Here is a 69,439-nt window from a genome sequence, read left to right on the forward strand (position 1 = left end):
TGGCCATTGACAGCAAAAGGAAACTTGACGCCGTCCAATTCCTCGAGCATGTATGCATTCCCAGGCAAAACCTGATCAATCTTGTACGACCCGTGCCAAGTTGGAGACCACTTGCCATATTTTCTATCTTTAGTTCCCAATGGTAACACTGCCTCCCAAAGTAGATCTCCAATCTGGAATTCTTTCGGCCTGACCCTTTTGTTGTATGCACGAGCAACTTTAGCCTTGTTTTCCTTAATTTTCTCGAGCGACCAAAGTCTTAGCTCTGTAAGATCCTCCACATTATCGTTCATCAAGGCTGCATACTGTTCAATCGATAGATCATTCTGAAACTCAACACGCCTTGATCCGGCCGTAATCTCCCATGATAACACAGCGTCTTGGCCGTAGACCAAATGGTATGGTGATGTCTTGGTGGACCCACGACATGAAATATGATACGCCCACAAAGCTTCTGACAACACCTCATGCCAGTGCCTAGGATATTCATCAATCTTTCTCTTTATGAGCTTGATGAGGCTCTGGTTGGATGCTTCAGCTTGTCCATTAGCTTGGGCATAGTATGGAGATGATCTGATCAGCTTAATTCCCATGTCATCGGCGAACTTCCTGAATTTCTCTGATATAAAGACTGATCCTCTATCAGTTGTAATGGTTTGAGGAATCCCAAATCTGTGAATGATGTGCTCTTTGACAAAGATGATCACATCTTTTGACGCTACTGACCTCATGGGCATTGCCTCTACCCACTTTGTGAAATAATCTGTAGCAGCTAAGACCCACTGGTGACCCTTGCTAGATGACGGGTTGATCTGACCAATCATGTCCATGGCCCAACCTCTGAATGTCCACGGTTTGATGATAGGATTAATTACTGATGCTGGCACTATCTGAATTTTGCCAAACCTCTGACATGCCTGACATCCTTTGTAATATTTGAAGCAATCTTCAAGCATAGTGGGCCAGTAATAACCCGATCGCCTAATCAGCCACTTCATCTTATGAGCCGATTGATGAGTACCGCAGGTTCCCTCGTGAACCTCATGCAAGAGCTGATTTGACTCTGAAGGTCCCAGACATTTAAGCAGTAATCCTTCCAAGGTTCTGTCGAACATATCATCTCCTATCAGAACATACTTCATAGCCTTGAGTCTTATCCTCCTGGGTGCCCCCCGAGCCGAATCCTTCAAGTAATTGAAGATATCGGCTCTCCAGTCTCCGGGTTCTAGAAACTGAACCTCTACATCGACTCCATCGGCTGTTTCCTTGTATCCAGAAGCCATCTGTGCCAAATCATTGGCTTCATTGTTCAGAGTTCTGCTTATCCAGTGAAAATTAATGTACATGAACTGTGACATCAACTCACGGCATTGCATCCATATTGGGAAAAGAGCCTCACTCTCACATCTATATTCTTCCGTGAGCTGAGAAATCACCAGTTTCGAATCTCCAAATATTTCCACCGCTTCTGCACCAGCTTTGAGGAGCAGTTCCATCCCTTTGCGAATGACTTCATATTCCACCAAATTATTGGTGCATGGGGCAGTCATCCTGATGGAAAAGGAGTAAGTCGTCCCTTGAGGCGACACCAACAGAATTCCCACACCGCACCCATCATCACAAGCCGATCCGTCAAAAAACATAGCCCAAGCACGAATAAATAGTGCAGCAATATCAGTGCTGATCCTGTCTACAACAAGATCCGCCAGTGCCTGTCCTTTGACTGCTTTTGCAGGCTGATATCGAATATCGAACTCTGACAATGCAAACATCCATTTTCCAAGCCGGACTTTCAGAACAGGAGCCGACAGCATGTGCTTTATGACATCCGATTTGCATATGACAATTGCTTCCGCCGAGAGAAAAATATGACGAAGCTTTGTACATGTAAAGAATAAGCAAAGGCAAAGCTTCTCGATTTCAGGATACATGGCCTCAGCGTCTAACATGCACCTGCTGAGGTAGAAAACCACCCTTTCCTGGCCGTCGTGCTTCTGGATTAACACCGAAGCAATGGAAGTGTCACCTACGGATAGGTACACATAGAACGGCCTATCTTGCTGAGCTGGAACCAACACTGGAGGCTTCGATAGATATTCCTTGATTTCATCGAAAGCTCGCTACTGTTCTGCCCCCCCCCAGCGAAACTCATCATTGGATTTGATCTTCACTAAACCCATGAATGGTTCGACGCACCCAGACAGATTAGAAATAAATCGTCTGACAAAGTTAATTTTACCGATGAGCTTCTGCAACTCTTTCTTCGTAGTAGATGGCTTCATCGTCTTCACAACTTCTTGACTCTTCAGGCCGATCTCGATTCCCCATTCATGCACCAGGAATCCCAAAAATTGACCGGCCGACACGCCAAAAGCACATTTCTTTGGGTTCATTTTGAGCCCAAACTTCCGAGTCCGCTCCAGGACCTGACGCAAATCTTCCTGGTGTCCCCCAGCCGATGTGGACTTGACCACGACATCATCAATGTAGATCTCTACCAACTTGCCGATGAGATCATGAAAAATGTAATTCATGGCACGTTGATATGTTGCACCAGCATTTTTCAATCTAAAGGTCATGACCAAGTATTCGAACAACCCGACTGCACCTGGTACTCTGAACGCGGTCTTGTGTACATCCTCTGGGGCCATAAAAATCTGATTGTAGCCAGCATTACCGTCCATAAAGCTCATCATCTTATGGCCAGCTGCTGCGTTGATCAATGTTTCTGCAACAGGCATCGGATACTCATCTTTTGGCGTTGCTCTGTTGAGGTCCCTGAAATCCACGCAGACTCGCCATCGGCCATCCTTCTTTTGTACCGATACCACACTATATATCCATTCTGCATACCGGCACGGCCTGATGAACCCAGCATCCAACATCTTCTCCACCTCTTTCTTATCATCTTCTAGGACTTTGGCCTTCATCTGACGCGCTGGTTGCTGAAACGGCCGAAATCCTTTCTTAAGCGGGAGCCGATGCTCGACGATGTTTGTATCCAGACCGGGCATCTCAGTATAATCCCATGCAAAACAATCCCGGTACTCCTTCAACAGTGCTACCATTTGTTCACGCAAGATCGGGTCTAACTTTTTGCTGATAAATATCGGTCGCGGCTTATCCCCGGGACCGATATCGACTTCCTCCAAATCGTCAGCAGATGTAAACCCGTAACCTAACTTGCCACCGTCTGAAAGATCGACATCGACAGCAAACACAGGGAGATGACAAGAAAATTTTTCTAGCCAACCGCACGGGCTGGCCGTTCCCATATTTCCGTTATTATTCGGAACTGAATGCTCAGCAAAGGCCATTGTTTGTACATTACGTGACAATTGTAACCCCAAATACATATTACTCATTTTTTGGGGCCGGTCGCTGGGACCGGCCTCTCTAACCTTGCTGGATCCCGTAGCTTGCCAGGATGTCTCTACTCTGTGAGGCCAGTGGATAAGACCAGCCTCAGTCCATTTTTTGTCGCCTCAATCCGATCACAATCTTCCAGCGTGATCCCTGAAATCGACTCTTGCCCTTCCACATCCCAGGCGTTCATGTCTGCAAACGAAACCTCGCTGGAATCATCTGCACGGACCACCTCCACTTCATCGCCATCCCACTGGACCAGACACTGGTGCATCGTGGAAGGAACACAACAATTCGCGTGAATCCAATCCCTCCCAAGCAGCACTGTGTATGTACTCTTACTGTTGACGATGAAAAACGACATTGGAACGGTCTTGCGGCCAACTGTCAACTCCACATTTAGGACACCCTGTGCCTCCGACGGTTGACCGTTGAAATCATTGAGCATCACATTGGTCTTGATAAGATCAGCAGTGGAACAACCCAGCCGGCGTAGCACTAAATACGGCATCAGGTTGACTGCGGCGCCAGTGTCGACCAACATTCTGTTCACAGGTTTGCCATCTATGAAGCCCTTGAGATACAATCCCTTCAGGTGCTTATAGCTTTCCTCCTTGGGCTTCTCGAACATGATCGGCTGTGGGCCGAGATCCAGCTGCGCGATGGCCGATTCTTCCTGTTGGGGTGCCCGAAACTCCGACGGGAGCACGAACACCATGTTCACATCAGCCGATGGCTTCTCATCGGCTCTTGGCTGCTTGGAGCGCCACTCCCTCCTTGGAGGACGCCTCTCCTCCCTTCGCGGTCGCCTGACTTGCTCCGCGAGATCCGGACGTGCTTTCCTCATCACGTCGAGGTACTTTGCTTCTGCCTCTTCGAGATTGCGCAGGCGCTGCACTCTGCGCTTCTGTGATCGGCTGAGCCCGTCAGGACACCATCATGGACGATGATACTTGTCTTCTTCTTCTGGCTCGAGATCATCCCTGGATGGCCGCCTCACACGGTTATCGCGACGTGTTCTGGTCCCCAAGCGCTGGAACACCGATGTCTCGCCTTGCTGGCGTTCCCGAGGCCTGCACTCCAAGCAATCATCTATAGTAGGCAATCGGCTCATGCCAGAGTTCCAACAGTACCTGAAGAACGGGCAATGCCAGTGATCGCGTATAGCCTGGCGCCTCCCCAGCGTCCTCCCTGTGCGGTACTCGTACTCCTCATCTTCCGATTCATATCGGCGGCGCAACTTGTACTGGTACTGGTACTTTTCCAGGAGCCGATTGGAAGCTGGGAGCTGGTTGCGGATGTGATGCACTTGTTCTTCAGTGACATGTTGCTGCTCTGGCTTGTCTTCATCCTGGGGCCGTTTGCCAGAAACGGCATCTTTCCTCTGCCCAACACGGTGGCGAATGGGTCCGGCCATGTTGATCTGGAATGCCAAATTCTGGCTCTCGGATCCGAAATCTGACAGCTCCACCACATTAGCTTGTGGGAATGGTTGACTATCCACTTTCATCGTGTGTTGGGCCAGAATTAATCGGCCCTGCTCGATAGCCGATTGGATTTGCCGACGTAGCTCCTTGCAGTCATTTGTGGCATGGGTGAACGAGTGGTGCCACTTGCAGTACAGCCTCCCCTGCAGCTCCTGTGCCGTTGGTAGCTTGTGACTCTCTGGGAGCTTCAACTACTTTTCCTTGAGCAGTAGATCGAATATCTGCCCTGCCTTGGCCACATCAAAGTCAAAGCCCTTCACAAGCCCCTTCAGTTTGACCCATTTGCACGGGACGGGGTTTGCCCCCCGGGTCCATTCTGCTACAGCCACTTCTTGTTCCTCGCCAGAGTCATCGGAATCACCAGCTTGGGCCATATTGACATGGCGCTTGAACTTTTCTTGGTACAGATCAGGGTGGTAATGTTCATATGCCGTAAGCTTCTGCACCATGTGTGCCAGAGAGGTGAATTCCAACTGAAAAGCCAGATCCTTGATCGGCTTAGCGAGTCCCAGAACTGCCAAATCAACCGCTTCCTTTTCTGTTATGCGCGACGTGTAGCATCATTTCTTGACCTCTCGGAAGTGCTGCACGTACACTGAAACACTTTCACCTCGCTTCTGCCTGACTTGAGTGAGGTCGGCAATCCCAGCTTCGACAGCCTCTGAATGATACTGGGTGTGAAACTGATCTTCCAGCTGCCTCCAAGTCCGGATCGAATCTGGGGGCAGTGATGTGTACCATCCAAAAGCTAAGCCTGTGAGAGACTGGGAGAAGAAACGGATGCTCAGAGGATCCGATACCGAGATCATCCCAAGTTGCATCAGGTATCGGCTCACATGCTCAATGGAGCTGGCTCCTTCTGATCCACTGAATTTTGTGAACTCCGGAAGTCGATACTTGGGTGGCAACGGGATCAAATCGTAGTCACTTGGATATGGCTTGAAATAGCCGATCGCCTTTCTCTTGGGCAGGATGCCAAATTGGTCCCTTAGTATTGCACTGACCTGCTCCACACTAAGAACTCCTGGGGCCGAGGGTTCAGCACTCGGCCCAGTAGCATACTTTGCCAGCCATGCCTGTTTATCTGCATCTGCTCCTGAGGCTCCAGTACCCACCAGCTGTCCCACGCGCATTGCACTGATATTGTCAGGTATGTACACGCACGTGTAGCCGTGTGGGATCTCCTTAGGCGATTCGCTCAGGAACTGTCCTTCCCCGGGGTCACCGCCAATCTTGTGGACGACATAGATCAGCGAACTCTGTTGTCCTGCTGCCGCGAGCGAGTAGGACACTGGCGGCCTAGATTGCAATGCAGCTTCCCCCCCTGTGACTCCCCAGAATTGGTCCTGATGGGGAGTACTGGTTCTTGATCACCTCCTGGACAACGCGATGTGCCACGCGCTCAAGCTCATTCACCAGGCTTTCTGAGTGCCGATGGAGCGTATGAGCCACCATGTAGTTCATCTCCTGGCGTAGGGCTCTGGTGCACTCCTCTGACGGCACAGACAGATCAACGTTGTCGAGAGCGCCCTCTAGTGAGAACCCCTTCCACCTGATGCCATGGTTGCGGGTCCTCTCGAAGGAGCCGATGAGATCGGCTTCGAACTGAGCTCTGACCTAATCATATTTTTGCTTGTGTTCTGAGGTCAGTTCTTCATATGTGACAGGTTTGGTGACCGGCGGAACCGGCGCTTGGTCCTGAGATCCTGTCATCTCTGCAGCGGGCGTTGTTGTTGATGAATGTCCCACCGGGCGTGCCAGAATGTGTTGTCGGTCGAAACCCACCGGCGAGCAGCGACAGGCAACACGAAGAGCCGGGAGGTCGCCGGGGCGCTGGCAGGCACTGCTCCCTCGTCAACGGCCCGCAATTCTGTCACGCGCCCGAAGATTCCGGAGAATGTCGGGCATGCCACCTGACCTATACCCGATCAGGAGGGTGCGAACGTGCTTGCAACGATTTGCCTGCATACACAAACACGTGGAAACATAAGTCCGAGCCGTGGTCGGCTGCCCGGGACGACTCTTGCATCGGCTTTAAAGAGCCGATCGTGTCCCGGTGTCAGATTGGATCTGCATCTATCCGGATATTGATGAATAAAGCAAATAATTATTGAAAACTTGCTTCAATTAAATCTAGATGATCTAATCCACGACGGTAAAAGCCTCATTGCTAGATCGGAACATCCTACACGTAACTAGACCTAGCGAACATAACAAATAACTAAACCATAACCCAAAACAGAGGCCTAAAAACTAGCAAGAGCCGATTCCCGGAACAATCTCTATAAAGGCTAAGATAAAGCATCTATTACATCACCTGAACATCCAATCCGTTTGTAGGGCCTAACCTAGCAGATATTGAACTAATCCTTTGTAACACCCTAATTTAAATTTCAGCTTTTATTAATAAATTAAATTGGCTTTATTTAAATTTCTAAGGTTTATTGTGTTTAGCCTTGCATTTAATTTAATTTTGTTTCATAAGTAATTAAAATTTATCATAGGTTTAATTTTTTTGTGTTGCATTCATGCTGGTGCATACTTTTATTTGAGTGTGGTTTGAATTCAAATTCAAATTTGAATTCAAACTTTGTTTGAATTAGATTTAGAAAGGAGAAGAGTAGGAAAAAGAAAACCCAAAACCCAACCCAGTCCGGCCCATCACTTCCCCCTTCCCTTCTCTCGCCCGGCCCAACCGGCTCTCTCCCGCTCCTTCTCCCGCTTCGGCCCAGCCCGCTCCCAGCTCCTCTCCCCACGCCGCACCCGCTCCGGCCCAGTCCAGCCAGCGATCCCCGCTCGCCCCGCTGCCTCAGCCCGCGAGCACGCTCCCCTGCCTCACCCCGCTGACCCCCCGGACCCACTGTCAGCCCGCTCAAGCACGCCCGCAGAGCGCACGCCCCTCTCGCCCGACCCCGCTCTCGCTGACCCGCTGGCCCCACCCTCCAGGCTCTCCTTCAACCTCGCGCAACGGCTGCGCTCGGCCCGCCGAGATCCCCGGCGAAACCACCGGGGGTTTCCTTCCCCAACCGCGCCCGCAATCTCCGCCCAGCCTCTTTAAACACCCAAGCCGCACCCCCTGGAAACCCTACCCAACCCTAGCCGCCCCCGCTCTGCTCCGCCGCCAGGGGAGCCTTGCGCTGCCGCAGGTGAGCTCTGTCCTTGCTGATTTTCTCGCCGCAGGTGAAGCTTTGGCCGCCCTGACCTCTTGTCCTGCTCCACAGCGCCTCCACTCGACGTCTTACGAAGTTCAAGAGCCCGGAGGATCGTTCCAGTACCCAGGCCCCCGAGCTCCGCCGAGTCGCCGCCGCCCGGAATCCCGCCGTCGGCGTTGCTGTACCACGACTCCGCCCAATTCCAAGTCTGGTGAGCACCACCCCGATCCCCTTTTCCCCTTGCGCTAGCTCCCGTAGCCCGTAGGTCACCCCTGCAGCAAGGGCACCGACGCCGGTGTGCCGCCGTCGTGCAGAGCCGCCGCGCCATGGCAAGCTTCCACGGCACCGCACGTCTAGCCCTACAGAGATCACCAGAGGGTGTACCGCGCTTTGCGCGTGTTTCCTGCCCCTTTTGCGCCCACAGCGCGACACTGGCATGGCCTGAGTGTCCTGCGCCGGCGAGCTTCGCCCCGCAACCCCGCCGCCGCCGTAGCGCGCGCCGCTCCGACCCTCCTCGAGCCCAGACTAGCGTCCAGGTGGATCACGCATAGCGTGTTGACCATCCCAGACCCGAAGCCGCGTCGATTTGAGCCCCGGAGCAGCCGAACGGCCAGCTCCGGCGAGCTCGCCGCCGCGGAGCTCTGCTCCGGCGGCTGAGCGCCGCCGCCCAGCGCCCCCTTTACCCTGGACCCTCCGATCCGAGCCCAGCGGTCACGATTAGATCGTGGCCCGATCCGATCTGATCCGTCAGATCGTGATCCAACGGCCCTTATCTGAAGATACCGGTTCGGCCTGGTGTTTTTGCTTAAGAGCCCCTCTAGTTTTTCTTAATCAACCCGCGCTCCATCCAGTTCAAAAGAAATTCCAACCAGGTCCAAAACTTTATGTTTTAGCCCCTGAGTTTTCCCAGAATAGAACCCGCCGTCCTTTGCTGCTAATTTTGCGAGTTAGACCCTGGAGTTAACGATTAATTACGTTTTAGCCCTCGGTTTTTGCAGAAAACCCCCTGGAACTTAGTTTTTCTTACAATTAAGCCCCTAGAACTTGTTTTAGGCCTAGTTTATGCGTTTTAGCTCCGTTTTAAGCGTTCTTTATATCCACGCGATCGTTGTAACGCGTAGAATAGTTCTAGAGTAGTTTTGTGCGCTGTTTTTATGTATTGTTGTACTGTTCTTTAGCTTTTTGTTAGAGTTTGCTTGTATGCTTATCGTTGTGCATTGTTTTGGCCATGTGTTCGTGAGTAGACGTTGATCCATCTGAGGAGCCCCAGTACCAGTACCAGGAGCAGCCGTCTTCCGAGCAGTTTGAGCAGCAGCAGGAGCAGTACGAGGAAGGCAAGTATAACATGAACAACCTATCATCTTTAAATGCAATTTCATACTGCATTTTAATACTGTATGCCTATAAGGACTGTCCTAGCCACTTTATATCCTTTATATATACCTTTGGGTTGCATTTTGGTTAGTTGTGCTAGGTTGCTGCGCTATAACACACTCTGGTCCTTTTTAATTAATTTGATTAATGGTTTACTTGAACTTAATTCTGAGAGTGGCACTCTGTGTGGCTTGAGTGGCTCACGTCTCGTTAAAAGATGTTTTTTGTAGAAACAAGGTTTAAGGGGCCAGCACGGTGCTTAGTGCTTGGTTGGCCACTCTCCATAAGGACCGGTTCATAGAGCGACAACCTGGGACAACAGCGCTACCACAAGGCTAGAATGGGATAGACTTGGCGTAATAATTAGATCTTTTTGGTTTGGAGTAACTTACCTGCGGGGCAAGAGTAGTAAGCTTCAATGGTCCCTGCTCCTCCGGCTTGGTCTGTGCTTGGATTGCGCTCCTGTGCTTGTACCCCCGGAGGTGGGCCCCATCGTCGCCGACCTAACTCTCGCGGTTACGCCTTACCAACGAGATTCTTTTTAAAGGCCTCGTAGTGAGTCGCTGGCCATCTCACCTAAGGAAGTGTGATGAACAACTGGCGTAGCTCACGACTTGTGGGTAAAGATGTGCAACCTCTGCAGAGTGTAAAACTGGTATACTAGCCGTGCTCACGGTTATGAGCGGCCCAGATCCTCCTTTTGATTAGTGAAGTTATCTCCTTCCGACGAGGGAGGTGCTTCTCGGGGTTACCTTGGTGGCTTGGTTTTGGTTTGGTTTCTCAGTAGTATCATAATTAAATCTGATTAATTACTATGTAACTGGGTTAATGGTAATTCATCAACTCGTAGTAAATAGCTTTAATAAAATTTTGCTAACACTTAAAAGCTAAAGCAGTTGAGTCAGCCAGCCTAGAGCCTCATAGTTTGTGTTATACTTGTTGAGTACAAGTTGTGTACTCACCCTTGCCTCTTCTCTACTTTTTTCCTCTTGGCTACGCTACTGCTGCTCAGTTCCTGCCGACACGAGGGAGTTCGTCCAGCGCTACCAGGACTACGAGGACTTCTAGGTGCTTCGTCTCCCAGTCGACGTCCCTGTGGCGCCCTGCTTCAGCTTCGGAGAGCTTTATTCGTATTTTGTACTTCGCTTCCGCTGTATCAGACATTTTTGTCATTAATGTAATAAATAACATTCGTATCTCGATTTATTATGTCTCATTCGTGATATGTGCTATGATATACTGTTCATTCTGTTGTATATACATGTGACTTGATCCTGGCACGTATATGATTGCTCGGTTTATGTTCTTTTATAAACCGGGTGTTACAGAGTGGTATCAGAGCCGTATCAACTGTAGGACGAAGCCTAGATAGAACTGGTCGAGTTTTAGGACTTCTTCTCTTCAATCCTTGACTGCTGAAATTATTTTACTATTATACCCCTTGACTTCTATGACTTTTACCCTTCTTGCCTTGATTTCTCTCTCTGAAGAATAGCTTCGTAGATTTTGGCCTGAATCAGTCATCTGACCACCATGAGCATAGCTAGGTGACCTTTTTATAATAATACGATAGCACGTTCTGCGACGCGTTGTGTTAGTCGAGTCTATTGCTAAACTCGGCTAAGTTGTGAAAATTGTCTGCTTGTTATTATGCTACATGTTTGATTTGGATTTTTGAATGGTTGCATAGCTTAGTAGTTTAAATTTGATTAAATCACTCAGATGTTAAAGTTAACTAATTAATAAAATGAGTTAGATCGTTGGGGGTAAAACAGTCAACTCTATCCTGTCTACTTTATCATGGCTGAGTCTTTTTCCGCAAAGAGTTATCATAACCATCTGAGTTTATTCCTGCAATATCCTTACTCGTGGGATCTTTTGTTCAAATCAGATGGTGAACACCAGGAGCACCGGTTCCGGTTCTAGCCAGCAGCAGGGTCAGAACAACCAGGGTACCGGGATCCCGATGCCGCCGCCTTTGACTCCGGAGCAGTACTTCCAGCTCCAGATGCAGATGATGGCCACCCTGAACAACACTGTTCAGGCTCTTCAGCACGCTCACACTCAGCCTCCGCCTCCTCCACCGCCGCAGCCTCGCGACAGGCGTGCTGAGTTTCTGAGGGGTCACCCGCCGACGTTCTCTCACACGTCCGACCCTCTTCAGGCTGACGACTGGCTCCGTGCAGTGGAGCGTCAGCTGGACATCGCCCAGTGCGATGATCGTGAGCGCGTCTTGTACGCAGCAGGACAGCTGCGAGGGGCAGCTTTGGACTGGTGGGAGTCCCACCCAGTTCACGACCGCGAGTCTCTCACTTGGCTCCAGTTCAGGGAGCGTTTCCGTAGCCACAACGTCCCCGCGGGCGTTATGAAGATGAAGCAGAAGGAGTTCCTTGCACTGAAGTAGGTAATCTTAAATATAATCACTCAGCGGTTTCTTTTGAGCTAATGCCCCTTGTTCTATTCTTATGAATCTTGAGTTAATCTTCCGATATCTATCTGTCCTTGTGAATTCAGGGGACTATGTCGGTCACGGAGTATCGTGATCGCTTTCTTCAGCTGGCACGCTACGCCCCTGCCGAGGTTGCGGATGACCGCAAGAAGCAGGAGCACTTCATGGAGGGTCTTGAGGACTACCTCCAGTACGCGCTGCTCAACCTCCGCTTCGACGACTTCAACCATCTGGTTGACAGTGCGCTCAACACTGAGCGTAAGCACCTGGAGATGGAGGACAAGAAGAGGAAGGTTGTCCCCGTTGCTTCCGGCAGCAACACTCGTCCTCGATTCCAGCAGCCCCAGCAGTACCAGCCTCAGTACCGGCCTCCTCAGCAGTACCAGCAGAGGCCACCGCAGTAGTACCCGCCTCGACAGCAGCAGGCAGGTCAGGGCCCGAGGTTACCGGCACCTCCGGCTCGTGCTCCACCGGCTCCACCGGCACCACAGGCTCCACGTCCGGCAGCTCCTACAGGACAGCAGGCTCAGGGACCTCCTCGCACCTGCTTTCACTGCGGCCAGCCGGGGCACTACGCCAACGCTTGCCCCCGGAAGGCGCAGGCGGGACAGCAGGGGCGCCCAGCTCAGCCCAGGGCGCCACTTCAGGGCAGGGTGAACCACGTGACGGCCGAGTCAGCGGCCGAGGCTCCCAACGTGGTTATTGGTACGTTCATGGTTAATTCATATCCAGCTACAGTGCTTTTTGATACTGGTGCTACGCATTCCTTCATTACTCAGTCTTTTGTCGAGCATCATGGTATTCATACTAGCACATTAAAGAGGTGCCTGTTAGTATCTTCACCGGGAGGACAGTTGAGGTCTCACACTTACTGCCCGAGAGTCAGTGTTTCTTTGAGGGGAGTAGAGTTCTGTACTGATCTGATGGTGCTAGACACCAAGGGCATTGATGTCATTCTGGGAATGGAGACTCTGGCCAAATGGGGAGTTCGGATAGATTGTGCTCAGAGGACAGTCTTGCTATCAGCTTCCAGTGGCCAAGAGGTTGTTATCAGTGCAGTAGAGCCTTCTGGATTTCTTCATCAGATGGAGGCTGGACCCACGGACGGTATTCGCGTGGTGTCTGAATTCCCGGATGTCTTTCCGGATGACCTGCCAGGTATGCCGCCTGAACGCGCCATTGAGTTTTGTATTGATCTCTTGCCTGGCACAGCTCCTATTGCAAAGCGGCCCTACCATATGGCACCTATAGAGCATGAAGAAGTCAAGAAGACTATCGATGAGTTGCTAGCCAAGGGCTATATCCGTCGCAGCTTCTCTCCTTGGGCTTTTCCATTGCTGCTAGTAGATAAGAAGGATGGCTCGAAGAGGATGTGTGTGGATTATCGGGAGCTGAATGCAGTTACTATCAAGAACAAGCATCCACTGCCCCGTATTGAGGATCTCTTCGATTTGCTTCGAGGTGCTCGTATATTCTCGAAGATTGATCTTCGTTCGGGATATTTTCAGCTGAGGATCCGTCCGGAGGATATTCCGAAGACGGCATTCACCTGCAAGTACGGGCTATATGAGTATACGGTCATGTCCTTCGGCCTGACTAATGCCCCGGCTTTCTTCATGCATCTGATGAACATGGTTTTCATGGACTATCTGGATGTCTTCGTGGTGATTTTCATTGATGATATTCTGATCTTCTCCAAGACAGAAGAAGAGCATGAGGAGCATCTGAGACTTGTATTGCAGAGATTGAGATAGCATCAGCTGTATGCCAAGTTTAGCAAGTGCGAGTTCTGGATTGACGAGGTTCCATTCCTCGGTCATGTTATATCTCAGGGAGGCATTGCTGTTGATCCGAGCAAGGTGAAGGATGTGCTCGAGTGGGAGACACCGCAGACAGTGAAGGAAGTCAGATCATTCTTGGGCTTAGCTGGATATTATCGGAGGTTCATTGAGAATTTCTCCAAGATTGCGAAGCCTTTGACTTCTTTGCTGGAGAAGAATGTGGCTTTTGTATGGACTGATGAGCGTCAGAGAGCCTTTGATGAGCTGAAGAAAAGGTTGACTACGGCACCAGTCCTGACTCTGCCAGACCAGACGAAGAGGTTCACGGTATATTGTGATGCTTCGAAGGATGGTCTTGGGTGTGTTCTGATGCAGGAGGGCAGAGTGATTGCTTATGCTTCACGGCAGTTACGTCGGCATGAGCTGAATTATCCTACTCATGATCTTGAGTTAGCCGCAGTTGTGCATGCTCTGAAGATTTGGAGGCATTACTTGTATGGGCAGCGGTGTGATATCTACACTGATCACAAGAGCCTCAAGTACATTTTCACGCAGAATGAGCTGAACATGCGGCAGAGAAGATGGCTAGAGTTAGTCAAGGACTATGACCTGGAGATTCACTATCATCCGGGCAAGGCCAATGTTGTAGCAGATGCTCTGAGCAGAAGAAGTTATGTCAACATGGCCGTGGCTTTCCAGATGCCTCCAGAGTTATGCGAGGAGTTCGAGCAGTTGAGTCTGGGTTTCTTGCATCATACCTCCAGTGCAGCGTTTGAGGCAGTACCGACTCTAGAGTCAGAGATCAGGCAGCATCAGAAAGATGATGAGAAGCTGCAGGAGATTCGTGAGTTGCTCAAGAAGGGCAAGGCTCCTCATTTCAGAGAGGATGATCAGGGTACCTTGTGGTACAAGAACCGGATCTGTGTGCCAGATGTGAAGGATCTTCGGAAGTTGATCCTGAGTGAGGCCCATGATACGGCTTACTCTATTCATCCGGGCAGCACGAAGATGTATTATGATCTGAAGGAACGTTTCTGGTGGTATGGTATGAAGCGTTCAGTGGCTGAGTACGTGGCTATTTGTGACACTTGTCAGCGTGTCAAGGCTGAGCATCAGAGGCCAGCAGGTCTGTTACAGCCTTTGAAGATTCCAGAGTGGAAATGGGAGGAAATCACGATGGACTTCATTGTTGGATTGCCTCGTACTCAGAAAGGGTACAACTCCATTTGGGTAGTAGTGGATCGTCTGACGAAGGTTGCTCACTTCATTCCAGTGAACACTACTTACTCCGGTGCTAGACTTGCAGAGTTGTACATCTCTCGGATTGTCTGCTTGCATGGTGTGCCCAAGAAGATTATATCTGACAGAGGGTCTCAGTTCACTTCTCGTTTCTGGGAGCAGCTCCATGATTCGTTGGATACGAAGCTGCGTTTCAGTACGGCTTATCACCCTCAGACAGATGGGCAGACAGAGAGAACCAACCAAGTGTTGGAGGATATGCTGAGAGCTTGTGCTATTCAGTATGGTACTAGTTGGGATAAGTGCCTGTCATTTGCTGAGTTCTCATATAACAACAGCTATCAGGCCAGTCTAAAGAAGTCCCCATTTGAGGCATTGTATGGCAGAAAGTGCAGGACTCCTCTCTATTGGGATCAGATCGGTGAGAAGCAGCTCTTTGGCCCTGAGATCATAGATGATGCAGAGCAGATGGTTCAGGCTGTGCGAGAGAATCTGAGGATTGCACAGAGCAGACAGAAGAGCTATGCTGATGGCAAACGGAGAGACCTGACTTTCAGTGTCGGTGATTATGTATACCTGAAGGTGTCTCCGATGAGAGGAATCCGCAGATTCAATGTCAAAGGGAAGTTAGCACCTCGGTATGTGGGGCCATTCAAGGTGCTAGGGCGGAAAGGCGAAGTTGCTTATCGCCTAGAGTTACCGCTCAGTCTCTCGGGAGTTCATGATGTCTTTCATATATCTCAGCTGAAGAGGTGTTTGCGAGTACCCGAGGAGCAGGCACCCCTGGATGGAGTGGATGTGCAGGAAGATCTGACTTATACTGAGCATCCGGTGAAGATTCTGGAGACATCAGAGAGGGTTACTCGAAACAAGTGCATCAAGATGTGCCGAGTTCAGTGGAGTCACCACAGTGAAGCTGAGGCTACATGGGAGCGAGAAGATGAGTTGAAGAAGACATATCCAGATCTCTTTGCTAGCCAGCCCAGCTAAATCTCGGGGACGAGATTTCTTTAAGGGGGTAGGGTCTGTAACACCCTAATTTAAATTTCAGCTTTTATTAATAAATTAAATTGGCTTTATTTAAATTTCTAAGGTTTATTGTGTTTAGCCTTGCATTTAATTTAATTTTGTTTCATAAGTAATTAAAATTTATCATAGGTTTAATTTTTTTGTGTTGCATTCATGCTGGTGCATACTTTTATTTGAGTGTGGTTTGAATTCAAATTCAAATTTGAATTCAAACTTTGTTTGAATTAGATTTAGAAAGGAGAAGAGTAGGAAAAAGAAAACCCAAAACCCAACCCAGTCCGGCCCATCACTTCCCCCTTCCCTTCTCTCGCCCGGCCCAACCGGCTCTCTCCCGCTCCTTCTCCCGCTTCGGCCCAGCCCGCTCCCAGCTCCTCTCCCCACGCCGCACCCGCTCCGGCCCAGTCCAGCCAGCGATCCCCGCTCGCCCCGCTGCCTCAGCCCGCGAGCACGCTCCCCTGCCTCACCCCGCTGACCCCCCGGACCCACTGTCAGCCTGCTCAAGCACGCCCGCAGAGCGCACGCCCCTCTCGCCCGACCCCGCTCTCGCTGACCCGCTGGCCCCACCCTCCAGGCTCTCCTTCAACCTCGCGCAACGGCTGCGCTCGGCCCGCCGAGATCCCCGGCGAAACCACCGGGGGTTTCCTTCCCCAACCGCGCCCGCAATCTCCGCCCGGCCTCTTTAAACACCCAAGCCGCACCCCCTGGAAACCCTACCCAACCCTAGCCGCCCCCGCTCTGCTCCGCCGCCAGGGGAGCCTTGCGCTGCCGCAGGTGAGCTCTGTCCTTGCTGATTTTCTCGCCGCCGGTGAAGCTTTGGCCGCCCTGACCTCTTGTCCTGCTCCACAGCGCCTCCACTCGACGTCTTACGAAGTTCAAGAGCCCGGAGGATCGTTCCAGTACCCAGGCCCCCGAGCTCCGCCGAGTCGCCGCCGCCCGGAATCCCGCCGTCGGCGTTGCTGTACCACGACTCCGCCCAATTCCAAGTCTGGTGAGCACCACCCCGATCCCCTTTTCCCCTTGCGCTAGCTCCCGTAGCCCGTAGGTCACCCCTGCAGCAAGGGCACCGACGCCGGTGTGCCGCCGTCGTGCAGAGCCGCCGCGCCATGGCAAGCTTCCACGGCACCGCACGTCTAGCCCTACAGAGATCACCAGAGGGTGTACCGCGCTTTGCGCGTGTTTCCTGCCCCTTTTGTGCCCACAGCGCGACACTGGCATGGCCTGAGTGTCCTGCGCCGGCGAGCTTCGCCCCGCAACCCCGCCGCCGCCGTAGCGCGCGCCGCTCCGACCCTCCTCGAGCCCAGACTAGCGTCCAGGTGGATCACGCATAGCGTGTTGACCATCCCAGACCCGAAGCCGCGTCGATTTGAGCCCCGGAGCAGCCGAACGGCCAGCTCCGGCGAGCTCGCCGCCGCGGAGCTCTGCTCCGGCGGCTGAGCGCCGCCGCCCAGCGCCCCCTTTACCCTGGACCCTCCGATCCGAGCCCAGCGGTCACGATTAGATCGTGGCCCGATCCGATCTGATCCGTCAGATCATGATCCAACGGCCCTTATCTGAAGATACCGGTTCGGCCTGGTGTTTTTGCTTAAGAGCCCATCTAGTTTTTCTTAATCAACCCGCGCTCCATCCAGTTCAAAAGAAATTCCAACCAGGTCCAAAACTTTATGTTTTAGCCCCTGAGTTTTCCCAGAATAGAACCCGCCGTCCTTTGCTGCTAATTTTGCGAGTTAGACCCTGGAGTTAACGATTAATTACGTTTTAGCCCTCGGTTTTTGCAGAACTTGTTTTTCTTACAATTAAGCCCCTAGAACTTGTTTTAGGCCTAGTTTATGCGTTTTAGCTCCGTTTTAAGTGTTCTTTATATCCACGCGATCGTTGTAATGCGTAGAATAGTTCTAGAGTAGTTTTGTGCGCTGTTTTTATGTATTGTTGTACTGTTCTTTAGCTTTTTGTTAGAGTTTGCTTGTATGCTTATCGTTGTGCATTGTTTTGGCCATGTGTTCGTGAGTAGACGTTGATCCATCTGAGGAGCCCCAGTACCAGTACCAGGAGCAGCCGTCTTCCGAGCAGTTTGAGCAGCAGCAGGAGCAGTACGAGGAAGGCAAGTATAACATGAACAACCTATCATCTTTAAATGCAATTTCATACTGCATTTTAATACTGTATGCCTATAAGGACTGTCCTAGCCACTTTATATCCTTTATATATACCTTTGGGTTGCATTTTGGTTAGTTGTGCTAGGTTGCTGCGCTATAACACACTCTGGTCCTTTTTAATTAATTTGATTAATGGTTTACTTGAACTTAATTCTGAGAGTGGCACTCTGTGTGGCTTGAGTGGCTCACGTCTCGTTAAAAGATGTTTTTTTGTAGAAACAAGGTTTAGGGGGCCAGCACGGTGCTTAGTGCTTGGTTGGCCACTCTCCATAAGGACCGGTTCATAGAGCGACAACCTGGGACAACAGCGCTACCACAAGGCTAGAATGGGATAGACTTGGCGTAATAATTAGATCTTTTTGGTTTGGAGTAACTTACCTGCGGGGCAAGAGCAGTAAGCTTCAATGGTCCCTGCTCCTCCGGCTTGGTCTGTGCTTGGATTGCGCTCCTGTGCTTGTACCCCCGGAGGTGGGCCCCATCGTCGCCGACCTAACTCTCGCGGTTACGCCTTACCAACGAGATTCTTTTTAAAGGCCTCGTAGTGAGTCGCTGGCCATCTCACCTAAGGAAGTGTGATGAACAACTGGCGTAGCTCACGACTTGTGGGTAAAGATGTGCAACCTCTGCAGAGTGTAAAACTGGTATACTAGCCGTGCTCACGGTTATGAGCGGCCCAGATCCTCCTTTTGATTAGTGAAGTTATCTCCTTCCGACGAGGGAGGTGCTTCTCGGGGTTACCTTGGTGGTTTGGTTTTGGTTTGGTTTCTCAGTAGTATCATAATTAAATCTGATTAATTACTATGTAACTGGGTTAATGGTAATTCATCAACTCGTAGTAAATAGCTTTAATAAAATTTTGCTAACACTTAAAAGCTAAAGCAGTTGAGTCAGCCAGCCTAGAGCCTCATAGTTTATGTTATACTTGTTGAGTACAAGTTGTGTACTCACCCTTGCCTCTTCTCTACTTTTTTCCTCTTGGCTACGCTACTGCTGCTCAGTTCCTGCCGACACGAGGGAGTTCGTCCAGCGCTACCAGGACTACGAGGACTTCTAGGTGCTTCGTCTCCCAGTCGACGTCCCTGTGGCGCCCTGCTTCAGCTTCGGAGAGCATTATTCGTATTTTGTACTTCGCTTCCGCTGTATCAGACATTTTTGTTATTAATGTAATAAATAACATTCGTATCTCGATTTATTATGTCTCATTCGTGATATGTGCTATGATATACTGTTCATTCTGTTGTATATACGTGTGACTTGATCCTGACACGTATATGATTGCTCGGTTTATGTTCTTTTATAAACCGGGTGTTACATCCTTATAGAATAAGAACAAACCGTAACAGATTGGATCTACTAGACAGAAAAAAGCAAGGTGTTAACTCTATGCAACTAATCCTCGACGATGAGAACTAGCTTAAGATCAAGCATGAACACATAGAGAAAACATGATATTCGTAGATGGTAAATAATAAGAACATGATAGATCTACTAAAAATCATGCTACGAACATCAAGATAACTAGCACTACTCGCCATCAAAAACGCTTCAGTACGAGTAATGCCAAGGTAAAGGTAAGAACAATGCTGCCCTAATCGCAAGAAACGATCAGAGCAGCATGGCGCTTACTTGGATGAAACCCTAGAATTAGGGGTGGCGATGCGCCGAGAGTTGTTGTTTGCAAACGTGAGGACGTTCTCCTTTTCATGAATAACATAGGGTACATGTTTATAGTCCGGAGACTTGGGAAACAATCTAATCATATCTTGTCCCGATCGGACTCTATCTCTAATCTTGAACTAAATCTAAAGATACATGGCTCATGTGGCCCAAATGATCACGCAGGAGCCGATTTACAAGCTTTCTTAATCTTCTGCTTTAAGCCCAACTTGCTTTTGGCCCATAAATTGGCGATAACAGAACATCAAGATCGTCTCGACTACTTCCTGACGGCCATCTGCATTGTATCGACTATGTTCGGCTACATCGAACAGCCCTGACCGGCACAATGTCCAGTCATGAGAACGACGCACCCGGTGCCACCGGCACTGGTTCCGCCTTGGGATATATTCTAAACCTATTCTGATTTATTAATTTATTCATGCTTATTAGTGAGAATAACATGAACACAAGCACATATTTTATTCACACAATATCACTTATTTATCACTCATTTATGCCATAAAATTGATAATAATATTTGAAATTAAAATATACCGAAAAATGCCTAGATTTCTAACAGCACCAATGAGCCAAACAGACGCTCATGAATATGTGGGCGTCACCATCCATGGCCGTCACCCGTCAGTTCCTCAGGTCCCGGCCTCTCACACACTCTCCTGCTGCTCCTGCTTGCTTAGCTCCATGTCACCAACCCTCGAGTGCAAAGCTCGCGATGCTGCCACTACAAGAAGCATTATGGCGCATTGCCACTCATCATGCTAGCGCCTGTTCCGCCACGGAGCTTTGCTCGCAGCCATAGCTAGCTCAGCGGTCCTGGTCCAACGAAGCCAGCCAAGACCCGCCGGTGGCCGGGCACCATGATGCCGTCCTCGTCCCCGCGAGCTGCGGGCACCCGCGCCGTCGAGCCCACCGCCCACGCTGAGCCGTCACGGTTCTCCTACTCCGCCGCCGCCCCCTCGCGCGCCAGCGACGACTCGTGCGTGATCAACGACGTCGACGCCTTCGCGCGCACCATCGCCGCCATCCGGTCCAGGCAGCCCGCGGCCGCCGCGGCGGGCACGGGCGGCAGCCTCGCCTCCGTCCTGTCGCACTACGCGGCGAGGTGGCTCCCGGACGCGGCGTCCTCCCCGTCCGGCCGCTTCCTGCTGCCCCCCGAGAGCCCCACCGCCGCGTGGCTCAAGAAGCGCCTCCTCCTCGAGTCCCTCGTGGCCGCGCTCCCTCCCGACGACGCCAGCGGCGGCGGAGGCGGCGACGGCATCACGTGCGACTTCCTGCTCCGGCTGCTCCGCGCGGGGAGCACGGTGGGCGCGGACGCCGCGCTGCTCGGGGACCTCGAGGCCCGCGCGGCGCGGCGGCTGGACCAGGCCACCCTGGGCGCCCTGATGATCCCGGCGTTCGGCGGGCTGGCCTGCGGAGCCATGTCCCCGTGCGCGCCGCCACCGACGCTGCTGGACGTGCCGCTCGTGCTCCGCCTGGTGCGGGGCTTCCTCCGGGAGGGCGCCAAGGCCGGCGGGGGCGGCGCGGCGGCGGCCAGGGTGGCGAGGCTGGTGGACGCGTACCTGGCGGAGGCGGCGCTGGAGGCCGGGCTGCGGCCGGCCGAGTTCGAGGAGCTGGCGCGCGCGGTGCCGGCGCACGCCCGCGCGGCCGACGACGGGCTGTACCGCGCCGTCGACACCTACCTCAAGGTGAGTGCGCTGCGCAGGCCTGCTGCTTAATCATCCACCATCTGCAGGACATGGGGCAATCATGCTTATCTCTCTATGGCTAATCATGCATGTTCATGGTTATGGTTTGCTTTATATCTAAAAAATGTTCATGGTTTGCTTGGTTAACTTATGATCTGTACATTCATCGTATGTTTGTTTATTTCATCACGCCCTGGTTAGAAAAAGAGTCTCCAGCCTTTTTTGGTACGGTGATTTTGCTGGAGTGAATAGTGATCAACTGATCATGGCGTGTTTCACATCTAAACATGTTTATAATTAGAATTTTCCCTACATTTCTGAACAAGAAAAATTTGTTCATCATGTGGTTTTGGCAAAATCACCCAACTTTGAACAAGAAGAATTTGTTCATGTGGTTTTGGCAAAATCACCCAAGTTCTTCTATATCTTTATGCCCTCTATTAGTTATGGTTGTCAAACGGTCAAAAGTTCACTTGAAAACTAAGACAAAGATCACCATTTTATACTCCACTAAAACCGTCGAAGCTTCCTCTAGCGGGCTGTTGTAATTCCATTCAACTTTTCAAACTAAAATGGTATGCTACCACCAAAGTTGAGTTTTATAAACTAAGTTGAGCTTTAGAAGTTTGTTGATTTCAAGGGCAAAGTGACTACTAACTAGCTAGGGTGATCATGATGTTCTATTGCTCATGACCAAACAAATCATTAAGCATGGCAAATCTCATGACACCACGCCGTGTAAAAAAAAACTCATGGCAGTTGGCTCTCCCTCCTCTCCCGTTGGTAAGGATGGATTCGGATCGGATACGGATGAAATCGAATCCGAATGTCACTTTTTATCACATTTTAATCCGGATACGAATGCGAATGCGGATCTCATCGGATACGAATACAAAACGGATAATTCGAATCCGGATTCGAATTCGGATACCTTCTCGATTTGAAACATAGAGGTATCACGAGTATCAGTTTATTTTGTCAATAATTTTATTGTAGATCAAAATCATTATACAAGTAGGGAGTAAAGGATTAGAAGATAACTAATAAAAAAGAATATAATTATCTATGTATAGCTTTTATATTAAATATATAATACTAATTTTAAAGGTAAAATAAATAAATATTTAAATACTTAATAATTAAGATATATAAAAAAAGATTTTATCATTAAATAAATAATTAATTTGACTCGTATAAAATAATTTTAATCATGAAATAAATATATTAAATAGTTAATGTTAATTTTTATATCATTACTAATTTTAATAAACATATTATTAGTTATCTAGCTTTCTAAATAATTTAAATAGTATACATCATTAATTAATTAGGTATAAAGATAAGTTTAAAATTGTCTCACTAGTCACTTTTTTTTTGCGGATACGGATGTGATCGGATATTCCTCGAATATGAATATGGAATCTAATAAAGAAAAATTCTCAAAATCAGATTCGAATGCATCCATATAACATCCATATTAAAATCGAATACGAATACGAATATCTATATTTATATTTTAAACGAATATAAATACAGATAAATCGGATGTTCAGCCATCCGTATCCATCCTTACCCGTTGGCTCTGCGTCTTTTCCTTTCTTTCTTCCGGGAACCGTTTGGCTCTCTGACGTGAAAGGCCAAAAAGGGTTTAGTGTCTAGGACGTGATTGGCGCACGAGTATCCATGCAGAGGGGATGTACGGTTCTTGGGGGGCGATGTGCATGCTGCTGCGCTCGTGGTAAAAAGCCATGGAGTCATGGAGGTAAACCGGTCAGATACTGTACGGCTCAGAGACATGTTTCTCTGTGCTTGACCGCAGTAGTTCCACACCCACTTGGACCATCAAAAACATCACGGAGAGAGTAACTGATTACCGGTTAGGAACTTAGGCCCCGTTTGGCACGGCTCACGCCGGCTCCGACTTCACTGCACAAACACTGTAGCTCTACTGTAGCGACACTATTCACCGAAGCGGCTCTGCCTCCCTTCTCTCACTGACACGAGTACTGTTCACAGAAGCTGCCTAAGCCAGGTTTGGGTGGCTCACCCGGCTCCGCGCTACAGAAGCGCTACAGTGCTGAAGCCGGAGCCGGCGTGAGCCGTGCCAAACGGGCCCTTAGGATGGCTCTATTTTAGGACTGGCATAAACTTCTCAAGGAAATTGTCATAAACTTCTGTTCGGATGGCCGTGGCTGGTAGGTGGTGCTGATTTATTTTAAGAGAAAAATATTGCTGACTGACTAGTATCTGGTGGAGCTGAACAGTCTTAGAAAAAGTTCGGAGACAAACAATAGTGAAATAGCTTTTCATAAAAAAACAATAGTGAAACCATGTCGACATTCTATTCATCAGATTAAGCCTTTACTTCCATATATGCATAAATGAACAGTCTAAAATGATGAGCTTCTACTCTTCCTCTTTTCCTTCATATACTGCTCTGCAATCAGCACTATTTGTCCTTTGCGCGAGGAAATTACTGCAACATCTACAGAGTTCTTCGCCCACTACTTGTATATCATTCCAAACATAAGTACTTTACGGTCTAGTCACGTCAGAGGGTAAAAAGGGTTCGTTCTTTTTTGGCTTCTCTCAATCACTTTTTTTTGTTTCTCTCAATCACTAAGTCTCGGGGGCTGTTTAGTTCCCATCCCATAAACCTCGTAAACACAAAAAAAACGTCACATCGAATATTTCGACATATGTATGGAGTACTGAATGAAGTCTATTTACAAAAAATTTTACATAGATGGGCTGTAAATCGCGAGACGAATCTAATGAGCCTAATTAATCCATGATTTACAACAGTGATGCTACAGTAACCATCCGCTAATTATTGATTAATCATTGATTAATTAGCATCATTAGATTCGTCTCACGATTTACAACACATCTGTGCAAAAAAAGTTTTGTAAATAGACTTCATTTAGTACTTCAAATTAGTAAGATTCCAACACAAAAAATTTTGCGCCGGAACTAAACAGGGCATCAATTGTATACTGAAGCTACAATGAGATCCTGATCGAGATCACGTGAGCTACAAGAGCCAGAGAACAAGAGAATCAACTGGCACATGGATTCTCCATATATGCAACTTGCACTGCTGCGTCCCCTTTGTGAATTGTGATTGTCCTCTGTTCTCCTCTTGGAACGTGGGATTCTTTTCGTTCCTAATATTTCGTTGATTTGAATAGATGCAGCAACATGCAAGTGATCGTTCAATTTGAAGTTCACAAGAACGAGAAATTGGATCACTTTGCAGTTGAAAAGGAGAAAATTGGGATAACCATTTCCATTGCATGATCCATGTGGGTTCAGAATTTCAGACAGAGCTTCGCAGCACAAAACTGATGGCGTGGCGTCGTGCGTGCAGGCACACCCGCGCGCGAGCAAGGAGGAGCGGCGGTCGCTATGCCGGCTGATCGACGCGCGTAAGCTGTCGGCGGAGGCGGCCGCGCACGCCGTGCAGAACGACCGCCTGCCGGTGCGCTGCGTGGTGCAGGTGCTCTTCTTGTCGGAGCACGGCGGCGGCGGCGGCGGGGCCAAGCTCAGCCACCACCGCCTCGCCGAGTGGAGCGGCGGCTCCTTCCGCGACCTGCAGATCAGGAGCCCCTCCCCCGCCCTCGACCTCCCCTCCGCCGCCGTCGTGGCGGCCGGCGCGCGGTGCCCGTCGAAGCGGGAGGTCGCCGCCGCGCAGCACCACGAGCTGCGCCGCCTCCGCGAGGACGTCGCCCGCCTCCAGGTCCGTCCGTGCCACGACGCCATGAACGTGGTCACCGTCAGTTTTCAGTGTGACGCGTGGGGTGCTGACGGATACATGTGCGTGCGTGGTGGGCGGTGCTTGCCGTGGCACCATGGATGCAGGTGCAGTGCCACGCGCTGCAGGCGCAGGTGGACCGGCTGAGCTCGGAGAGCCGGCGGCGGCGGGGGCTGTTCGGCTGGGGCGCCGCCCTCCTGTTCCGCGGCGGCCCGGGCGCGGCGAGGGTGGACGACTCCGACAGCGGCGCGGACAGGACGCCGCTCAGCGGGGGGAAGCCACAGGGCCGGCACGCGCCGACGCCGGCCACGGGCACGCCGACCGTGGCGAGGTGGCGCAGGTCACACTCCTGAAGGCTAACATCGACGCGGGAGTCCTTGAAAATCAAGTGAAATTGTACTGTAGTTTTCATTTGCTCATGCACTGATGCATGTGTTCCTTCAAATCCCGGAATAAATGGAGGCCTCACCACGAGCTCTGTGCGTGGCGCCTGCCCCGCACTCCCGCACTAGAACACTACTGGTTGAGTGATTGGTTACTGCTTGTTTTTTGTGTGTGAAGTGAAGCAGATTGGTTACTGCTTGTTTTTTGTGTGTGAAGTGAAGCATCTTTTCTACGGATTGGCAAAGCTGCATGGCAGCATCTAATCTCACTGGTCTACTGTTCTTTTGTCTTTTTTTTCAATTCTTATAGTCTGTAATATGAAGGAAAAAAATCTTATTTACATCCTCGAACTATCACAAAAATCTAATTTTCAATATTCAACTACCAAACTGGATAACAGGGGCCATCCAACTATTCAAAACGGACAAATTTGGCCCTTTAGGTGGTTTGGAGATGTTTTTTTTATTTTGTGAGAATAAAGAATATTCAAATTTAAAATGAAAATTTATAAGTAATTCATTTTAAATGAAAAAGAAATGAGTATCAAAAGTTTTCTAAAAATGTAACATACCTATTGTCACGATACTTGTATGTTATTCAAATCTAATTTTTTTTAAGTTCATAATATCTGGTTGCTTGTAGATGTGCCTATTATTTTTGAATAACTAAGATTCAAGTAGAACAATAATAGATAGGTTACATTTTTAGAAAAAAGAATTGGTACTAGTTTCATATTTTTCTAACTTAAAATGAATCAGTTTTGATTTGTTAGATCTTATTATAATTTTTATTTTTAAAAAAATTCAAACCCATTCTAAGGGCCAAATTTACCTAGTTTTGATTGTTGGATGACCTTTGTTATTCCGTTTTGTAGTTAACGATTGAAAATCGAACTTTTGAGATAGTTCAAGGGTAAATCGAACTTTTCCCTAATATGAATGAAATATATGGTGGGTGAATGATGAAGTTGATGCCCTATCAACATCTCCCAAACCTCAAATGGTCATCCCACGTGGAATCTAAAATTGTAATGGGAAGAGAAAAGATTGCTTGTTCAGTTAACATCCACGGAGACATCCACATAGAGAAAAGAAAAAAGAAAAAAGAATGTGAGTATTGGATGCATGAACTCGAATCAAACCACGAAGGCCCAAACTTAGCAGGTTCAAGCGCTGCAGGCCCAACTTGAGAAGGTAGAGTGGAGCCACATAATACCCAAACAGAATCAACTACAAGTGGTGGAGTGAAGTGAAGTGGAATTGACGGAGTGAAGTTAGTGGAGTGGAGTCACTATTTTGAGAGTGGAGTGCTCCCATACAGACTCTTAGGATAACTCAATTTGTAGCATAGCTAATATGTTTGTTCTAGGTACCCAAAGGAACTGATCAACTATTCTGTAAAAGCTTAAGCTATTGAGGAAAAGGTGAAAAGCCTATAAGACCGACTCACTGTTCCATGGTTTATTTCATCCCCATTGCACATAGCCTTTGAAGTTCCAACCTTGACATTTTCGAGCCGCTATACATTATTCAAACTAGTCACAATCAGGATGACATTTATTCTCCCATTCTCTGTTATATTACTTGAAGCTAGCTCTTAGACGGCATTCCACCTTCCTCTCCTTCGTCCGCCACCTGCAGCATCGCCAGCGCCGACGCGTCCGTGCGGAGCGCCTTCAACCTGACCCCCATGTACTCCGGCCACGTCACGGCCCGGAACGCGGCCTTCCTCCCCGGCGGCACGGCGGACGCGAGCGGCGCCACCTCCATGTCGGCCGGCGGGCCGAGGAAGTAGGGCACGGAGATGCGGTCGCGCTCCCGGTTCACGACGGCGCGGTGGAACGCGCTGCTGAAGCGGCCGTTGGTGAGCACCCGGAAGAGGTCGCCGAGCACGACCACCAGCGCGCCCGGCGGCGCCGGCACCGTCACCCACCGGTCCGGCCCGCGGCGGAGCAGCTGCAGCCCCGGCACGGGGCTCTGCGTGATGAACGTGAAGAAGCCCGAGTCCGTGTGCGCCGCCAGCCCCATCGCGCGCTCCGGCTCGGGGCACCTGGGGTACCTGCGTGCACACACGACACGACACGACACCGACATCAAAATGGCATGCACAGAGCTGCGTGGCACTGCCACGGCGACTAGAAAGTAGAAAAGTGCTTGGCCTGATGTACAGGTTAAGGTGCATCGTCGCCACCAAGGTCTCCCGGATCTTCCGCTCCGTTTCGCCGGCGGCGATCTGGTCGGCGGTGAGCCCGAGCGCCTCGAAGAAGACGTCGAGCAGCCTGTTGCCGAGAGCCCTCATCTCCTTGTGGTGCTCCTCCATCACGTCGCTGGTCGAATGCAGTCAACGCGGGCCCACACGTGAACCGGTGGTGTCACGTAGAACGTGACGTAAACTAACAACACGAACGAGAGAGGGACATCGCGCGCCGAGCACGTGACGCGACGCGTACCAGAAGCGGAGGTACTCGTCGCCGCCGTCGGGCCAGACGCGGCGGAACTCGTCGCGGACGGCGGCCGCGGGGAACGTGTACCCCTCGGACCACATGCGCTTGGGCAGGTGGAGCGCCGGCGGGTAGCCGTAGCCGCTGGCCTCGCCGGGGCGGCGGCCCGCGCGGGCCTTCTCCGGCGCCGGGAGCGCGAACAAGCGCGCGACCTGCTCCTCCACGGCCGCCGCCACGCGCGCCGGCACGACGTGCCCGACGAGCAGGAACGCGCCCCACTCCTCGGCGGCGCGCGCCACCGCCCGCGCCGCGCCCGGGCGCCCCATGTCCACCACCGGCACCGCGTCGCACCCGACGGCCTCCACCGACGGGTGGCCGTCGTCCGGCCCGGCCGCCCACGCGTGCGTCTCCGGCACGCGCTCCGCGGACCGGAGCTCGACGTAGGGAGCGGCGGCGGCCGGCGGCGACGGCATCGTGGTCGGTCGGCGGCGCGCGGCCGGCCTGTTGCAATGCACGCAAGAACCCGATCGGCACGAGTTAAAAAGGCTCTAGCACCAACTGTTGCTAGCTGTGCGCCAGAGACGATTCATTCGGGGTCCGGGTAACGTTTCTGCAAGCCTGAAACGCAAGCGTGCAGCACGCGTGGCATGCAAGAGACGAGAGCTGGTCACTTGTTGGGCCGCTGGCAGGTCTCAGTTTCAAACTTTTGCGAGCTTCAGTTTCAGGTTTTGATGCAGAGGGTGATGAAAACCAGGGGCAGGGAGTGATCGCGTTGAGCGCATGAAAAGATGTGATGAGCATGGCGTGGAGTGTCCAACCACCGTATCAGTTTCAATGTGCAAAACCACGTCATCCCATTCCAATGTGCAAAAACCGGCAGGAATCTTACCCACCACTTCTCTCAAAATCATGCAGTTTTACCAATGTGCAGTGCAGATATGATGGTTTTTAAGTGACGTGGATGACACCGTTGAATTGGATCAGAAGAAAGACTGCTTAGCAAAATGCATCACAGCCATTGAAAAAGTGATTGTTGCCAATAAATAAAAAGAAATGTTTTGGCCAGGTGATGTTAAGGCCCGTTTGTCATTTGCTACAGCTAGTACTGGTGGATCAAAACACTAGCTAATCGGCCAACTAATAGCAGTAATGAACTATTAGCTGGAGGATGCAAATGGGACACGGCTAATAGCCCAGCTAATAGAGCTTTATTGGCTTCCTTTGTTAGCAGATAACTATTGTTGGTGGTTTTGTAAATGTTTCATTCAGAGCTCGTGTAGCTTTTGCCAACAACGTGTAATATTTGGTGAATTGATTTCGTCTCTATGAGGATATTGAGGCCAGATTTCTATCCTTATCGTTAGCAACCATGATCCAAACAGAACCAAGCAAAAACCTTTTTTGGTTTTAGGAAATCAGAATTCTTAATAGCAATCTATTTGGACCACAGAATAAGAGAAATGAATGTTCTATGGGCTTAGAACAATTGCATGAATTTATTGTTTTTATCTCCTGTATCTTCTCCTTAAAAAGCCCATGTAAGTGTGGATCAACCCAAAGAAAGAGTATCAGCACGGCCTGCATTGCTTGTCCCCCCCCCCCCCCCCAACAGAGGAAAAAGTCTAGTTTACCTCCCCCAATTTTCATGAAAAAATGATTTTCCACCTCTAACTACAAAATCGGGTATATTTACTCCTTAAACTATCCAAACCAGTTCAAATGTCCTCCCTAATAGTTTTTTAACCCGGTTTCATCCTTAAAAAATCATATTAAATTATAAAAAAATCATAAAATAGAAAATTCAATTTTGTTGAACCCCACATAAGTAGATTTATACAATGAATATATAATATGGTATACTTTAGTACAAAGTTATTGCTGCAGCTTTAGATATATACTTTTTTGTAAATAATTTATAACTACAATTTTCGTGATCCAATTATGGTGAATTTTTTATGGTAGGCTAATCATTACATGCCTGAGCTGTACTAAAAATTTCATACTTATTAGATCATTCATGCCTCAGTTATGGTGGGCTAATCATTACATAGTGGTTTTTCTCTTTTTCTTTTATGTTTATTTTGGCTGAATCTTTAAAAAATCATATTAAATTATAAAAAATTCATAAAATAGAAAATTCAATTTTGTTGGATTCCATATGAGTAGATCTATGCAGTGAATATATGATATGGTATACTTTAGTACAAAGTTTTTGATGTAGCTTTAGATATATACTATTCTATAATTAATTCATAACTACAGTTTCTTGGTCTAATTATGGTGAAATTTTTGTGGTGGGCTAATCATTACATGCTTGAGCTGTACTAAAAATTTCATGCTCATTGGATCATATATTCCTGAGTTATAGATTTGTAGCTATGAATTAATTACAGAATAATATATATCTAAAGCTGCAGCAAAAACTTTGTACTAAAGTATACCATATTATATATTCACCATATAGATCTACTTATATGAGGTCCAACAAAATTGGATTGTCCCTTTTATGATTTTTTTTATAATTTACTATGATTTTTTAAGTATGAAACCGGGGTCAAAACCTGTCAGGGAGGACATTTGTACCGGTTTGGATAGTTCAAGGAGTAAATATACCCGGTTTTGTAGTTAGAGGAGGAAAATCAGACTTTTGTGAAAATTGAGGTAAACTAGACTTTTTCCTTTAACAGATGCCTACATTGCTCGGCCTACATTCCAGCAGCCGAGAGCTGTTGGGCTGCGGCTGCAGGAATTCGGCCCTGCAGCCTGCATCCGAGCAGGCCCAGAGCCATGCCAGTCTCCAGACATGGCCATAATGTTCTTTTTCAATAATAATAAGCATTTTTTTTTGCCATTCTTTCCACTTCAAGTTCGTGTAGATTTCTCGCATCCAATCAGGACAGCCATAAATGCACTACTTTTTATATTGGCGAAATAGCCAAATACATCCCTTAACTTTAGTGTAAGGACCACTTTGGTCCCTGAAGTATCAAATAGTCCACCTAAGTCCTTCAACTTTTCATATTGGATCAAAATAGTCCTTGGGCTGATGTGGCATGCCATATATTCATGTCATGTCAGTTTTTAGTTGTCTTTGGATGAGTAAATATGTTTATTATGTCTCATTTAACCCTTGTTTCATCCAATTATAAACAATTCTTTATGTGGATTTGATAGTATACAAGAAACCTATGTTAATGAGTCACCACAAAATCTTATGTCCAATAATAAATAATACCTGGTACACAACCATTATAATAGGTATGATGAAAAAGGTGAAAATCTACTATTTTATCATGCTGACTCATTTAAATGATGCCCTTGCTGCTGACATGGCAATAACATATGGTATGTCAAGTCAGCTAAGGGACCATTTTGATCCAAAATAGAAATTTTAGGGACTTTTTTTTAGATAATGGAATTAACATTCCGGCTTCTGCGGTAACGCACACAGCCTAAAGCCTCTGCGTGACCACACACAGCCAAACTTATTACAAAAACTAAGAATAAGAAAACTTTAGTACATGAAGAAATATGTACTAAAGATCTACTACATCCAAAAAAGAATTGAGTTTACTACTCAAGACAGTGCTAAAGATATCGATGTCGCTTCATGGCGGTCTTCGAATCAGCCACCACGCCTTGAACAACGTGCACCAAAATGAACTTGAAATAAACTCATTGGATGTAGACAGCCCCCACTGCAGCTGGCAAATCGGCCCACGCTTGAAATCGTGTGCCCTCACTGTTGCCCCTCCACCTTGTTGTATCGGTGGCGTTCGGAATAGCCACCATCGATCTTTTGTGCGGGAGGAAGACCCCGAACTGTCTTCGATCCACCAACTCTGTGCGTTACCGGTTCGCCGAGGTGCATCGCGACACCAAATATTGTCGCCAATGGAAAAGCATCTGCCCCGGCGAAAGAGAGATCGCTGCTCACTGTTAGAATGTGTGAGGAACGGCTGCTATCGTCGTGGCGGCGAAGACGGGTAGTTGCCACTGGATCTGCGACCCCATCCTCTCCTCCTCGACCTCCTCCTTGGGCACCCTGGCCTGCCCCTTATGCGCGAGCGGCGTGAGGTGCTGCAGCAAGGGCATGATATGTAATGCAAGAACACCTTCGCAAAGCCTTCAGGAAGGGACATGACGCCCATAGGCGCCATCGTTGCAAGCTTTCGCCCGATGATCTTGCACGCTATGGCAGCGCCATCTCCGGCAGCCAAGGGAGGCGACGACATGCAAGGGCCCCCCGGATCTGGTATCCCACACCCAGCCACCGGACGTCGTCCGTGGGCCGCGCGTACGCCGGGGAGCTCCGCCATGCCGTCCTGCACCAAGAGGTGGTCACCACCAGGGTAAAGGGCGTTGCCTCCTCCGTAGATCTGGAGGAGTAGCGCGCCGGCGTGGACCGAGAGTCGGCGCCGTGCGTACAACGGGGCCCCACGCCAACCATCTCCATGGGCGCCATCCTCTGTAGAATGGAGGACGCGCACCGCCGCTCCAGCCATGGGAAAGCCGGATCCGGAGAGGGCGGGGTGGGCGTTGGCGGCAGACGTCTTGAGCTCGAGGCAGAGGCCAGGTGAGGCAGCGATGTTGCTCGCCGGCCAGATCGATGCTCAAGACGTCGGGATCGCGATGGGAGGGACGGTGAGTTTGTCGGGGCGCCGCACCGGGCGACGTCCGCAGGCAAGGCTACGCGGCCGGCGACTGGAGGCCATGGATCCGGCCTCTAGCCCGCCGGATCCGGTAAGAGTCAGAGCAGGGCTGCCGGCCAAAGAGCGCACCGGCGCCGGTGTTTGGGATCGCCGCGCCGCGAGCACTCGGTGAGGAAGGCCCAGCCGTCGCCCTCACGGCCGTCCGCCGGGTTGTGCCGGCGTTGGGCTCCGGCGACGGCCGGGGAGGCGAGGGATGGGGGTGGTTGCGAGTGGCGGCGCTCGGTGGATGTCCTCCCCTGGATACGGCCCTGAAATTTTAGGGACTTAAGTGATCTAGTTGATAGTTTAGGGACCAAAATGACCCTTAGAGCAAAGTTCAGGGATGTAAATAGTAATTATGCCTTTTATATTCCAACCCTCTTCTTCTTAACTTGCATCCTCAGCAAGGTCCCCAGAAAATAGGTAAATTTGTATCCTACTGACTCAGAAGTGCGGTAATTTCAGTTTGATACAGCAGAATCACAAACAATGCATTCATCTGAACAAGATACAGCAGATTAACAGAATTTTACAAAACATTTTCAGTGCAAATATGCACGCACACCGACACACGAACATGACATCAAACAGGCATTAATACGTTTTCAACATACTTGCATAAGCACAGCATTTTATTGATAACCATGGTCCATGGCCCATGTTGGGACAGCGCTGAGTGTCCCGCTTGGCCACATCTCCGTGATGGGTGTGCCCTGTGCCCTCGAGCTGGACTAGCAGCAGCAGCAGATGGTCTCGATGCAGCACTCGCAGGTCTCGTAGCAGCAGAAGCAGCAGCACAAAGTGAACAGGCTGTAAAAGAAGAACAAACTCCCATATTTAACTGAAATTAAGTTTTTCATGTTTCATTTGAGAGGATAATGGCGCCAGTGAAGTGATATGAAGGACAACATCACATCTAGGTGTACGCACAGATCACATGAAAATGACCAGCAACCACCAAATTGCCATTTCCCATCTGACCACTTGAGCCAAAAGCAACTACAGTGTTGGGACAGCTTGCGCGGTGGATCTCTCTATCACGGATTTATAACCCAGTAGGGACCTTGATAAAGATAGCTGATGGAACCTTTTTCTGCTCAGAGATCATGATAGGCTAGGCCAGATGCTCACCAAAAAAAAGGATTAATCGACCTGTCCAAAGGACTTTGAAGAAGAGGGATGTCGTGATCGGAAAGAAGCATAGAACCTAATTGAGGACTAACAGTTTTTTGTTTTGAGAATCACATAAAGAGAATTTGATGAATCGAGCTAAGTTCCTACCTTTGAAAGAAGTTTTGAAGAGCTTTCTGTCAGCGGAACAGTATGTACCTTCCGTAACAGGTTTGTGCAAGGGATATCTTCCCAGTTAATGTTTTTTTCTCATTTGTTCTGGATCCTCAAACCATACATGGTTCTCTTTTGAAAAACTTAACAGGCAGATACCTAAGCAGGTGTTCTGCAAATATAGATATTAGTTTGCTATGAAGAGTATTAGGTGTAAACTGCATACAACTTCCTAATTTGAACTTCCAGAACCAGAGATATTGTCTACAATTTTCTGAGAAATTACTTGCAACTGGTTGAATCCACTTACTTTTCAATTATTTTCTTCCATGTTGTTTATCAACTAACATGAGCGAACAACCACAATTCTGAAAAATTACTTTTGTGACCTTGTACATCTTATGACAATGTTCTTCCTGTTCTTAAAACGATTCAAGACGACTTCACAAGTTCAATGGGCTCCATCGTGGAAATTATGTTAACAAAAATCAATGGAAAAAAAATATATAGAGAGGGTATGCGTAATTGAGAACACAACATAAAGGTCACCAATTACCATGCATATAGGCAGCCTTTCTCCTCATGGCGCTTCTGAACATGATCGTAGTAGGACATCTCCTGTGTACTGGGAGGGTTATACATCTTGTTTGCCTGACGGAGCTCACTGCCCAAGTATCTAAAATATGCAAGGAGTAAAGGAAAGGGGCTCTGAACAAAGCAGGGAGCTGTATAGAGGGTGTGTTAATCATATGTGTGGATATGAAGCCTTCTTTATAGGGCATTCAGCTGGCCAACTTGCAACATGTCGGCCGTTCCAGGCACCTTCCGAGTGCCCTGTGTGGTACAGAAAATTTAAAGACGGAAGCAGTATTGTGCTAATATCTTATATTCCTCAAATTGCCTGTCATTTTTATAAGCAAAAAATTATGATATGAATTGTGACTGTTTGTAGAGTATCAAAAGTAGCACTGATAGTTTACCTACTGTAACCAGTTACCAGTATACATGTAGGGATTCAGAATTTCAGTCTTTTGCATGCTTGGAAATACATTGTTTAGGATTGGAATTTAAAAATACTTGAATTCAAGTAGCAACAATTAAGCCTAAAATTCAAAACCAAACCCTGTAGAAATAGTTACATCAGTCCATGGCCAGACAGGTCACATCAGAATTTGATGGACAAAGCAACTCTGTGATGCAAGGAGGAACAGCTTTTTCCTCAGGATTATCCATCTGGCTGAAAATCTTCACTAGGCTCATAGCTTGATGGAAAATGATTTTATGAATCCTTTTTTTGTGTGAAGTTAGGCCCCTCTAGCATTCACAGATAGATGGTTACATGAGGGACCATGCTTGTTATCTGGTCCAATTGCCATCATTATGAGTGCAACATCCATTGATCCACGATTACAAAGGGGGAAAAAACTCGTGTCATAACAAAAGTGGCACAATGTGGAACTTGCTTCAGTACACATCTTCTAGAAAAGTGTATGAATCTTAAGCCAAAGAGTTTGTATTATGGATGAGCTAATCTGTATCAACCTGAAAGTACATCAGGAGTTTTTTATTTTCATGAAACAAATGGGAGTGGAAATGCTGTAATTTGAGCATTAATATTTTGTTAGCCTAGTTTGGTAGGCCCCACATCTTGTACGGCAACACACAGATCTTCCATTTACCATGTTGGCTCCCATTATCTTTGATTAATGTACTTGAATGTAAGAATAACATAGGGATTTCCTAGGATCAGCAGCCGTGGGCAAAGCAAAGTTAAAGTATCAGTTAGACAGGGATGCCATGAATTGAATGGATTTACAATGCCACAAACATCTCTGTAGCCAAATCCTGATTTCTGATGCATTTCGGATTATGCCTTGCTAAGTAGAAACATGAAATAATGTGATTTGAGATATCAAATCATGAAAAATTCTATGAACTTACCTCATTGCATGCTCTTTCCATCAACTCTGACATTTTCGTAGATCCATCATAATTCACTCAATTTTGCCAAGAAAATAAATCACTTTCACACCCCCACCAGTCAAGTAGAACTGGCCAATATCTTGAGACAGACAGATATGTCCATAACTTGAGAGTACACCGAAGGATCAATCATTTGTTGTCAAACAAGCAACTATTAATTACAGACTTTGGCACAAGGGTCTTACAAAGGCAACAAAATTCCTTGCGCAACACCAAATACCCATAGCTAGCTAACGATCAAGCAGAGTGAATTATGAATTATATCTGAGTCCATCACTATTCATGTCATAGCAGCAGCTACCAGAGGAGCAGATGTAGGAGAAACTGCAAAGCCTATGTCTCCGGTTAATGATTGAAATGTGGCATTCCTTTCGAGGCGCTCCCATACAAGCCTTCTTTGTTCCTCAGATGCAGCTCGCCTCTTTTCCTCCTCTTGGAAATTGGTCTCACAAGCCAGAAGCAATCTCTCATCCATGTCAAAGAACATTTTCCTCACATTCATTGTTACATTTAGAACTGACTGATTCCAGTGCCAACGAGCATTCCTTTCCAGAGCAGGATATATGATTGGCAGGATAACTTGTCGGTTTTGGGAAATCAGGTCAAACAAATGTTTATTATTCCACAGGAATAAGGCCCTTTCAGCAACCTGTTATAAACAAAGAAAGTACATCCTTAAGTTTGCCAAACTGTTGCATAGTTGTTAAAGATGCAATGCTGTACAAAGCACCATGCACATGCAAAGCATTTCTCCAATAGATTGCTAGCAGATAAACAAAACCATGCGTGCTGCGTAGATTGAACTTGGACTTAGATTTGGGAATATTAGCATTTTTTTGTGTACCCAGTATCTTGTAGCAGCATACACCATACAGTATGGGTTTGTTCATGAACAAAACTGAAAAATTCATTTCCTAGAAACAACCTCAACCTGCACTACCAGGCTGCAAAAGTTATAAAGGAGAAAGGGACCAGAATGCTCATCTTACATGTTAGATCATAATATCTTTCCTTGTCATAAAGTTGTTTTGATCACTCTAGTGAACAAATAGGAAGCCCAAACAGGAACTATCCTGCATATTCAAAATATATACTACCTCCAGTCACTTTTAGATGACGTTTCAGACAGTAAAATCAAACTACTTCCAGGTCAAATTCACTGTCTGAAACGTCATGTATTTGTTGTATTCCCAGTATGGGGGGTCATACTGCTATCATGTACCCTTTTCCCTTGCAAGTTTGGCGCTAGTGTTTTTTGTTTTTTAGAACTGTATCTTACTTCCACAAAACGACATAAATTGAAAATAAATAACAAGCTTAGGATAAAATGGGACAAACATAATTAAGGCTTGTGGATTAAAGTGATAATGAATTTTCCTTACCACGGTATCATGCTTCATTAATTCTAAGGAGCAAATTAAAGCACAGCCATGTGGCCTGTTTTGTTGTTGATAACTTCCATTGTCCAAATTCACACATGGAGACAGGAAAAAAAAACAGGTGGCAAAATTTGTTTAAATCTAACTGTGAACATATTCTAGATTTCCACCAAAAAACTGGATGGACATGTGACAACCCCTTAGCTACTAGCTTCTTCCCCTTCTTCTAACTATTAAGGTATGTGTAGTCATCAGAGAAACAGAAGTACATGCGACGAACCCTTATCTATGCATTTTGTGCCTAAGGCTAGCAATTGTGGTCATTCTTGTCAACAAGATGCATTAAAGAAACTTATACAAACAGTAAGCAATATTTAAAGGACAAATTCAAATCAATACTCAAGAAAGCAATTTCACCTGAAAATGAGAGCTATTCAGGCATTGTGCAATCCTGCGAAACAAGGGAACGGCACACTTCTGGAAATCAGCCATTTCTGTCAATTCCAGCACCTCCTCCAACTCTCCCAAGAACATCATCTCCTTCTGACTGTTTGTCACCGGCCAGTACTTCAGGAGGCCTCTAATAACAATCCCTGTGAGCTTTGGTTCCTTCTCAATAAACTGTGTAATGCAGTATGTCAACTGTGGCAAATACACCCCAACTGTCTTTGGCTTGTGAAGCGGAATCAACGCCTTCCACAGAAACAACTTATGCTCCTCCTTCAGCGGCTTTGCGAAACCACTAATCACGCTCCCAAACACCTCCAACAGCTCAGCAATCCCATTGTAATGATCCGTCTCAAACACAAACCTGTAGAAGATGTTGCTCACCGCCTTGCGGATAAATGGCCTATTGCCCATGAATTTTCCGTATATCCTGTGCAAGACTGTCTTCAAGCATTCCCTCTCCCTAGGGTCATCAGAATCGAACAGGTCCAGAAGCCTAGAGATGAATGAGTTGTCCATGTACTTCCTAGCGACCTTCACATCAACAACCGGTGACATCACAAACCGGAGCAGCAGCTCATACACGACCTGCAGGTGGTACCAGGAGGGGTCAAAGAATGGCTCGTCTTCATCAGTGGCGCCGCCGGAGTGGAGCTTGGGCGGGAAGACCCTGAAGAGGTTGATGGCGAACATGCGGACGCAGGCCGAGATCATTGCCTCCGTGAGGGGCTCCTCGGCCACGGAGACGCAGTCGACGAGGGACACGAGCACCTGCCGCTTCCTCTCCACCTCCGGCGAGTCCCTCCCCCGCTCGGCGGCGAAGTCGAACACCACGCAGCAGATGTTGAGCTTGCGGAGGAACACGTCCTCCCTGGTCTCCGACCCAGGCGCCGCGGCGACGGCCGACGCCTGCGGCGGAGGCGACGCTCTCAGCTCCGCTTCAGCCCCATTGGCTCCACACGACGGCGGGGACTTCTGCGGCGGCGAGCCTCGGCCGCCGCTGCCGGATTTGGGCGACTTCTGTGAGATCTTGCCAAGAAACTGCTTCCACATGGCGGCGGTGGCTACAGCAGAGTGCGGGTGCCCACCGCTGGCATCAAAGACCCTTTCAACAATCCATGGCAGGGCCACGGACAACTACCGACCACCCACTATACCGACCCCAAGAAACTGAGCGGCGAATCTTGGACGGCAAAGAACCGTGCGGCCGTCGGACAGCGGAGCGGAAGCGTCAGAAGAGGATCCCGTGGTAGCTGGACGGGCTCAGACCCGGAGGCGAGCCGCGGAGACCCCCATGGATGGGATCTCGGGGGGAGAGTCGGAGAGAGGGGGGGCAGAGAGCGCAGAGTTTTGGGCGGATACACACTTTCGCAGTGGGGAGGAGCTCGAGCTTACAGCTGTGGGTGTCGGGCGGGAGTACGGAAGACGAAGCGGGTGGCTCCGCGCATCTCAGCCGTCGGTTTCGATGGAGCCCGATTCTTGGACCGTTGGAGTGTGTCGATACGGGGCGGTAGAAACAGTCTGATCTTTGCATTTGAAACTTCTACGGGGAAATTTCAAGAGCCAACCACAGCCAAGGTCGCGTTTAATTCCCAAAACTTTTTGGGCAAAAATTTTTAGCAACTTTTACAACACTAATTAGAGGTATTAAATATATATTAAGTATAAAATTAATTACACGGATAGACGGGAAATCGCGAGGCGAATCTATTAAGCCTAATTAATCCATTATTAAAGATTATTTATTATAGCACGACATTGTCTAATCATTGCATAATTAAGTTCACTAAATTCATCTCGCGATTTTGGCTTGGACGTTATGAAATGAGTTTTTGTCAGTTATCCACATTAATACTCCTAATTAGTAGTCAAACGTTCGAAGTTACTGTAGTTACCGCACCTCTAAACTGTGACCTGCGTAATCTTGCTGGTTGCCTTTCAAAAAGATAGTGGGACCAACAAGATGCTCTAAATTCTGGCAAAAGTCTAAAGCATCATCTAAATTATGAATAGGGATTTGGAGTGTTCATGGTATTGCTTGGAACCAACCAACAATACTTTTGAATTGAACCATGCCACTAGATTATCATGGCCAAAAGCAGACACAGGCCTAGCCACACACTTGAGAGGTCATTTTAACTTATCGGCGAAAGAAAGGGAAACACCATTGGATTGCAGTTGGTCCATCGCTGCCGAAGTCCTCCACTCCGCAAGAACAAAGCGGCGACAGCTAGTTCAGCTGAGTAGCTGACAGCTCACGCGCAAAACGGAAAAGGAGGATGGAGAAAAAGAAAAGGCAAATGAGAGGCCCCGCCGTCGATGCCCTGGCCCAACAGCTACCTATCAACAAATGAACAAATATCTGGGCTCACGAACAAACATCGGAGAGGGGTTTATTTGTTTGAATTGACAGCAGGTGGCATTGCACATCCACTTGTGAGGAGGAAGCAAGTTGAGAATGGAACTTGTCGTGTTGATGAATCTTCAGATACACTTCGTCCAAAACCCAAACAGTAGATGGAAAGAGATGATTCATTGGATGGCAGGCAGACGAAGGGACAAATGACAGAATTAAGAACAACTTGCAATAAGGAAAGCACCAACAGATAAAGGCTCAGCGGCACGACGTGTATGCTTCACGCAGAGGCGATCACGAAGTACAAGCTACGCCGGCATCACAATTCGATGTCATGCGTAGCAACCTACCGGCAGCTGCACTTGGTTGAGCAACCACTTCAAGGTACAGTATACTAGCATGTACTCCGCCGCCAAAATAGTGGCTGTAAGCCTGTAACTTCCTTTCTACTCAACAATCAATCTCCTTTCCTTCAAGCAGTTAACAAAAGCTCTTGGATTCTAGATGAAAAGGATGGTGGCAAGCATTTTCATACCTTGCATCAAAACATACAAAATCAATAAACACACACACAATCAATAGATGCATTCTTGCTTACCATATGAGCAGAATTGGCCAAAAGTGAAAAGAAAAAAGAAAAAAAAAGAGCCGGAAGAAGAAAGGAAGAACAATAGACAGATAATACAGTGTGTACCATTCAATAAACACAACTCGGAGCAAAACCGTTACACAACATGAAGTGTTTTAGCGTCACCATACCAGGGGGCGCCTACCTGCATCGCACATCACAAAATCTGGAAAACTAGCACGCAAGATGGAAAAGAACAGGGGTGTGGCTCCAACCTGGTCTTATTCGTCATATGACAAAACTATAGGTGTATTTCAAAAGCATAAACATCTTGCTCGTCTATATGTATGTAGGCACCAATAATTGGTGATGCTACAGGCTACAAACTTTTCTCAGCTCATGCTGGAACCAAAACCCAAAGTAGAAGTCGATGGCTGTACACGTTTCTCTCTGTCACTCTTACAAGACCAACCTCAGCAAGCAGTCCGTAGAAAACGAGTGTGGGTGTGCCTCATACTGTCATTCGCCAGCTCTTGGTGCTGCAAGGAACAGGAGAAACATACTCGTTATGACAAAACTGAGCTAAACACAAGTCACCACCAAAGATCTGCAAAAAAAAAGGGTTCAAAAGATGATAGCACGTACCCAAGTTTACCACCTCGGAGCTTTTCATCAGACGAAGACGTTGGCAGGTTTCCACAAACATTCTGTAGTGAGATATTAGAGAGGTCAGGATCATCTTGGGACACTAGGAGTCAATTTTTGAGAGAACATTTTGCTAAAACGGATAAAGAGAGTGTATATCTTTAGAGTTGTCTCTGTGTTTGTGCGATGCTCTGGTTTGTTGAAACCTAGCTAGAAAATGTAAAGGAGAAGGCATCAACTATTTAGGTTTGTGCCATGCTCCAACACTCTGGACAAGGAATCTACGGACCTAAGCAAGTAATAACACAGTGGGAATCTAAGTTTGTCAAAAGATATTATTAGCCCTAACCCAAAATGTTATACCAGAAACAAGCAAGCATTACAACCTATCCAAAGCAGCTTATTGTAATCAACTGTAAAGGAGAAGTAACGATTTATTTAGGTTTGTGGCATGCTCCAACTCCCTAGTTAGGAATCTTATCCTACAGACCAACGGGTGTAGTTTCTAGCAGGAATCTAACGTTTGCTAAAAAGAAATTAAGAAAAGTATAAAAAATGGTTGAGCATAAACAAACAAGACCATCAAAATTAGCCCTAACCAAAAAGATTGTGCCAAAAACAGGCAAGCAGTGCAACCTCATCCAAAGTAGCTTCAACTAACTTTATTCTTTATATATATATGCTTATCTATTTCTGGTGAGACAATACATCAATGCAATTCAGCCAGTCAGTTATATAAGAAATAAGAAAACGAGAGCTTGTTGAACCTACTGGAATAAAAAGAGCAAATGATGGGGGGGGGGGGGCAACAGCAAGGGAACTCCTATGATTGAACCACTGGCCACCAGATAGAAATTCCCAAAGAGAGTGCAAAACCCAGTTGTCAACTGCCATGGATAATCTCCCATTATCAATCGCCCTTAGGAAGTTAATTAAATTCAGTTAACTATATACTTCAAGCTCTTAGCAAATACTAAGGGACAACAAATTGTTTTTTCAACACAACCCAAAAACTACAGGTGATTACAATACATTTCTAGCTGGTCTTAAATCGTTTCCACCATTATCATGTTCTCAGGGGTCAGAAAAATGAAATGGTTGAGTGCACTTATGTGGAAATGGAGTAGACTATTTCAGGCCTTATCGCAGCTGTCCTATCAAATTGAAAAGATATATTCCGAGAGGCTCTGAGATCCACAAAGCAAATAACATTACAAGTCAAGAATACACTACAGTTTATGAATCAAGGACCATTAAATACTAGTCAGATCCAACCAACATGCCAATTGATATCTCATAGCAGATGGAAACCGATGGGCTATGCGCATAATTCCCTGGCCAACAATGGAAAAGTTTGGCCACAAACAAACACAATATGTCAATATCCAATTAAGGGATTGATCCTAATTCCCATATACTCTCAGATCGATCATTAACTGAACTCGAACTAACTAGTTCCCCCTTCCCCCGCCAATTCTCAAATCAACCCTAAGAGGCGCCACGATTCTAATTATAAGCTTTCTAGATGAACTTAAACATATGATTTTTATTCTTATTAAAAGAATAGCCACGAATTACAACCGGATGTAAAAACAGCGAGGAAGGAGTTCGAATTAAAGCTGACCTCCAGGGGACGTCTCCGACGAGCATCCAGTCGCCGTCCTTGTCCTCGTAAGTCGGCACGTACTCGACGCCGCTCACGACGTCGACGAGCTCCATCTCCTCGTTCGCCCCCCGGCCTGCACGCATCCATGCTCTATGAAAATGGTCGCGCAACAGAGAAGACGCAGGAGACACAAGCGGCAGGGTCCGGCGGCGATGCACTCACGGACGGTGAAGTGGGCGGTGAACTTGTCCTGGAGCGCGGCGAGCAGCTGGTGGTAGCCCGCGTACGCCTCGAGGTCCACCTTGCGCTGGTACGGCGCGCCGGCCACAGCCACCTTGACGAACTTGACCTTGTTCGGCCGGCGCCGAACCGGAGGCCACCCCACCACCCGCGGCCTGCACCCAGCACGAACGAACGGGCCAATCGATCAATCACGCCGAAATCGACCCGGACCCAATCCCCAGTTCCCCCACGAGGCCGCAGGAGTCTCGCGCGCGAGCGTACAAGTGGGAGGGCGGCGGCGGGGCGGCGTCGGGGCCGCGCGGGGAGCGGCTGCGGTCGCGGGCGGCGGGGTCGGAGGTGGAGGCGGCGCTCTTGCGGTCGGGGTCGGAGCCCGGGGGCCGGAGCCTGAGCACGAAGTCGGGCCCCGAGGACGCCCCGGAGGAGGACTCCATGGAGCTCCGCGCCGGCTCCTCCGACATGGCGGGTGCTCGGTCGGCGTGGTACGCGGATTGGCTCTCCGGTCGCGGCTGCGACGGGCGGACGGGCGGCGCGGCGGCTTCTCTCTCCGTCGGTGAGGCGGGGCGGTGAGCCGGGAGCGCAGCAGGCGGGGTTGGTGGAGGCGGGGTGCGGTCACCGGTGGACTGGTCGTCGGGGTTTAATCCGCGGTCGGGGCCAGTGCCGCCGCGACACGTGGCGCCTCGGCCTGGGTAGAGGTTCTAGACAGACAGTGGGCCAGGTTCGGCGGTTCCCTCTCGGCCGTGTTTGGTTAGGGTAGAAAATTTTCATGAAAATTTTTCGGCCTTTTAACCACTAATTAGAGGTATCAGTTGAAATCTAATTATGAAATAATTTTTACAATTATGGTATTGTAGCATGTGTTATAGCTGTCTTTGACAGTATGATTAGAGGATGATTTGGGGATGGTTACTATAGCACAACTATAGCCAATTATGATGAAACTTGGCTCATTAGATTCGTCTCGAAAAATTACACTCATCCATAAAAAAAGTTTCGCAAATAAATTTCGTTTAGTAATTCATGCGTGCATTCGTCTTTTTACGAGAAGTTTTACCAAACACGGCACTCGTGGTATTGCGACCAAACGCGAGGTGGTATACTTGAAAATGCCCGGCCCCGCCGTGCAGGCGCTTCCACCTGTGGGGCCAGGCTGCCGGTTGGTCACTGCCATGGGCCCCGTCCAGCGGATCCGACGGCCGAACGTCCTTGATTGACCCGGTAGCGCCCGCGTCGCTGCGTGCGGGACCCAGTGCACACCGGTGTGGGCGACCGGGTCGCGTGGGGACAGGCGATAAAGCAGGGCGCGCGTGGGCGTGCCGGGCTGTCGGGAACTGTCCCCCTCTCTCCCGGCCCGTACCCGATTAAATTTCGTGCCGCATCTTCTCGCCCTCGCGGGTCGCGGGGGGGCTGTGGACTTTGGACCAGGCAGGCAGATCGCTTTCCGCTGCTTTGCACAGGGGGAGGAGGAGAGGGACGCCTGCGGCCGCCGGCGGGCAGCCCAACCGAGCCGATCATCCTGGGCCCTTGGTTGCATAGCATGATTAGCACACACAATTTCCGAAAAAAGAATCTTATATGTATAGAGTACTAAACGAAGTTTATTTGCAAAATCTTTTCACAGATGGGTGTAACTTTTCACAGATTGGCTACAGTAATGCTACAGTAACCATCATCTAATCGTGCGGTCAAAGGTCTCATTAGGTTCGTCTCGCGAAGTAGTGCAGGGTTGTGGAGTTAGTTTTGCTAATTGACTTTATTTAGTACCCCTAATTATTGGTCAAAATTTTTGGACTACTCATGCTACAACAAACCAAACAGAGCCCTGATCCTGGGCTAATCCCTCGCCCCTGTAAGGTGGGCTCGGGCCTCCGGTGTTGAAGACTCGTGGTACTGCATGTCAGGGATTTACCGGTCCAGTTTTCTGATAAACATAACCCACGGCTATCGTCAAATTATGAATTTATTAGATTTAGTATATTTTTTTGGTCTTTTAGCTTCAATTTATGCTATTAGTTTTATAATTAATTTATATTTAATACTTCTAATTACACCATTCGGCTGGCGGGTTTCTGGATGCTGGGTGGCTGGTGAGCTGATTTCAACTGGCAAGCCATTCGGTTGGCCATCCCAGGGGCGACCGACCAGTAGGCCCAGCCTACAGGCGCTAGGGGGGCCGGTCGCCCCTCCCGCGGGCGACAGGGGGCCCTCCCTATATAAGACCTCCCCCCTCATTCCCTCCTCATTTGACCTCAAAAAATCCACCAAAAATCCAGAAAAAAGAGAGGGGTGAGGAGAAGGGAAGCGGCGAAGCTCTGCCGAATTCCGCACTTGTGATCTACCGGTAACTTCCGTATAAATTCGTTGATATTGTATAACAATTTAATTTAATTAGCAGATTAGTTGAATTAGATTTGGTGCTTTAGAACACTGGTTTAGTATTACAATTTAAGTACTATTACAGACTTTTTCAAATAAAATAATTATACATTAGAATAGAATTATGACAGTACCTTATTGATATTGCAGTATACGATATGTGCATTGCTTAAATCATTATTTGTTATTTGGCGCACCACACTATAGCGCCAATGTCTTCGTCAGGATCAACCTACATTTCGTGGAGCAAGTGTAAAGCCACCGTACCCGAAGAAATTGATGTGCCAATGTGCTTCTGCGGTTCGTTATGCAAGTTCATGCAATCTGAGGTTTTAGGAGATGACTACGGCATGAGGTTCTTTATGTGTGAGAACTACGAATATGATCCACCTAAGCGATACAGCAAAGACCGGGCCAAGGTAGCAGGAGAACATACGCTATTTTTCTCTGTGACCTAACATTGAGTTATGATTCTAACTTGTGTTGGACAAAGTCTCCTCCGCCTCTTTGTGATTTTATGCAGTGGTTCGACACCGTGCAGTCGCAGCAGGCAAAGGACATTGTGGAACAAAAAGCAAGGTGGGCTGTAGAACGTTGGCGCCGAATGAAGCACGAGGAACAGCAAGAGGAGAAGCGCAAGAAAGAGCAAAAAGATATCCGCAAGAGGATGGAGGAGGTGGATCGTAAGGCGGCGGCCGAACGTGAAGCTGACAGGGAGAGAAAGCGAGAGAGGGCACGCCGTGCGAAGGAAGCCGGGGCCGAAGCAATTAGGAAGGGCAAATATCCTAGGTGCACTCAGTAGAGTAGTACCATATAATCCCGACATTTTACATTCCATAAGGCATGGTAGGTTTAGATGCAACAAGAAATTATCTTGTCGCGTGCACATGTCACTGCAATTAGTTGTTTATGTTTTAAGTTGAGAGCTTAACTCTGTGTGTTGTAGCCTTTACCATTAATTTGCAGTTGTAGCCGGGAGTCTATGAAATCTTTGAACTTGTCCTTAATATTTTCGGAGCTTTTCATGTCACTAGAATACTAAAAAACACACATTTTATTAATATAACAATAAGAACTAAGAACTAAGAAATACATCGGGGTCTGCTGCTAAAAAGCACATATTTTCATGTCACTAGAATACTAAAAAGCATCCGGAGACCTCACCCGCCGACGATGATGACGACTACACGCTCGAATAGCTAAAAATAGGAACCATAGTGTATCTAGCTGCGAGTACGAGATCACAGGTTGCCACTGCTCAGCACGGCGATCACGGGTTTCCCAAATGTCGCATTCTTTGCCCAGACATACGTGACAAAAGACGACAACCCAATAGCAGTGCTCTTCCACCATTTCAAATAGATATGACCAGACGGCAACCACACCAGCTCACCTTCAAAGCAGTCTCTCTGGCGAAGACGATGGACCTGTCATTCTACAGCGAAGGTCTGTGGCGTGTAGTGGGGAAGGCGGCATCTAGGTGCGATCGACCGAGCGGCAGCAATGCAGTGCTGTGAGTCTGCATGCACAGAGATGCATCGAGTAGTCATTTCGAGCATCGAATCTAGCCTTTTCAGTGTTAGGTCAGTTAGCCTCTTCACTGTGTTGTCATGTAGGTTTTTTAGGTGCATTTACACTCCACACTCCGGGTATCAGACCTTTGTGCGCCTATAAATACTCCCAAGTTTGTGAACTCCCAGCACAACTCAAACACCAAACCTCATTGTATACCCAATGTCTGGAGGTGGGTCTAGCGGGAAGAATTACTATGGTTTTGGGAAAGGAAAAGGGGGAAGAAAGGGAGACCCCATAATATGGGAGGGGCCTCTTGGACCTGATTCCTTTCCGGAACCAGTGTTTGAGTTTCCGCCACAGCACAAGAGTGAATTTATCAATGAAACTCCTCTTCGACAATACGATAACCGAGAGAACCGTGGCCAAAATGCAGACATGGTGCGGACTGCTTAGTGCAGATGTGCACTGACGGGATGGATGGCGGTCGGCGTTTCTTTAAATGTCCACATGCATGGGTAATACTCGGTTGTTTCATTTCTTTATCTTCAATAAGACACCTTACATGAAATTTGTTTTGCAGTCTTCCGATGCTCCAAAAATCTGTGGTTTTACTTGGTGGGTAGATCCTGCACCAATTGATTCTGTTCAGGAGTTCATCGAGTACCTCCAGATAAAGATCTTTGATCCGGAATGCAAGGTGAACCATTATGAGGAAGTGAGCGAGGGTAACAAAGACGACGAAGTTGATGATACCAGCAATGCAGCCGGTTCACAGGATGAACCATGCACTATTCCTTACTGCAACTCCCCTTGTCACAAGAAGAAGGGCCCTGCGCCTCCGGCACCACCGCCTGCACCACCTGCAATGGGTGGATACTGCGGAGAAGGCTCAACGCAGTTTGCTATGTGGGGGTACGGCTACTAGGACTACCCTAGTGCTAGTGACTTGCTGCATCGTTGTGTTTGTTCTGTTTTTTTTAAATTACCTAAGGCATGTTAGGTTAGTCCGGAATCTGTTTACCGTAGTTTGTAACGGGTTTGACATGCCACTGCATGTGTGATGTGTTTTTCATTATTGTTGTATTATGATGTAAAATTTGGTGGTTCACATTACGTAATGCATTTCTTAGTTCTTATTTCTTATCGTTATATTTATTACATGTCTGCTTTTTAGTATTCTAGTGACATGAAAAGCTCCGACGCCATAGGGGTGGTTAGATATATCTGATGTTTGTATCTCTGATGTTTATTTGTAATGAGATAGCTGTGGACCGCTTATTTATACACTTCAACGTTCGTCACTGATCACTCTCGTATTTTCCATTACATACAATAGATGGTATGTTTATACTTCGATGCTCCATTACGACTAAGTACGATTCAAACTCGACATTACGTACATGTCCAGTGAATGCAAGTTAGGTACGAGACATACATACAAGCATAATATAACATTAACAATACTAAATGCGAATACATCTTAAACTGATGAACATCATATGTTATAGATCATGGCATGAAATCATCTAGGTCGTCATCCCAGTTGACAGATGGTGGTGCTGCAGGTGGTGTAGTATGGCTCGACGAACCTCTTGGCTTTCCCTTTCTCTCTTTTCTGGATCTACGTTCATGTACAGGGGGAGGAACATCATGTGTTGGAGGCCATGGTTTGGGGGGCATGAAGTCATCCATGTCGTTATCCTAGTTAACACAAGTTTGTGCTGCAGGTGGTGCAACATGACTTGACGAACCTCTTGCCTTTCCCTTTGTCTCCTTTCTGATTCTAGGTTCATGTACAGGGGGAGGAATATCATGTGTTGGAGGCCATGGTTTGGGGGCATGAAGTCATCCATGTCGTCATCCCAGTTAACACAAGTTGGTGGTTGAGGTGCTGAAGCATGACTCGACGAACCTCCGGGCATCTGTTCTTGCGCAGGCCAAGTACTATCACCCGAAGATCTTATCCGCCTCCTTCGTCTAGTTTGCGGCATAAGTCCACCGAAGATACATACCAATTTACGGAAATTTGGTATCGTTTTGTTTATCAACTCCGTGTCCTCGGGGTAATCCTAGCATATAATTAAAAAACAGTGTTATTGTTTCATAAATATAGATTCGAAATGACGGACGGGATTAGAACTGAATGAGAGTTACCTTGATGTGCATCTCATACACCTCTGGCCGCATCCATATCTTACAAGAACTTTGTAAGAATCCAATGATATTAGGATGATTTGCTAGTTCACATACTCTCATGTATATCTTCCGACATTCTAGCAGGTGTCCCTTTACATCTTGCGTCGTAATACCTCGAAATAATGTGAAATCTTTAAACTCTACTACTTTGGACAACACCATCTCTATCGTACCATCCGCTAACGGATCCAACTTCTTACTGATAACAAGATGGGTCATGATGTCAAGTATTATACTAGATTTTTCTTCGGTCCATGAAAATCCTCCACAATTTGAGGCAGCCATTGCCTTATGCTGCAATATCAATAAGGTACTGTCATAATTCTATTCTAATGTATAATTATTTTATTTGAAAAAGTCTGTAATAGTACTCAAATGGTAATACTAAACCAGTGTTCTAAAGCACCAAATCTAATTCAGCTAATCCACTAATTAAATTAAATTGTTATACAATATCAATGGATTCATACGGAAGTTACCTGTAGATCAGGAGTACGCAATTCGGCAGAGCTTCGCCGCTTTTCTTCTCCTCACCCCTCTCTCTTTTTCCTGAATTTTTAGGCTCAAATGACAAAGGGAATGGCGGCGAATGGCGGCCAGGGCTTAATGGCGGCGAATGGCGGCCAGGGCTTAAATAGAGGGGAAGGACCCTGTTGCCCCCCCCCCCAACGGGCGACAGGCCCCCTCTTTTTTTTCTCCAGGGACTTTGTTGCAAATTTGAAGAAGAAAAAAATTACATTTGAGCCCTGTCGCCCCCCATAGGTCGACCGGGGTATATTTTTGAAATTTTCCAAAACGGACATATATTTTTGAAATTTTAATTTTTTTTAAATATAAAAAAGAAAAAAGCGCTTGGTTTGCTGCATTGCAGCTTTTGGCCCGCGCAAGATTGTGATTGGATGCCTGCATTAGAAACTGGCCCGCATATGGAATGCAAGATGGGCTTGATTGGTTGCTTGCCTAGGCCTGTTGGGAGCATTGCGTCCCTGTTTTTCGGTGAAGTTACCCCTTCGGCCCATTTTAAGGGCGAGCGCTTGGCCGTTCGTTCCCCTCCTCCCTAACCCTACCGCTCACCTCCCATCGTCTCTTCCCTCTCGCCAGAACCCAGCCTCGAGCTCTCCTACCCCCGCCGTCGCCTTGCCCGTCGGAGCGCCATGAGTGATGGGGGGCCCGCATCCAAGAGCGGTTCCGCGAAGCTTACCGCGGCGGCGCCAGCCACTGCTCCCTCCAAGTCGGGGGAGGTGACCTCTCCGGCGGCGATTCTCATCGACTACGCCATCCACTGCTCCCTCCAAGTCCCATGGTGTGCCGCGGACGAAAACCGCCTCCATTCTTCACCTGCGGGACGAGCGCCTCGAGGGGCTCGTCGAGGACGGCAGGGAAGAGCGGCGAGCGAAGAGCGAGGGGAGAGAGCAGAGGAGCCTAGATGGCGGCGCGAGGGCTGAGCGAGTGGAGAGAACGGTAACCCTAGACGCCTGAAAGGATCTTGGATGTCGCCTAGAGGGGGGTGAATATGCGTTCTAAAATTTCTGCAAAATTCAACACTTAAAAGCACTGTCAGCACACAGACCTGTCAGACCGGTCAGGCAAACCGGTCAGAGACTTAACCGCAGAAATCAAAAGGCAACCGGTTAGACCAGTTGTGTAGACCGGTCAGACCGGTCCTATGCAGAACCTGCCCGAAATCAGAGTTTCTCCCCTCTTTCACTCTAGCTCAAATGTAACTTGATGAAGTGTCTTTGTAGATGATATTAAATATATTTCTAGTCTCTGCACACACAAAAACAACACCACCAAGTAGCTCGAAGCGGAAGCACAAAGTAATAGCTAGATAGATGAGTAGTGAGGCAAACCAAAAAGGAGACACAAGGATTTGTTTCTCGAAGTTCAGATTCACCAACGTGAATCCTACGTCTCCGTTGAGGAACTCGATGGGCTTGAGTCTCTTGCAACTCGATCCTTTGAGTTGGGTCTTTTTCAACCACTCCTCCTTTCCACTATTTTAATCCTTTCCACCAAGGGGGCAAGATCACGCCCGCACAAACTTGCCGCTGCGCACCACACTGTTGGGAGCTAGCCGGCGACACCTAGCCGTCTAGGAGGCACACCTCCAAGAGTAACAAATGCAAATTGAAATCTTTGACGGAATCAAGAGTGTTCAAGCTATGGATGCTCTTAGCTGCTCGAAATGCAGCTCTCACAATGGTCACTTTGCTCACACACACTCAATCTCTCAACCCAATCCAAAGATATGTAATCTAGTTAGCACAACTCACAAAGATTGTTGGGGAGAGCTAGCTGGTCAAGAAAATGCGTCAAGAAGCTCAAAAGAATACCAAGAACCAGCAGCCCTCAAAGAAGAGAGCTGAGGGGTATAAATACCCCACTCCCAAAAACTAACCGTTGCTCTGTCAGTACAGACCGGTCCCCCAGACCAGTCAGACCGGTCGGTTCAAATAAACTAGCCGTTGGCCCCTGACCGGTCCGGTTCCCCAGACCGGTCAGACCGGTCCGGGCCAGAAAAGCCCAAACCCCGGTTTACAAGACTCCACTTGATCCATCAAGTCAAGACTTGATCATTCAAGTATTTCTATGTTAGTTCTCAGAGGTTTTCTCTCAGGATCCTCTCATGGGTCATCTATGAGCACTTTTGACCGAGTCAAATAATCAATGTTGCATCCCTCTTGATAGTACGGCATACCTATACTCAAGATTAAATTTAAAACACATTTCATCCACTTGAGTCTTGAATCACTTCATCTTTGCCATACTTTGATTTTCTCGAACTTGGGATTCCAACATTGCACAATCTTCTCTTTTGAGCAATTCCATACTTGAGCTAGTGACTTAGAGTCCCAATACTTTTGTAAATCTATCCTTGGATCCTCAAGTCACTCCAATAAGATATTTGATGCTTTGCATCGCTTCTCACAACAAGGCTTGGATATGATTCTTCGAACACTCCACGGATACTAGCACTTCACCTTAGCAATTCGCACACATGGTGAGCCGTCGCTCCACCAAAGTTTACTTAGTCCCTCGTACTAGTCATCTCGGTTGGTTTCTTCATCACTTACACTTGCCATGTTGAGTTAAGCTTTGCACACCAACAATGAATTCCATATTCCATTCTCATATCTTCATTTCTTTGTCTTGCGTTGTAATCATGAATGATGACCATATTTCACGCATTGCAAGCTTCCATAAATAAGACCAATAAATCTTGCTCACAAGTGTATATCTCTTTTTATTTTTAATAACCCATGAAGTCTTGCAATAATATTTTCAACAATTTGTACCTCAAATGTGCCAAGCCATATATATAGAAACCACTTGTTGTCATTGCATGAATACTTGTTTCTTGTTTCTCTTCACAACATGCTTGACATTTACTAGTATTTGCTTTTTGTTTGATTCTATATCACATGAGCTAATAACAATAACTGATTTGCAAATAATTCCCTGCTAATGACAACTTCAATAATATCGTTAGTCCTTTAATCACGTTGTCATTCAACTCACCAAAACCCATTATAGCCTAGATGCACTTACAACGCTGAGGCCGGTTTTGTTGACTGCATTATCAGGAGCGCCGGCCGCACGTGGAGCCCACAATAGAGGCCAGCCCAAGTGCAAGCCAGACTGCATTGCCTGGATACACCCAAATCGGCCGTTCCCAGCAATGCAGGCTGGAAGGCCGCTTTTGCACTGCTCGGGCCAGACTTATGTGCCTATACAGGGATCCAAACAATGGTGGGCTGCATTGCAGAAGCCTGGTTGGACCTAGGCCACCCAACCAATCACGCCCTATACTCCTACCTGCTGTCCTGTCTGCCTGTTTCTACACGAGCAAAGTATTACTCCGAGTCTCCGAGTTCTGACCCCCAGCCCCATCACTAAGGATTCAACCAAAACAGAAGAACAGATCAACTGTTGCGCCAGCATTTGGGTTCAGCGTTTGCCCGTTTGCTCTCCCCGCGCACCCTCTCAGATGGGATCTAAGGGCCGGAGCACCGCGGGCCCTCTCTGCGGCGCGCGTGCGTCTCGCGCGCGCACCGCCGAGGGGCTCCGCCGGAGCTCCATGGCCGGCGATGGGAGCTACTGATGGCCGGCGAGGGCTCAAGTTGAAGGCTACTGATGCGCGAGCTGATGGCGCGGCTCGGGGTGCGTCCTGATGCGCCGACGAGGCAAGCACCGCCACGCCGAGCCGATCGGCGGGGCTACAGCTCCCTGAGGGACGCCGGCATCCACGCGCAGCAGCGACTAATGCCACGCGCGAACACCGGAGGTAGAGTCCCCTTTCTTATCTTAATCTTACTTAAACTGATCTAGGGTTAGGGTTTGGGATGGGGATTTGCGGGATTAATCTTTGATTCGATCTGAAATTTGCATCCCCTCCTTCTAATCTCACTTCGTGCCGACTTATGCACGAAATTTGACCCAAAACCGAGATGGTTTAGGCCACTGACTTAACAGAAAAACTTAATTTCGTGAACTAAAACATGAAAAACGCCTAGATAAACTTAGCAGATCTAAAGTTCTAGCCATGGAGGCATTTCTGACTAACTAGAAACACGTGCATGATCTGAATCTTAACTGAGTAGTGCTAAAAACATGAACAAGAACATGCACGGATAGATCTACACCATGAAACCGAACCTAAAGCTTAGGGTTTGTCTAGGAGATCTAACCAGGATTAGGATAGGCGACTGATACCAATTGTTAGTTAATGAATCTAACAAAACTTAGCACTGACTTAACCAGGATCACTAATCCAAAGGAGATCATCTCTAGTACATTAACTAATGCGGAATAGATTAGATTTAGTCTTATACCAGCAGTGGTGGTGTCCATGGCGGTGCTGGAGGTTGGTGTAGACGTGACGACGTCGACGGTGTTGACGGCGTCGGGGATGAAGCGCAGACGCTCCTTGAGGGATTTCTCGGGGTAGCGGCGTCCTTCAGGGCGCCAGCGGCACTGCCCTGGACGTGGTGCTCGTGCTTCCGAGCCTTCCAGCGTGCTTAGCGATCGGTTAGGGTGGATGGCGTGAGAATCACGAGAGTTTTTGGGATGGATCAAACCCCATGGGATTGACCCTCTATTTATAGTCACGCTGTAGGCCCGGGGCCGAGCCCAATGGGCTTAGGGTTTTGCCTCCCGATCACGGCAAAACTGGACTCGGGATTTGTTTCCCGAGTCCGAGATTTAGGGAATAGATATCCCCTTTGATTGTGTTGGTTAAGGGTTGACCGAGGTCAAACTAATAAATCCAACAAAGTGTGCACATTTCCCAGACGATTATTCAGAGCCAGGACAGGTGATGACTTGCTGCTCATCTCAAAGCAACAACAAGAAAGATGACGATGGCTTGCATACTGAACGTAGGAAGGGGAGGCACGCGTCACTGTCAGCTTAAACCAATTCCTCGCGCGCACTCCGCCGCATCGTGCCCATCGGTGACAAACGCTGCGCTCATTTTTCTGTTCCCCCCTTTTTTCTTTGTCTTTGAGCAGCTCTAGCTAGCTGCAAGTAAAGAACAGGCTCGCGTCAAGTAGTTCTTTCTCCACGGGCTGGCCTCTGTTGTGGGCTCCACGTGCTGGCCAGGCTGCATTTGGCCGGCTGTCGGCTGGACTTTTCGTTCAGAATCCAACACGGTGTCCGCTTGTTTATTCAGACCATTAGGCCGGGTTCGTCACAATCTTCTCTGACATCTTATCCTCACCTGTAATCGCCACACAGAGAGAGAGAGAGCGCGCGCATTGAGAGAAATTCTGTATTACTACGACTATACGAGCACTTAAACCGCAAATGGACTACTAGTAGCTCCAATTCAAAAATACTTATTCCATCCATAAATAAATAAATAAATTTCCAGGCACTTATTTTGAGACGAGTACGCGAGAGCACCTAATGATCAAACTTTATTAGTTTAAACCATTGACTCCCGAAGAATTACGCACCGTAATAATAACTAATAACATGTCCTCATAGAAAAAAAACTAATAACATGAGTAGGAATGAAGTCACCAGATTTATCATGAAAAAATTTCATGGTCTATATATAATCATTTTACTTAAAATAGCATTTTTTATCATTTGTGGCCAAAGTGGCATATTGTAGATTTATATATCAGAATGTTGTCATAAACAGCATTTTAGTTGATATAGGAGGAGGTACATTTCCACGTTGGCATGGTCTCTCAATGCTAATCCAAACCCATCTGACACTATTATCTATCAAGCGACGAAATATATTGTGCTAGAAGCTACGGTTAGTGAGTACAAAACGAGTGCCGCCGCCAATATTTTTTTATTTTCCTTTTATTTGACGCATCCATAATGAAAACTAAGATGTTGTCCTTTTTTCTTCTTGTTTGGAGATAGACTACATACGATTTGGCTACCATTGGTTCTACATATCCTGGCAACTTTGTCTTCTCCATCACCGTCAACCGGTCTCTACCTATAGCAATTAGTAAACTGCAACCACTTGTAGAATGGATCCATCAGAATCTTCTGTTGCTCTCTTCTTCAGGGCCTGATTACATTTTGTCTGCCCGCAAGACGAAATACACAGTATTTGCATCCAGCAGCCAGAAACCCAGAATGGCCTCTAGCTAGTTGCATTTTTTTTGAAGAAAAATGCACCGAAGTTGACCTACCTAGTCTATTAGGGAGGTGGATTCTCTTCATACATGGAATCCAATAAGCATCTCGCTTATCAACATGTCTGCCCACTTGTGGTATACTCCCTCCGTTCCAAATTATAAGTCATTTTAAGAATCTTGGAGATTCAAAATTTTTCAAATTTGACCAAATTTATATAACAAGATAATAACATTTATGATACCAATTAAGTATCATTAGATTTTTTGTTAGCTATATTTTCATAGTATACCTATTTGATGTCATAATTTTTTGTGTTTCTCTCTATAATTTTGGTCAAACTTTGAGATGTTTGACTCTCCAAAATTTTTAAAATGACTTATAATTTGGAACGGAGGGAGTACTAAGCATGATATGGTATAGACACCATAACACATATAAAACCGGACTACGGCAATTTTTAGATTCTAACGGGAATTTGTGCTGATCTTGATGGACTGTCGGTTGCACAAGGCGTCGTCTCCTTGTTTTCAATACGGAAACGTATCGCGCGCCGTGGACCAGAAGTTCCAGCCAAGAAATCGGAAATTTAGATAAGACAGGAGGTCCAGTATGAACCGGTCGGGTGATCTCATTCAATTTTATTTACAGCCAGATGTAGCTCGATCGGGGGGGCGGCAGAGACAGCTATCATGCTTCCGTAGTGTTTGACAACTAGTACAAGAAGAGATAGCTTAGCTATCATGCATGTCTCAAAATTTCCTGCTACCTCCGTACGTAGCTTCGATCGTCAGTATTTACAATTTCCTACCAAGATACCAAAACTACGTATGATGCATGAAGAAGCATATGGTCTCTCGGCAGCTTAGACAAAATCATGAAACCTGGAGGCCCCATACATCAACACACGCAAATGCAATTCATTTGTCCCGGAGCCCTTCGCCTGCGTGAAGAAATACCATTGCGCTCTATGATAGCCGTTCTGCAACAGAAGCATGGAGAGAGAGAGAAAAAGAAGAATGGAATAAGAGTAGTAGGCGGAAAGGCGACCGCCTCATGTACAGGCCTCCTTTGGTTCGCACTAGAATTTTAGCGTGCTATGAACAGTGATATTTTAACTGCTAATTATTATGTCAAACAAAGACAGTTTACAAAACTAACTCCAGAACCCCGCGCTAGTGACCCTGAAGAATCTAATGAGGTCTTTGACCACGCGATTAGAGGATGATTACTGTAGCATTATTGTAGCCAATCATTAATTAATTACCGTCATTAGATTCGTCGCGAAAAGTTACACTCATCCCTAAAAAAGTTTTACAAATAGATTTCATTTAGTACTTTATACATGCGAGATTTTCTTTTCGGAAAATGTGCACGCTATTTTTGTAGAATGCCAAACAAAGTCATAGCTTTGGTTGCGAGCATATGTGCTCCAGGCAGGCTCCACCAGATGTGTAAACAAAAGCAATGTCGGCAGCTCAGCTTGGACCGAACCAAAGACAGCAAAGGAAAAGCGAAAGCTGAGGAGGATGCAGAAAAGCGAAAAGCTGAGGAGAGAAGAGAGCGAAAGCGAGACGACGCAGGCAGCAAAAAAAAGCAGAGGCCATCGAGCGTATCCTGTTCTACTCCCGCACAGCCACAGCTACGTCCATCCATGGCCACTTGCATTGAGGCATTTCCTCCACAGCTGTCTTTGCGATCTCCTGTGCGTAAGGCACAAGTACCCTATCTATATAGGCCTCGTGTGAGTTGTTGGACATTATGTATCCAAACAATCACAACAGGTATGCCTCAAGGGATCGAGTGACGCTATCCTCATCAGCATCATGTGCTAAATTGTCGGACTGTATAGAAAAGATGAACATTTATGAGTACAAGATCAATTATAAAATAAAACCATAACTGCACTAGTCAAAAGTATAACTCTAACATTACTCATAACAAAACGAGGTATGTACCTGGAACTGCAGAATCCATGACTTGGCAGATCCTGTTGCTTTTGGGTGCTCCTCTACATCAATCGCGATGTCAATATTTGTAAAACGCTCTTCTAGATCGTCCAACCACGTAGGCGGGACAATGCGAGGCCATACGGCATCTCCACTGATAGGAAGACCCAGCAACATCGTAACGTCCTGTAGGGTCGGTGACATCTCTCCACAAGGGAGGTGGAAGGTGTGTGTCTCAGGCCTCCATCTATCAACCAGAGCCGTCAGTAGGGACCTGTCCAGCTTTGCCAAACCACTCTCAGCAAGACGGCCTATAGTAAGAAGACCAGCCTCACTCAACCTGAAAAGTAGAATCAAAGATAAGTACATTATGTAGGAAACTTATATGAAACAAACGTATTCTCAGAAACATAATCCGACGACATATCACCTGGGCACCCATCGTGGGTCAACAGGAATCAACTCCGCTGGTCGACGTAGACGCAGCACGTTAAGTTTCACGCGCTGAACCACTGCAAGGAAGGACCGGTGCGACGAGTCTATGACTCGGTCAAGTAGAGCTGGCGTATCTTCGGCCACACCTAACACAAAAAATATAAGTTTTCTATATTTTCTACAATTTATCTGAAATTTTCATAAACTTTTCTAACATTTTCTAGCCTTTTCTAAAATTTTTGTACAATAAATTTTTATAAATAATTTTTTCTAACATTTTCTACAATTTTCTACAATTTATCTGAATTTTTCATATACTTTTCTAACATTTTTTACAATTTCTAAATATTTTTTAAATTTTTTCTCGCATTAAACAACTAAGCAATATCACAAAAATGATTGATAGACCTAAATGGTTTTTCTAAAAACTAATCCTAATTCTACGTAAATTATAATAAAAACAGTACCTAAATCGTTAAAATATCATTACTGCTGCATACACTAATTATAGAATTAAACATACAAAAAATATAGAATAAGAAAGTTGAGAAATATTTATTATCTGCGGTTCGGATACAAAATCCAGCAAGGCTTCGCCGCTGCAACTCCCTCCCTCACCCCTCCTCTCTCCCTCCCCCTCTCTGGATATCGTGGGAAGCAAATGAGGGGGAGGGGGAAGCTCAGCCTTTCATATAGATGGGGGCCTGCCGCCCCCCTGCCGGGCGGCTGCCAGGCCTACCGCCCCGCCACCGGGCGGCGGGTACCGGCCGCAGCCTCCTAGGAGCCAAAATGCGATTAAAAATAAATTTTATTTACATTTAGGTCCCTACCACCCGGCAGCAGGCCGGCGGCCGGCCGCCCCGCAGCCGGCGGTAGGGGTACAAAATTGTAAATTATGAAATCGAAAAAATATTTCTATAAAAAACGATTTTGAAAAATATAAAAATAAAAAACGCCGCTGGCCTCTGCTGAGGATATCGGATATCTTCGCCAGCCGGCTACCGCTTTCAGTGCCGGACAGGAACACAACACTGTGCTGCGGCTTTCTCCTATTCTATTCGCTTCTTTTTCTGTTCTGTTGCGCGCACGGTCTCGTTCGAATTCCTTTGGGCTTTGGCCCTCCCATTTTTGGGCTACAATACCGAAGGCTGGGAATGGGGTTACATTGCAGCCAAGCTCCCAAATGGGCCAGAAAGAACTGGGCCAAGCCGGCCCGAGATGCTTGCTAACGCGCCGTCTCGTCGAGGAAACAGTCAACAGTATGATTTCTTCTGCGTCTGTATATTCGCTCTCTTTTTGAAGAATAAAGGTTGAAACAGTAGTTTGAGGACAATGCTAAATCTTTGCTGTAAATTCGTGTTTCCTTTGATTGTACGTTCAAACAGCTCACGAGTATAGAATCTAGAACCTAGAGGCGTTAATTGGTGACACTTATGTGTACCTCCAACTCTATTTAGTTCAAAATTTTATACTACTTTTTTAAAATAATATTTTATTTTGAAAAATTAGTACAAAATTTTGAATAAAGAGAGTTGGAGGTGCACTTAAAGATCACAAATTAACATCCCTGGTAGAACCCATTCTAACCTTTAGTCACTCAAAGTCAAATTCAGCCTACTGTAAATGACGGTGAAGCTTAGTAGGCCTCGACCACAAAATGTGAAAAGGGCCCAACAAAATTCATCTTCTAATCTAATCCGTGTAAGATTTATGTTGTTTAATTTATCCAGATTTCAATTAACTTGTCTAGATTTCAATTAGAATTTTGATTGATGGAGTAAACTTGCTTACTTGCATTAGAAATAAGCAGGGAAGAAGTAAACAAAATAGACAAGAAAATATCTAAAATACCCCTCGTAGCCACGCATCGAGGTCGAGGTCCCCCTAGGGCTAGCGAATCAAATCCTCTTCGTCCTTTTTTTTTTTTTGAAAACTCTCTTCGTCCTTCCCCTCCCTCTCTCCGCGGCGGCAGCTCCGAACGCGCACGCCTCCTCCGCCAAAGCCTAGCACGCCGCCGACCTCGACGGAATCCTCCCCTCGCAGTCATCCTCTCCGTCGCCCTCCTCCTCCTCCTCCTCCTCCTCCTCGCAGCCGGGTAGGCGTGGCGCGAAGATCCATCCGGACCTGGAATCGTCGTTTTTCTGGTAAGGAAACCCTAGCTCGCTTGGATGGGCTATTCTCTATGATTTTGTTTCCTGCCGCAGGCGCTTGTTGTGAGCCGTGAGCAATCGAAACCAGATCCCTCTCTCCGTTTCGGATGCTTCGGTCCTTGCGCCCAGTCTGCTGCTGATTTTGTTTGCTGTGTGGATAATACTGGCCGCTAACTTCATCCGTCCCTGAATTGTGCCGGTTCAACTAACAACTGAAACAGCATGCCGCACGATTAGGCCGCATCCGAGTCTGGGCGCCTCGTGGTATAGTTGATTGTAGGGGAACCTGTTGGATTTGTTCTGCTACAATCGATAAAAGGTGCGGGAAGCGTCTGGTTTACCTGGGTCAGGGTTACACAACTATTTGCTGGACCAGCATTGTCAGGAGTGTTTAATATTTTGGGAAATTCTCTTGGCCACCCATTATCAAATGGGTTAAAGCAGCTTGTCCCTTGTACAATTCAATAGTTTGGATGTGTATATGAGGTGAATATCATTTAGATTTTGGTCAAAATAATGTTCTTTTAGCTGTGAGTTGGTGTCAATGCTGTTCTGTTCACTACATAGAGGAAAGCAATGCAAGTTTAGCTTGGCTCTTTATAGATAATGTGTTAAAGCGGTAGCTTTCGCTCATCTAAGGTTTAGGCTGGGTATTATTTTTCACTAGATTGTTTCTCAGGAAATGATCTGTCTCACTCAGTTGTTTTCAGCTTTTTAGCAGAATCTTTATGAGTTATCTTCTTAGTTTTGGCCATACCTTTCTCATCTCCTGACTTTGATGTGTGCAGGTCACATAAACTTTTGGATAGGAGGATAATACCATCTCGTTCTTTGTAGTTGAGGTTGAAGATTGTTCTAAAAAATGGAGATCCAGACTTCAGGGAAGCCCATTGATTTGCTGATGGAGAAGGTTCTTCGCATGAACATTCTGTCTTCTGAATACTTTAAGGAGCTCTACAGGCTAAAAACCTATCATGAAGTCATTGATGAGATCTACTCTTGTGTCGAACACGTGGAACCTTGGATGACTGGCAATTGCAGGGGGCCCTCCACTGCATTCTGTCTTCTCTACAAGTTCTTCACCATGAAGCTTACTGTCAAACAGATGCACGGTTTGTTGAAGCATCCTGACTCCCCATACATTAGAGCTGTAAGTTCCTGTGACCGGCGTATTCTTTTTTGTGAATTTCTTGCTTCATGGTACCATATCTATTCATTAGGCTTGAGGTTAGTGCATGAATCCAGATGTTTATTGGGGTACTGCAGAACTCAACTGAGCAATGTTTTTGCGATAAAAAGTAGGTTTCTATGATCCAAAGCAATAATTCTTGCATTCTTTGTAATACATAATTTTGTGCATACATTTTGGTTATAGACACTAACAGTCCAACGACTTATTTCTTTGGATGGACTTTTGTGCCTGAACTTTTTGGTCATAGGACACGGGGATGACAAAGTTTGCAAGCGGGTTCATAGTGTACCAGTCTGTGCTTTGGAGTTGTGAGCATTTTGTTTTTTTTGTTTGTCTTCACTTAGCCTGTTATACAATCAGACGATTTATGGTGAATGACTGTGTGGTGTTTGTTTTTTGCAGATCGGTTTCTTGTATCTTCGTTATGTTGCAGATCCAAAGACTCTGTGGACATGGTATGAGCCCTATTTGAGGGATGATGAGGTACACAGATCTTTTTACTAACTTTGCTTGTTTATTTATTTGTGCCCCACACTTTTAAATAACACCTACTTTTGCTAGTATAGTACTCTTATCACTTTCTGGAACTTCCATTTGATACCCAAAGAGTGCTGATTTGTCATCTTTGATAAGAAAGGTGCCACTATGGTTTCCATGTGACTTGTACTAGAGTGGGATACTATAAAAGTCAGAGGTGAATATTCCATGAAAAGTCCAAAGAAAATAAGTTTATAACCAGCGCTATATTTGATAGTTCTTTATGCCAGCAATCTAGTTCGACATTACTATATTTTTTTTACTTCCTCTCTTGGTTTGTGTGGCTGTTATTCTGTTTCATCTCTAGGCTACCCCATATTTGCTTGGACCAAAGGTGCCGTTCTTCGTTGAATACTTGCTTGACTTTTATGCTATGTGGAATTGTGGAGTCTCCATTTGTTTTCATGTGCTAAATGAGCTGTTAGCATTAATTAAGAGCTGAATAAGCTGTATATTTTTTTTTCCTGGTACAGGAATTCTCCCCTGGATCTAATGGCCGTGTGACTACCATGGGTGTTTATGTCCGTGACCTTATACTCGGACAGGTCTGTTTCTTGACTCCCCTATCGTTTCTGAATGGAATAAGCATATTGGTCTTTTGACCTATTGTTGTGTACATATTTTCATGCGTAGCTTGAGATTCTTGCTTTCTGCTGAATCTAGCATTGATTCTCATAGGATAATGAATTTTTAAGCTATGTATTTGATTCCTTGTCCATGTCAATGTGTGTGAATTTTTTAAATCCCTACATTTGTTTCATGTATAATCAGAAACTTTGCCAATTAGCGGTACAGCTTTTTTCGTAAGTCTATTCATGGTTGCATAACATATTTGGACTTTGTGTTCAATTTGCCTTGTCTGGTATTATGCATTTTTATTCTTTTTGCTGTTTTCAGTTAAGTGGAGTTATTTCATGTCTGTCATTTACTGCTGACAAATGATTGCCATTTTAAGCCACTCCAGCTTCTATTAAACTTATACTGATCAGCATGCTGCTTTGTTTCCCTTTCATGATGCAGTATTATTTTGATAGTCTTCTTCCAAGAATTCCTCTTCCAGTAACTCGTCAGGTAACAGCCAATCTTGAGAAGATGAAATTACCCACCAAGCTTTCTGGAGTGACTGGAGACTCCAGTCGTCAGGGATCAGAAGATACTGCACGTCGCCCTCCTTCTGTGAAAGCCTCTCTGTCAGTTTCCTTTGGACAACGGGCTCCACACCGGGCTTCCACCAGAGATTCATCCCCTGTTCGGCGAACCATCACCCATGATGATACTCGAAGCTCTTACTCACCATATCGTCGCAGTGGTAGTCGTGACGGTCCTGATCGTGATCGTTCTGACCGGGAACTTGACCGTTCTAGCCGTGACCGGGACCGTTTGAGCCGGGATCAGGATCGCTCAAGACGTGACCGTGATCGTGATCGGGACATCAGAGATTATCATCAACGTGGGCGTGATAGCAGGGACCGTGACTACTACAGGTCCAGGCATTCAGAAGAAAGACGAGACGACAGAAGGGATCGTGAAAGTAGCAGGCACAAGCGCTCTAGCTCTCGTCATAGGAGCAGAAGCCGGAGTCGAAGCAGGGGCAGGAGCCGAAGCAGGAGCCGGAGCCGGAATGAGCAGCGATCCAGCCCATTCAGGGATGGAAATAAAGATAAGGCAGCCACCGTCTCAAGCAACCTAGCAAAGCTGAAGGATCTGTACGGTGATGTTACTGAGAAGAAGGAAGATGGCGATACTGAAAAGCTTTGCCGTGATTCATGCGCTGAGGAGGTCATCAGGTTAGGAGGCCCTAGATGGAGGTAAATTCAGACCTGTAATACTGCGGTCTCTACCTGTCAATGTGCTGCGTTGGTTGAGTCTCGAAAAGCTACTTGTTCTTAGACTTGCTATTGCTGAGTGTTATTTTGAATCTCGACTTCTTATCACTAAGAGTAGTCATTAACGGATTTTTCATATGCTGCTCCCATGCATCTGGAGATATTGGAACATACTGTATAAACACATGGTGTCCCGTGCTTTGTGCTTGCCTGATGCTAATGCAAAACGAAGGTAAAATGCTTCACTTTCAACTTTCAAATATTGCAAGTGTAGTACCTTGTCTTTGCTGAGTATGAGCTGTAGACCTCCCATTTTCCTTTTACAATCTCATAAAGTCAGTTTTGGATCTACATCAATGTTTGTACTAAGAATGTACCACGCATTTGGCGATCATTCCAGTACTCGTATGAACAGTATCTTCGTGCTTATACCATGCATCAAAGTTTGTCCGACAACCGCTATTGCAAGTTGGCATCAAAGCATTCATCCCAAACGCATAAGAACAGTATCTTCGTGCATCATCTGGAAGCAACGTGTGACTGAGCAAGCACTCCGACCTTTAGGTGATGCATTGCAGCATGATGAAATAAACAATGCAACGGAAGATTAGTTGACGATAAGGCATTTCTTTTTATAAAGACAACAGCGAGAAATACGTTTCGGTCTCTACGTCTAAGATTTACACTCGCGAGAAAAAGTTGGGACTCAAATCGGCAATACCACATGTCCACAAGTCATCTCCTGCCAAAAGTAGTTGACGGGTCAGTCTCATTATCCTTTATAGTATGGTAAAAGTTGATGCAAGTAATATTTGGTTAGTGGGAGCAGAACCCAGAAAACAAGTCATTATGTCTTTACCTCATGATCACATCTGTCTGAATGAGTTGTTGGGGTTTTCTTCTTGTTGTATTGTATTCCATCCATCTTTAAACATATGACATTTAAGACATGCTGATTAATTTATTTTAAGAACAGTGATAATATAGAAAAACATTATTCTGTCGTACAAATTAGACCATCCCATCTACTGCAGTCCTTGAAATGTGCTGCAATATACTCCTTCAGTCCTATACTTTCTGAATAGATTTTAGACCTCCAAAAAGAAAAGGAAAATGTTAAAACGAAATGCCCCTCCTAATCATACATTATTCTATCCTATATCACTGATCTAACTAATCCACTCCCCTGCACCGCGCAGTGCAGCGAGCCGCCTCTCCCAGCCACGGGGAACCCGCCACGTATCGCCTCACTAACTCCAGCCTCCCATCTCTCCCTATCGAGCGGCCACACGGGATCCGCATCAGCATCGCCGATGCCATCCTTCTCACCGTCCTCCGTCCGATCCAGGACACGTGTCCCACGGACGGCCAGGATGGACGCAGCCCACACGCTTTTCCTTCTTCCGGAACAAAAAAGATTCCCTTCGCCCACAGATATTTGAATTAAATAAACCGATTTAAAAGTATCCAAGTAAACGTTGCCACTCGAGACTCGGTGGGAAGGAAGAATTCGAGCTCACAGATTTGGTAAAATTTACCCCCATTATTATTAGCGCGCTGGGCGATGCTTCCGTGTTTCTACCATCCCTTTCTTATTAGCGCGCTGCCTTGATCCGAGGGTTTGGCACCTGTCCCTTCCCTTCCTTCCTCCCCCGGCGCAATCTTTCCTTCCGCGAGCTCGCCCGGCGATTTTTCTTTGCAGTTTTCTATTGCAAATCTTGGGCGCGACCTAAGCATCGATTCGGCTTTAAGCGGCCGAGGTTATTGTTTGTTGTGGTTCTGCTCTTGTTCTTGGCGCCGTTGCTTCTTGGTTGTTCATGGGTTCGTGAATCTTTCAGGCGGTCGGAGTGGAGGTGCCCGTGGTTGACCCGTTGGTGAGATGATTGTTGGGTCGGGAACTTCTTTCTCCTCTTCCGAGGTATGTGGTATTTCCTTTCTTGCTTGCTTAACTTGGATTGTCCCTTCGGATTTCATCGTCCAGTGGACTCAGTATTTACCTAGTCTCTTGCGATTTGTGGAACTAATAAGTAGTGGGCAAAATGTGGTGGCAAGTTAATAATCATTTGGTGACATAATTACCATGCTACTCTTTTGATTGACCTCGTGGTAGGCATGATTGTTGTTGCTACTGTGTCTCACCATATAAGAAGATTGGAAGAGCTGAATTTGTGACATTAGAACTTGCTTGGGTTGTAATATTATTGTTATTGTTTTTATTTTTATTTTGTTCTCTTCTTTGAAGAGAGCTTGAGGTTATAAGTTCAACTGTTTGCTCAGTTTCAGTGGGATTTGTCAATATGGGGCTCCAAACTCAGGTCCTCCAGATTTTCTGATGAAGTTAAAATTGTAGCGAAAGTGTATGTTAACATGTTTGTAACTTGTGATCCCTTAAAGTATTATCCTAGTATTCTATTCTATGACTATGGCATGTGTAGGGGATGAGAAGCTTACCCGCACATATTTCCATTTCCACACAACTCAAGCTATTAGGAGTTTAGGAGGAATTACATACCCATGCCCTCACATGATGGGGGCATAACATATGAACCTCAGAACATCTCTAGAAGCTTGATGCTCAAATGAACAAAATATACCCTTCTTTCTCCTAATGGTTGTCATTTGGTAAATGTATACAACATTTGCAAATGCTGATCCAAAAATAGTTTCTAATGGAGTTTCAAATCGTATGTTGTAGTCATTTGTGGTGACCTTTATGCCTATTATTATTGCTTGTGTTGCTCCTTCAAGACTTCCCTAATTAAAGAGAGATAGCTAAACAGCTTATTGATTTCTGGTGATCCTTTTCTTTTAGGTGGATTGGAGGTAACTTGCTACTGTAGTTACGACAGAGCAAAGCACATTATCTTGTAAAATGTGCATTTCGCTGGCTTTATCTTAAATCAAATCAGCTCTGTTTCTTGGAACAGGAACCAGTAATTTCCCATGCAATCTCTTGGTTGATGGATGCTCTTCCTGTTGTATCAGAAAGAGAGAGTCAAACAGATAGTCACCCTTTACTCATGGAGCATGTGATTGGTATCCCAAGGGATGATGTCCCTTCTTCTACACCTCGTCGAGATAATCATGATGGCATGGATCAACTGCCTCGTGACTCAGAAAGTTCTTCTGGAACAACTGCTGCATCTAACACTCCGAGCGCTCCTCTAGCAAGAAGAGATGATAATCGTGGTCCTCGTCGGCGAAGTCCTCTGAATTCTGGCTTCTGGATCTCAGTTGAACTAGTTGTAAATCTCAGCCAGATTATAGCTGCTATTTGTGTTCTGTCTGTATCAAGGAATGAACATCCTCATGCTCCATTGTTTGAGTGGGTCATTGGTTATACAATAGGTTGTATTGCAACTCTTCCTCATCTTTACTGGCGCTATCTCCACCGCAACCACCTGGCCACTGTGCAAGAATCAGCTAATCAGAACTACATTCCAAACAACATCCCTGAAAGTAATTCTTCTGAGGAATTTTCTGCCCCTCGAGTGTCTGAAGCTGGTGTTGTAACAGGCACAAATGGAGTTTCAAGAAACAACGTGGTTACTGTAAATCCAAGGTACCATATTCTAGACTTCGGTTACATTACTGCTTTTATTTATATATTGCTCTTCCTTCATCATTCACTTCCACTGTCTATATCTGTGAAATGTGGTCATAAGTTGCATGGTGTATAATACTTTACATGAGTGATTAGGGATCGATCGATATTATGCACTCAGTCCTAAGTGGTATTGCAAAGAGAATTAATTTGGCAACATGCTTTTGTAATTCAGATATCTTGTGTCGTTATTTTCTTTTCCTCAAGAAGTAACAATTGATATAATACAGGTCTGACTATCAAATCTGACTTGTTAGATAAAAAAAGGATTGGAAATTGCTGGGCAATTGGCACAGTAAAAGAACTTAGTACTGCAGTAATATATCTGACGTTTTACAGTCCCACTGTTTTGGTATCCATTGCAGTATACCTATGTACGGTCAATACAGGTTATCAGAATCATAAATGCTTTGTTGCTTAGCTTCTCTGAGTCCATTCTCTGAATTTCATTCCTCTTCTCGTAGGGCCCAAGCTTTTGCTGATCACTTCAAAATGGCTCTGGACTGTTTCTTCGCTGTATGGTTCGTTGTGGGAAATGTGTGGGTGTTTGGTAGACGTTCTTCTGCCCATGATGCGCCAAACTTGTACAGGTGCGCTCCTAGCCCGCCATGATGCTGTATCTTTGCAGCTGATTTAGATGTTTCATGGTGTACTCATGTTTCCAGGTTGTGTATAGCCTTCCTCACATTCAGTTGCATCGGCTATGCTATGCCCTTCATTCTCTGCGCACTGATATGTTGCTGCCTCCCCTGCATAATTTCTGTAATGGGCTTCCGAGAAGATTTGAACCAAAATAGAGGTGCTAGTTCAGATGCTATCAACGCCTTAGGCACATATAAGTTTAAATTGAAGAAGCCTCGTAATGGAGATGGAAATGGAAATGAAGGTGGCAGTGGGGTGTTGGCTGCTGGAACAGACAAGGAACGCGTTGTTTCTGCTGAAGATGCTGTGAGATTTTCTTCTGCACTAATGTTAACTTCACAGCTATTTCTCTCCTCGTGCATAATGCAAAACTAATTCGACTCTTTGGTCGCAGGTTTGCTGTATCTGCTTGGCAAGGTACGTGGACAATGACGAACTCCGGTTGCTCCCATGTGGGCACTTCTTCCACAAGGACTGTGTCGACAAGTGGCTCAAGATAAATGCACTGTGCCCCCTCTGCAAATCTGAGCTTGACGTTGTCTCGGCAACTGCTCCAGCCATTGGCTTTGGGCGCCGCCACAGCGACAACAGGGTAGGAAACGACATTGAATCGCAACAATAGCTATGGCAGCTTGTCCCATGAGGAGGCAACATGCCTTTGATGCGGCTTTCCACTAGAGCAATTTGTAAATTATATATAGTGCAGATTGTACAGTCGATCGATGAGCCCTTATGTGACCCAACAAGTTATTTCCTGACTGACTAATATCTCCTGTCGTCCATATGTGTTGCTTCTAGTTTCGTTCCCTACCTCCAGAGTTACCATTGTGCAACATGTTCTGAATGCTGATATGATCCTATTGATGACGAAATGCGGTTCTGGTAGCACGGCTTGGGAAACAGGACAGCTGTTGGCCCAATGCTGTCGTGCCTGCTGCATTCGCCTCTCAGATTCAGGAACTTGTTTGTGTCTCAGAAGATTGAAAAGGCCTTTTTTTATGGTCTCTCAGCATATATTATGTTGGGGATCACCGTCTCGCAGGTCGGAGGTTGCCCAAAGCTACGAGACGGAAAAACCAAGCAGGCCGGAGCTAACCCAAAGACAGCCGAAGGTCTCAGGAGGCACCCGGAGGTCTTCGGAATCGACCGAAGGTCCTGAGCCAAGCAGGCCGGAGCTAACCCAAAGACAGCCGAAGGTCTCAGGAGGCACCCGGAGGTCTTCGGAATCCACCGAAGGTC

The 69,439-nt window shown here is 47.0% G+C and overlaps 6 protein-coding genes across 19 annotated transcripts; 3 read left to right on the forward strand and 3 right to left on the reverse strand.

Annotated features, from left to right (window-relative positions):
* The first annotated feature begins 20,329 nt into the window (after positions 1-20,329).
* On the forward strand, positions 20,330-25,826 carry LOC120664282 (coleoptile phototropism protein 1-like). The gene is made up of 3 exons (XM_039943423.1): positions 20,330-21,395; positions 24,766-25,134; positions 25,257-25,826. The coding sequence occupies exons 1-3, from the start codon at positions 20,568-20,570 to the stop codon at positions 25,500-25,502; spliced, it is 1,443 nt and encodes a 480-aa protein (XP_039799357.1). The 5' UTR covers positions 20,330-20,567; the 3' UTR covers positions 25,503-25,826.
* A 1,060-nt stretch (positions 25,827-26,886) lies between these two features.
* Positions 26,887-28,510, reverse strand: LOC120667356 (gibberellin 3-beta-dioxygenase 1-like). The gene is made up of 3 exons (XM_039947448.1): positions 27,983-28,510; positions 27,701-27,859; positions 26,887-27,591 (listed from the first exon to the last, which is right to left on the reverse strand). The coding sequence occupies exons 1-3, from the start codon at positions 28,444-28,446 to the stop codon at positions 27,123-27,125; spliced, it is 1,092 nt and encodes a 363-aa protein (XP_039803382.1). The 5' UTR covers positions 28,447-28,510; the 3' UTR covers positions 26,887-27,122.
* Positions 28,511-33,123: 4,613 nt separating this feature from the next.
* Positions 33,124-39,151, reverse strand: LOC120664283 (serine/threonine protein phosphatase 2A 57 kDa regulatory subunit B' kappa isoform-like). The gene is made up of 4 exons (XM_039943424.1): positions 37,728-39,151; positions 35,890-36,580; positions 34,505-34,849; positions 33,124-33,474 (listed from the first exon to the last, which is right to left on the reverse strand). Exons 1-2 carry the CDS (start codon positions 38,808-38,810, stop codon positions 36,212-36,214), a joined length of 1,452 nt encoding a protein of 483 aa, XP_039799358.1. The 5' UTR covers positions 38,811-39,151; the 3' UTR covers positions 33,124-33,474; positions 34,505-34,849; positions 35,890-36,211.
* A 1,635-nt stretch (positions 39,152-40,786) lies between these two features.
* On the reverse strand, positions 40,787-43,830 carry LOC120664284 (auxin-responsive protein IAA1-like). The gene is made up of 5 exons (XM_039943425.1): positions 43,437-43,830; positions 43,155-43,327; positions 42,951-43,065; positions 41,327-41,388; positions 40,787-41,220 (listed from the first exon to the last, which is right to left on the reverse strand). The coding sequence occupies exons 1-5, from the start codon at positions 43,631-43,633 to the stop codon at positions 41,201-41,203; spliced, it is 567 nt and encodes a 188-aa protein (XP_039799359.1). The 5' UTR covers positions 43,634-43,830; the 3' UTR covers positions 40,787-41,200.
* A 16,321-nt stretch (positions 43,831-60,151) lies between these two features.
* LOC120664285 (pre-mRNA splicing factor SR-like 1) lies at positions 60,152-64,214 on the forward strand. Of its 6 annotated transcripts, none has more exons than XR_005670825.1 (6): positions 60,152-60,393; positions 61,188-61,697; positions 61,839-61,899; positions 61,994-62,074; positions 62,602-62,673; positions 63,149-64,214. XR_005670825.1 is itself a non-coding variant. In XM_039943427.1 (5 exons), the coding sequence occupies exons 2-5, from the start codon at positions 61,262-61,264 to the stop codon at positions 63,938-63,940; spliced, it is 1,233 nt and encodes a 410-aa protein (XP_039799361.1). In that variant the 5' UTR covers positions 60,155-60,718; positions 61,188-61,261; the 3' UTR covers positions 63,941-64,153. The 6 variants fall into 6 exon arrangements, 2 of the variants coding, with proteins under 2 accessions (XP_039799361.1, XP_039799360.1); XR_005670827.1 differs by lacking the exon at positions 63,149-64,214 and having other exon boundaries at positions 61,188-61,549; positions 61,645-61,697; positions 62,602-62,668; XR_005670826.1 differs by having other exon boundaries at positions 60,153-60,393; positions 61,188-61,549; positions 63,149-63,523.
* Positions 64,215-65,389: 1,175 nt separating this feature from the next.
* LOC120664286 (E3 ubiquitin-protein ligase At1g63170-like) lies at positions 65,390-69,014 on the forward strand. 9 transcript variants are annotated; one of them, XM_039943436.1, is made up of 7 exons: positions 65,390-65,481; positions 65,793-65,872; positions 66,767-66,777; positions 66,864-67,516; positions 68,023-68,148; positions 68,224-68,506; positions 68,595-68,997. In XM_039943436.1, exons 4-7 carry the CDS (start codon positions 66,915-66,917, stop codon positions 68,820-68,822), a joined length of 1,239 nt encoding a protein of 412 aa, XP_039799370.1. In that variant the 5' UTR covers positions 65,390-65,481; positions 65,793-65,872; positions 66,767-66,777; positions 66,864-66,914; the 3' UTR covers positions 68,823-68,997. The 9 variants fall into 9 exon arrangements, with proteins under 9 accessions (XP_039799370.1, XP_039799371.1, XP_039799367.1 ...); XM_039943437.1 differs by having other exon boundaries at positions 66,882-67,516; XM_039943434.1 differs by having other exon boundaries at positions 65,427-65,714.
* The last annotated feature ends 425 nt before the right edge of the window (positions 69,015-69,439 follow it).

This window comes from Panicum virgatum, chromosome 3N (genome assembly GCF_016808335.1).
Source record: "Panicum virgatum strain AP13 chromosome 3N, P.virgatum_v5, whole genome shotgun sequence".
In the NCBI taxonomy this organism is placed as follows: domain Eukaryota; kingdom Viridiplantae; phylum Streptophyta; class Magnoliopsida; order Poales; family Poaceae; genus Panicum; species Panicum virgatum.

Coding starts and splice junctions, on each gene's coding strand:
- LOC120664282 (XM_039943423.1), top strand. CDS start 20,568: ATGATGCCGTCCTCGTCCCCGCGAGCTGCGGGCACCCGCGCCGTCGAG. Junction 21,396..24,765: donor CCGTCGACACCTACCTCAAG/GTGAGTGCGCTG, acceptor TCGTGCGTGCAG/GCACACCCGCGCGCGAGCAA. Junction 25,135..25,256: donor AGGACGTCGCCCGCCTCCAG/GTCCGTCCGTGC, acceptor CCATGGATGCAG/GTGCAGTGCCACGCGCTGCA.
- LOC120667356 (XM_039947448.1), bottom strand. CDS start 28,446: ATGCCGTCGCCGCCGGCCGCCGCCGCTCCCTACGTCGAGCTCCGGTCC. Junction 27,860..27,982: donor GACGAGTACCTCCGCTTCTG/GTACGCGTCGCG, acceptor GCATTCGACCAG/CGACGTGATGGAGGAGCACC. Junction 27,592..27,700: donor GCGACGATGCACCTTAACCT/GTACATCAGGCC, acceptor GTGTGCACGCAG/GTACCCCAGGTGCCCCGAGC.
- LOC120664283 (XM_039943424.1), bottom strand. CDS start 38,810: ATGTGGAAGCAGTTTCTTGGCAAGATCTCACAGAAGTCGCCCAAATCC. Junction 36,581..37,727: donor TGAATAGCTCTCATTTTCAG/GTGAAATTGCTT, acceptor TGTTTATAACAG/GTTGCTGAAAGGGCCTTATT.
- LOC120664284 (XM_039943425.1), bottom strand. CDS start 43,633: ATGTCGGAGGAGCCGGCGCGGAGCTCCATGGAGTCCTCCTCCGGGGCG. Junction 43,328..43,436: donor CCGCCGCCGCCCTCCCACTT/GTACGCTCGCGC, acceptor TGCTGGGTGCAG/GCCGCGGGTGGTGGGGTGGC. Junction 41,221..41,326: donor CTCCGAGGTGGTAAACTTGG/GTACGTGCTATC, acceptor TGTTCCTTGCAG/CACCAAGAGCTGGCGAATGA.
- LOC120664285 (XM_039943427.1), top strand. CDS start 61,262: ATGGAGATCCAGACTTCAGGGAAGCCCATTGATTTGCTGATGGAGAAG. Junction 62,075..62,601: donor CCTATTTGAGGGATGATGAG/GTACACAGATCT, acceptor TTCCTGGTACAG/GAATTCTCCCCTGGATCTAA. Junction 62,674..63,148: donor GTGACCTTATACTCGGACAG/GTCTGTTTCTTG, acceptor TTCATGATGCAG/TATTATTTTGATAGTCTTCT.
- LOC120664286 (XM_039943430.1), top strand. CDS start 65,834: ATGATTGTTGGGTCGGGAACTTCTTTCTCCTCTTCCGAG. Junction 65,873..66,881: donor CTTCTTTCTCCTCTTCCGAG/GTATGTGGTATT, acceptor TTCTTGGAACAG/GAACCAGTAATTTCCCATGC. Junction 68,149..68,223: donor GATGCGCCAAACTTGTACAG/GTGCGCTCCTAG, acceptor TCATGTTTCCAG/GTTGTGTATAGCCTTCCTCA.